At 44.7% G+C, this 72,089-nt stretch overlaps 2 protein-coding genes across 2 annotated transcripts; both read left to right on the top strand.

The window, feature by feature from the left end:
- Positions 1–34,069: 34,069 nt before the first annotated feature.
- On the top strand, positions 34,070–43,218 carry LOC123444276 (MRN complex-interacting protein). The gene is made up of 4 exons (XM_045120954.1): positions 34,070–34,245; positions 34,346–34,646; positions 42,606–42,797; positions 42,885–43,218. The coding sequence occupies exons 1-4, from the start codon at positions 34,195–34,197 to the stop codon at positions 43,034–43,036; spliced, it is 696 nt and encodes a 231-aa protein (XP_044976889.1). The 5' UTR covers positions 34,070–34,194; the 3' UTR covers positions 43,037–43,218.
- A 3,789-nt stretch (positions 43,219–47,007) lies between these two features.
- Positions 47,008–52,123, top strand: LOC123444275 (protein IQ-DOMAIN 31-like). The gene is made up of 7 exons (XM_045120953.1): positions 47,008–47,173; positions 47,779–47,906; positions 48,261–48,491; positions 49,018–49,221; positions 50,140–50,199; positions 50,349–51,357; positions 51,809–52,123. The coding sequence occupies exons 2-7, from the start codon at positions 47,817–47,819 to the stop codon at positions 51,838–51,840; spliced, it is 1,626 nt and encodes a 541-aa protein (XP_044976888.1). The 5' UTR covers positions 47,008–47,173; positions 47,779–47,816; the 3' UTR covers positions 51,841–52,123.
- The last annotated feature ends 19,966 nt before the right edge of the window (positions 52,124–72,089 follow it).

The following is a 72,089-nucleotide window of genomic DNA, read 5'->3' as shown; positions in this document are numbered from 1 at the left end:
GCATAGGGGACGATACTCATCTTTTCTCTATCTTCCGCAGTTACTGGACACTGAGTCTTGCTCAACTTTATACCTTGTAACACTGGCAAGAACCCCTTCTTGGATTGCTCCATTTTGAACTTCTTAAAAACATTATCATGGTATGTGCTTTGTGAAAGTCCTATTAGGCGCCTCGATCTATCTCTATAGATATTAATGCCTAATATGTAAGCAGCTTCTCCTAGGTATTTCATTGAAAAACATTTGTTCAAGTAATCCTTTACGCTCTCTAAAAACTCCACATTATTTCCAATCAGAAAAATGTCATCCACATACAATATTAGAAAGGCCACAGAGCTCCCACTCACTTCCTTGTAAATACAAGATTCTCCAACAACTTGTATAAACCCAAATGTCTTGATCACCTCATCAAGGCGCTTATTCCAACTCTGGGATGCTTGCACCAGTCCATAAATGGATCACTGGAGCTTGCATACTTTGTTAGCATTCTTTGGATCGACAAGAGCTTCGGGTTGCATCATATACAACTCTTTCTTAAGAAAATCGTTAAGGAACGTCGTTTTGACATCCATCTGCCAGATTTCATAATCGAAAAATGCAGCTATTACTAACATTATTCGGACGGACTTAAGCATCGCTACCGGTGAGAGTGTCTCATCGTAGTCAACTCCTTGAACTTGTGAAAAAACCTTTGCCACAAGTCGAGCTTTATAAACGGTCACATTACCGTTCGCATTCGTCTTCTTCTTAAAGATCCATTTGTTCTGAATAGCCTTACGACCTTCAGGTAATACTTCCAAAGTCCACACTTTGTTTTCATACATAGATCCTATCTCGGACTTCATGGCCTCTAAGCATTTGTTGGAATCCGGGCCCACCATTGCTTCTTCATAATTCGCAAGCCCATTTTTGTCTAACAACATGATAGATAAGACAGGATTCCCCTACCACTCAGGAGCAGTACGTGATCTTTTCGACCTGGGAGGTCCGATAGTAACTTGATCCGAAGCCTCATGATCATCATCATTGGCTTCCTCCTCAACCGGTGTTGCCTCGATAGAGATTTCCCTCTGCCCTGCGCCACCATCTAGAGGGAGCACGGGTTCCACAACCTCATCAAGTTCTATCCTCCTCCCACTCAATTCTTTCGAGAGAAACTCCTTCTCAAGAAAAGCTCCATTCTTGGAAACAAACACTTTGCCCTCGGATGTGAGATAGAAGGTGTACCCAACTGTCTCTTTTGGGTAACCTATGAAGACACACTTTTCCGCTTTGGGTTCCAGCTTTTTAGGCTAAAGCTTTTTGACATAAGCATCGCATCCCCAAACTTTAAGAAACGACAACTTTGGCCTCTTGCCAAGCCATAGTTCATATGGTGTCGTCTCAACGGATTTTGATGGTGCCCTATTTAAAGTGAATGCAGCTGTCTCTAATGCATAACCCCAAAATGATAATGACAAATCGGTAAGAGACATCATAGATCGCACCATATCTAACAAAGTACAATTACGACGTTCGGACACACCATTACGCTGTGGTGTTCCACGCGGTGTCAACTATGAAACGATTCCACATTGTCTTAAGTGAGCACCAAACTCGAAACTCAAATATTCGCCCCCTCGACCATATCGTAGGAACTTGATCTTCTTGTTACGATGATGTTCAACTTCACTCTGAAATTGCTTGAACTTTTCAAATGTTTCAAACTTGTGCTTCATCAAGTAGATATATCCATACCTACTCAAATCATCAGTGAAGGTGAGAAAATAATGATATCCGTCGCGCGCCTCCACACTCATTGGACCAGACCTGGCCAAACGGGCCGGCCCGGCACGGCCCGGCCCGCCGTAATCATGCCAGGCACGGCATGGCCCGCCTAGGCCCGATTAATATACGAGCCGTGTCGTGCCGGCCCGTGTGCCCGGGGTCCAGGCCCAAGCACGGTACATTGCCTACTCGGGCCGGCCCGCGGCACGTTTAGGCCCGCGACACGCTAACTCCCGTCACCGAAAAACCTCGAGCGCCTCGCCAGCTGGCCGCCTCGAGCGTTGCGCGCCTGCGGCCCCGCTCCCTCGAGCCCCATCCCGCCCGCATCTCCCGCAAATCTCCCGCGTCCCCCCTCCCGCGGTCCCAAATCTCCCGCGTCCCTGATAACCCACAAGTGTAGGGGATCGCAACAGTTTTCGAGGGTAGAGTATTCGACCCAAATTTATTGATTCTCTCACAAGGGGAAGCTAAAAAATATTCTCAAGTATTAGCAGCTGAGTTTATCAGATTCAACCACACCTGAAAGATTAGTGTCTGCAAGCAAAGTATCAGTAGCAAAGTAGTACGATAGCAACGGTGCTAGAAACGATCTGTTGACGGCAGACTATTCCTAACTGTTGTATCAATGGAGCTAGTAAATAGCACGTTGACGGGGGATTCTTCTTTGAGAAGAATGCTTCCCCGGCTATGGCTCCAGAAAAGTCTTGCAACAAGTAACAGCGAAATAGTAAGGAACAGCAATAGCAACAGCAGCAGAGTAACATCAGTAGCAACAGTAGTAGCAAAGTGGCCCAATCCCTTTGTAGCAAGGGACAAGCCTGAACAAAGTAACATAGCAAGGACCAGTAGTAAAAGACTCGTAGGCAGTGGATCGGTGATGAATGAGTATGACGGATGTGATTCATCATGTAATAGCTATAACAAGGAGAGATAAGTAACTAGCTCTCTGATACGTCTCCAGCGTATCTATAATTTTTTATGGTTCCATGCTATTATCTTGTCAATTTTGGATGTTTTATATGCATGAATATGCTATTTTATATCTTTTTGGGACTAACCTATTAACTCAGTGCCAAGTGCCAGTTTCTGTTTTTTCCGTGTTTTTGACCCTTTTTCAGACGGAGTCTAAATGGAATGAAACTTTACAATGATTTTTTTTGGAACAAAAGAGACCCCGAAGCTTTGGAAGAAGGCCAGAAGAGCCACGAGGGAGTCACAAGCCCTGACGTCGCGGCCACCCCCCCAGGCCGCACCGTGCAGGCTTGTGACCTCCTCGTTGGCCCAACTGACGCAATTCCACCGCCATAAATTCCTATAAATTCAGAAACCCCCAGAAAGAACCTAGATCGGGAGTTCCGCCGCTGCAAGCCTCTGTAGCCACCAAAAACCAATCTGGAGCCCGTTCCAGCACCCTGCCGGAGGGGGAATCAACCTCCGGTGGCCATCTTCATCATCCCGGCGATCTCCATGACGAGGAGGGAGTAGTTCTCCCTCGGGGCTGAGGGTATGTACTAGTAGCTATGTGTTTGATCTCTCTCTCTCTCTCGTGTTCTTGAGATGTCTTGATCTCGATGTACCGTGGGATTTGCTACTATAGTTGGATCTTATGATGTTCTTCCCCCTCTCTCTTCTTGTAATGAATTGAGTTTCCCCTTTGAAGTTAAATTATCAGATTAAGTCTTTGAGAACACTTTATGTATGTCTTGCACGTGTCTATCTGCTGTGATCCACTTGCGAGTTTGTGACAATTGGGAACCTATGCATATGGGTTGGCACACGTGGATTCATGTGAGTACTCGATGTATGTTTTGGTGATCAACTTGTGGGTTCGTGACATTGGGAACCTATGCACAGGGGTTGGCACACGTTTTGACTCTCTGGTAGAAACTTTGGGGCACTCTTTGAAGTTCTATGTGTTGGTTGAATAGATGATTCTGAGATTGTGTGATGCATATCGTATAATCATACCCACAGATACTTGAGGTGACAATGGAGTATCTAGGTGACATTAGGGTCTTGGTTGATAAGTATCTTAAGGTGTTATTCTAGTACGAACTCTATGAAAGATTGAACGGAAAGAATAGCTTCGTGCTATTTTACTACAGACTCTTGAATAGATCGATCAGAAATAATAACTTTGTGGTGGTTTCGTACCTGACAATAATCTCTTCGTTTGTTCTCCGCTATTAGTGACTTTGGAGTGACTCTTTGTTGCATATTGAGGGCTAGTTATATGATTCAATTATGTTATCATTGTTAAGAGAACTTCACTAGTGAAAGTGTGAACCCTAGGCCTTGTTTCCACGCATTGCAATACCGTTCGTGCTCACTTTTGTTACTAGTTACCTTGCTGTTTTTGTAATTTCAGATTACAAAAACCTATATCTACCATCCATATTGCACTTATATCACCATCTCTTCGCTGAACTAGTGCACCTATACAATTTACCATTGTATTGGGTGTGTTGGGGACACAAGAGACTCTTTGTTATTTGGTTGCAGGGTTTCTTGAGAAAGACCATCTTCATCCTACGCCTCCCACGGATTGATAAACCTTAGGTCACCCAATTGAGGGAAAATTGCTACTGTTCTACAAACCTCTGCACTTGGAGGCCCAACAACGTCTACAAGGAGAAGGTTGCGTAGTAGACATCAAGCTCTTTTCTAGCGCCGTTGCCGGGGAGGTTAGCGCTTGAAGGTATATCTTTAGATCTTTCAATCGAATCTTTTTGTTACTTGTTCTTTCGCTAGAAAACTACAAAAAAATGGAATTGAGGATGCCTCATATGCTCCATCTTTTCACTGTCTTTCGTGAGCATGATGGGAAGGAAAATTGTGCTCAAGTGCTAAAAGAAGAATTACATAGAATGCTTGGCATAGAATATGTGAATGATGAGCATGATTGCAATGTTCTTAGCATGAATTCTTTGAATACCCATGATGCTAATGATATGCAAAGCCACAAGCTTGGGGATGCTATATTTGATGAAGATGATCTTTTTAGTTCTTCCACTTTGAATGATCAAAATCATTTTGATGAAAGCATGCCCCCTATCTATGATGATTATTGTGAGGATACTTATGCTTTGAAGAAGAGGGATGATAAAACTTGTCATACTTTCGAAAACCCCTTTGCTAAACCTTGCTTTTTCATTGTGGACACAATTTGTAGTGCTCAAGTCTTTTACGATACTCCCACTACTATTCTTGAGAATAGATTTCCTTATGTGGAGAGTAGTAAAATGTCTATGCTTGTAGATCATGAAAAGAATGCTTTAGGTGTTGGTTATATTGTTGAATTCATTCATGATGCTACTAAAAATTACTATGAGAGAGGATCATATGCTTCTACTTATTGCAATAGTATCAAGCTTCCTCTCCATATGTTGAAATTTTTGAAGCTATGCTTGTTTTGCCTTCCTATGCTAGTTGATTCTTGCTCCAATAAATTGTTTGATCACAAAATTCCTATGCATAGGAAGTGGGTTAGACTTAAATGTGCTAGACATTTGCTCCATGATGCTCTCGTTGTGTTTCAATCCTTACCTTTTATGTGAGCATCATTGAAATCAATGCCTAGCTAAGGGCGTTAAACGATAGCGCTTGTTGGGAGGCAACCCAATGAATAAATTTTTCTTTGCTTTTTTATTCCTGTTTTGTTTTCTCCACACCATCATAATTCTGTTATGATTGTGTATTTTGTGTTTCTTTCTGTGTTTGTGCCAAGCAAAACCGTTATGATTAGTCTTAGTGATGATTGTTTGATCATGCTGGAAAAAGACAGAAACTTTCTGCTCACGAAAAGAATTTTCATTTTTATTCTGTAATATAATTTGAGTTGATTCTTTTTATGCTGATTTATATGCAATTTCTTCAGACTGTTGTATTTTTTTAGATTTTGTTGAAGTACCAGAAGTATGCGAAGTATACAGATTGCTACAGACTGGTCTGCTGTTAACAGATTCTGTTTTTGTTGAGTTGGTTGCTTATTTTGATGAAACTATGGATAGTATCGGAGGGTACTAGCCATGGAAAAGTGAAAATACAGCAACACAACACCAACATAAGTAGAATTTAAGTTTGCTACAGTACCTAAGGAAGTGGTGATTTGCTTTCTTATACTAATGATATCACGAGTTTCTGTTTAAGTTTTGTGTTGTGAAGTTTTCAAGTTCTGGGTGAAGTTCTTATGGACAAAGAGATAAATAGTGGCAAGATCTCAAGCTTGGGGATTCCCAAGGCACCCCAAGTTGATTCAAGGATGCCGAAAAAGCCTAAGCTTGGGGATGCCCCGGGAAGGCATCCCCTCTTTCGTCTTCAATCCATCGGTAATGTTACTTGGAGCTATATTTTTATTCACCACATGATATGTGTTTTGCTTGGAGCGTCTTGTATCGTAGGAGTCTTTTATTTTTGTTGTGTCACAATAATCCTTGCTGCACACCTTTTTTAGAGAGAGAGACATGCACTCATCGTGATTTTGCTAGAATGCTCATTGTGCTTCACTTATATCTTTTGAGCTAGATACTTTTGCTCTTGTGCTTCACTTATATCTTTAGAGCTAGTTGATTTTGCTCTATGTGATTCACTTGTATCTTTTAGAGCATGGCGGTGCGTGGCTTGGTAGTTGTCTTATGCTATGAAAGTAGTCCCAAAAGTGGTAGTTATCCAAAGGGTTACGAAAACTTCCATCTTCATGTGCATTGAGTAGAAAGAGAAGCTTGATTCCTCTCAATTAGTTTTGAGATGTGGCTGTGGTAATATTTAAGTTATGTTAGTATGGTGTTGTGAATCTAGAGATACTTGTGTTGAAGTTAGTGATTCCCGTAGCATGCACGTATGGTGAACCGCTATGTGATGAAGTTTGAGCATGATTAGTTTATTGATTGTCATCCTTTGTGTAGCGATCGGGATCGCGCCATGGTTTATACCTACCAACCCTTCCCCTAGGAGTATGCGTTGAATGCTTTGTTTCGATTACTAATAAAACTGTTACAACAAGTATATGAGTTTTTCTTGACTAATGTTGAGTCCACGGTTTAGATGCACTTTCACCTTCCACCATCACTATCTTCTTTAGTACCGTGCAACTTTCGCCGGTGCATAAACCTACCATATAGCCTCCCTCAAAACAGCCACCATACCTACCTACTATGGCATTTTCAAAGCCATTCCGAGATATATTGCCATGCAACTACCACCATGACATGTGCCACCACTTCTACATTGCCATTGCATGATCATAAGATAGCTAGCATGATGTTTCCATTGATGTATATGCCATGCTAGATCATTGTCACGGTACACTACCGAAGGCATTTCATATAGAGTCATCATTGCTCTAAGTTTTGAGTTGTAAGTGTGATGATCATCATTGATGGAGCATTGTCCCATGTGAGAAAAAAAGAGTCCAAAGATGCCCACCAAAATAAATAAATAAAAAGAGGCCAAAGAGCCCACCAAAAAAATGAGATAAAAAGAGAGAAGGGACAATGCTACTATCTCCTTTCCACACTTGTGCTTCATATTAAGCACCATGATCTTCATGATTGAGAGTCTCTCGTTTTGTCACCACCATATAGCTCGTGGGAAATTTTCATTATATAACTTGGCTTGTATATTCCTATGATGGGCTTCCTCAAAATTGCCCTAGGTCTTCGTGAGCAAGCAAGTTGGATGCACACCCACTAGTTTTCCTTAAGAGATTTCACATACTCATAGCTCTAGTGCATCTCTTGCATGGCAATCCCTACTCATTCACATTGATATCTATTGATAAGCATCTCCATAGCTCATTGATATGCCTAGTCAATGTGACCATCTTCTCCTTTTTTGTCTCACAACCTCCACCACTCCATTCCACCTATAGTGTTATAACCATGGCTCACGCTCATGTATTGTGTGAGAGTTGAAAAGGTTTGAGAAAGTAAAGGTGTGAAAACAATTACTTGGCCAATACCGAGGTTGTGCATGATTTAAATTCGTTGTGCAAGGATGATAGAGCATAGCCACACTATATGATTTTATAGGGATAACTTTATTTTGGCCTTGTTATTTTGAAAGTTCATGATTACCTTGCTAGTTTGCTTGAAGTATTATTGTCTCCACATCAATAGCAAACTATTGTTTTGAATCTAACGGATATGAACATTCATGTCACGTGAGAGAAGTTACAGAGGACAACTATGCTAGGTAGCATGCAACATCAAAAATTCATTCTTTATCACTTCCCTACTCGAGGACGAGCAGGAGTTAAGCTTGGGGATGCTTGATACGTCTCCAACGTATCTATAATTTTTTATGGTTCCATGCTATTATCTTGTCAACTTTGGATGTTTTCTATGCATGAATATGTTATTTTATATCTTTTTGGGAACTAACCTATTAACTCAGTGCCAAGTGTCAGTTTCTGTTTTTTCCATGTTTTTGACCCTTTTTCAGACGGAGTCCAAATGGAATGAAACTTTACGATGATTTTTTTGGACCAAAAGAGACCCCCGAAGCTTTGGAACAAGGCCAGAAGAGCCACGAGGGAGTCACAACCCCTGACGCCGCGGCCACCCCCCAGGCCGCATCGTGCAGGCTTGTGACCTCCTCGTTGGCCCAACTGACGCAATTCCACCACCATAAATTCCTATAAATTCAGAAACCCCCAGAAAGAAACCTAGATCGGGAGTTCCGCCGCCGCAAACCTTTGTAGCCACCAAAAACCAATCTGGAGCCCGTTCTGGCACCCTGCTAGAGGGGGAATCCATCTCCGGTGGCCATCTTCATCATCCCGGCGGTCTCCATGACGAGGAGGGAGTAGTTCTCCCTCGGGGCTGAGGGTATGTACCAGTAGCTATGTGTTTGATCTCTCTCTCTCGTGTTCTTGAGATGTCTTGATCTCGATGTACCATGGGCTTTGCTACTATAGTTGGATCTTATGATGTTCTTCCCCCTCTCTCTTCTTGTAATGAATTGAATTTCCCCTTTGAAGTTATCTTATCGGATTGAGTCTTTGAGAACACTTGATGTATGTCTTGCACGTGTCTATTTGCTGTGATCAACTTGCGGGTTTGTGACAATTGGGAACCTATGCATATGGGTTGGCACACGTGGATTCATGTGAGTACTTGATGTATGTTTTGGTGATCAACTTGCGGGTTCATAACATTGGGAACCTATGCACAGGGGTTGGCACACGTTTTGACTCTCTGGTAGAAACTTTGGGGCACTCTTTGAAGTTCTATGTGTTGGTTGAATAGATGATTCTGAGATTGTGTGATGCATATCGTATAATCATACCCACGGATACTTGAGGTGACAATGGAGTTTCTAGGTGACATATGGGTCTTGGTTGATAAGTATCTTAAGGTGTTATTCTAGTACGAACTCTATGAAAGATTGAACGGAAAGAATAGCTTCGTGCTATTTTACTACGGACTCTTGAATAGATCGATCAGAAAGAATAACTTTGTGGTGGTTTCGTACCCGACAATAATCTCTTCGTTTGTTCTCCGCTATTAGTGACTTTGGAGTGACTCTTTGTTGCATGTTGAGGGCTGATACATCCATTTTGCATCATGCTTTCATGTTGATATTTATTGCTTTTTGGGCTGTTATATTACTTGTGGTACCATATTTATGTCTTTTCTCTCTTATTTTGCAAGGAATATTTGAAGAGGGGAAATTCAGGCAGCTGGAATTCTAGACTGGAAAAAGGAGCAAATCCTGGTCCACTATTCTACACATCTCCAAATGCCGTGAAAATTTACGTGCATTTTTTGTGGAATATATTAAAAATACTGGGCAAAATAACTACCGGAGGGGGCCCACCAAGGCTCCACAAGCTTGCCCACCGCCACCACCCCCCTGGTGGCGCAGGGCAGGCTTGTGGGCTGCCTGAAGGCCCACTAGCCCCCCTCTTTTTCTATATGAAGCGTCCTGGTCTGGAAAAAACCATGGGGGAGCTTTTTTGTGGTTTCGCCGCCGCCACGAGGCGGAACTTGAGCAGATCCAATCTAGAGCTCGAGCAGGACGATCTTGCCGGGGAAACTTCCCACCAGAAGGGGGAAATTGTCGCCATCGTCATCACCAACACTTCTCTCGTCGGAGGGGAGGCATCTTCATCAACATCTTCATCAGCACCATCTCCTCTCCAATCCCTAGTTTATCTCTTGTAACCAATCTTCGTCTCGCGACCCCGATTGGTACTTGTAAGGTTGCTAGTAGTGTTGATTACCCTTTGTAGTTGATGCTAGTTGGATTACTTGGTGGAAGAGTTTATGTTCTGATCCTTGATGCTATTCATTACACCTCTGATCATGATTATGATTATGTCTTGTGAGTAGTTACTTTTGTTCCTGAGGACATGGGATAAGTCATGTTAATAATAGTCATGTGAATTTGATATTCGTTCTTTATTTTGATATGCTGTATGTTGTTTTTCCTCTAGTGGTGTTATGTGAACGTCGACTACATAACACTTCACCATATTTGGGCCTAGAGGAAGGCATTGGAAAGTAGTAAGTAGCATGAAAAGAACGATAGCATGAAAGATCATGAGACGATCTTATGGAAAGTGATAACTTCACATATGACACGTACGGTGATTGAAACTTGTTGAGAATAAATCAACATAGACCTCAGTCATTGTTGTAATTAATAAGAAGTAATAAGGAAAGAGAGGTTCACATATAAATATATCATCTTAGACACTTTTTACAATTGTGAGCACTCACCAAACTATTACATGCCTAGGAGTAGATGTTGGACAAGGAAGACAACATAATGAATTGAGTTTGCTTAGTTCCAAACAATGTTATATGATTAGAGATCCCTTAGCATGTGACGATTGCTTCCACCTCATATTAGCCAAAACTCCCGCACCAAGTAGAGATACTACTTGTGCATCCATAAACCTCCAACCCAGTTTTGCCATGAGAGTCCACCATACCTACCTATGGATTGAATAAGATCCTTCAAGTAAGTTGTCATCGGTGCAAGCAATAAAAATTGCTCTCTAATATGTATGATCTATTAGTGTGTGGAAAATAAGCTTTGTACTAACCTCTGATGAGGAAGACATAAAAGCGACATACTGCATAATAAAGTTCTTTATCACAGGAGGCAATATAAAGTGACGTTCCTCCGCACTAAGAGGACACGCATTCAAATCTCAAAAGCGCATGACAACCTCTGCTTCCCTCTGTGAAGGGCCTATCTTGTACCTTTACTTTTTACCCTTGTAAGAGTCATGGTGATCTTCACCAATTCCCTTTTTTCCTTTGTCTTGCCTACCGTCACATGCTTGGGAAAGATCTATATTCATATATCAACTTGGAGTTGAGTACTTATCCTTTATTGTTGTTGACTTTACCCTTGAGGTAAACCGTTGGGAGGCAAAACTATAAGCCCCTATCTTCCTCTGTGTCCAGCTGAAACTTTGACACCATGAGTACCACGTGAGTTGTAACAATTGTGGAAAACAAAAGAGATGATTGAGTATGTGGGTTTGCCTTACAAGCTCTTATTTGACTCTTTCTGATGTTGTGATAAATTGCAATTGCTTCAATGACTATGGACTATTGTTGGTTACTTATCGGTAAGGTTTTTGCTTCATGCTTTGCTTTGTGAAGGAATTGTTACTTTCCCATAAGAATCTTTATGATATATTGTTGTTCTATGTGTGATCATGATACCCTCATGTCCGTATTATGTTTTATCGACACCTTCATCCCTCAACATGTGGACATGTTTAGGGAACTTGGTTTTCGCTTGAGAACAAGCGAGGTCTAAGCTTGGGGGAGTTGATACGTCCATTTTGCATCATGCTTTCATGTTGATATTTATTGCTTTGGGGGCTTTTATATTACTTGTGGTACCATATTTATACCTTTTCTCTCTTATTTTGCAAGGATTATTTGAAGAGGGGGAATTCAGGCAGCTGGAATTCTGGACTGGAAAAGGAGCAAATCCTAGTCCACTATTCTGCACATCTCCAAATGCCCTGAAAATTTACGTGGATTTTTTCTGGAATATATTAAAAATGCTGGGCGAAAGAACTACTGGAGGGGAGCCACCAGGGCTCCACAAGCTTGCCCACCGCCACCACCCCACTGGTGGCGCAGGGCAGGCTTGTGGGCTGCCTGAAGTCCCACTAGCCCCCCTCTTTTGCTATATAAAGCGTCCAGGTCTGAAAAAAATCAAGGGGGAGTTTTTTCGTGGTTTTGCCGCCGCCACGAGGCGGAACTTGAGCAGATCCAATCTAGAGCTCCAGCAGGACGATCCTGCCGGGGAAACTTCCCTCCCGGAGGGGGAAATCATCGCCATCGTCATCACCAACACTCCTCTCATCGGAGGGGAGGCATCTTCATCAACATCTTCATCAGCACCATCTCCTCTCCAATCTCTAGTTCATCTCTTGTAACCAATCTTCGTCTCGCGACTCCGATTGGTATTTGTAAGGTTGCTAGTAGTGTTGATTACTCTTTGTAGTTGATGCTAGTTGGATTACTTGGTGGAAGAGTTTATGTTCAGATCCTTGATGCTATTCATTACACCTCTGATCATGATTATGATTATGTATTGTGAGTAGTTACTTTTGTTCCTGAGGACATGGGATAAGTCATGTTAATAATAGTCATGTGAATTTGATATTCGTTCGGTATTTTGTTATGTTGTATGTTGTTTTTCCTCTAGTGGTGTTATGTGAACGTCGACTACATAACACTTCACCATATTTGTGCCTAGAGGAAGGCATTGGGAAGTAGTAAGTAGATGATGGGTTGCTGGAGTGACAGAAGCTTAAACCCCAGTCTATGCGTTGCTTCGTGAGGGGCTGATTTGGATCCACTAGTTTAATGCTATGGTTTGACTTTGTCTTAATTCTTCTTTTGTAGTTGCGGATGCTTGCGAGAGAGGTTAATCATAAGTGGGATGCTTGTCCAAGTAAGGGCAGTACCCAAGCGCCGGTCCACCCACATATCAAACTATCAAAGTAACGAACGCGAATCATATGAACATGATGAAACTAGCATGACAGAAATTCCTGTGTGTCCTCGGGAGCGTTTTCCTCCTATAAGACTTTGTTTAGGCTTGTCCCTTGCTAGAAAAGGGATTGGGCCACTTGCTGCACCGTTGCTACTACTTGTTACTTGTTACTCTTTGCTTGCTATGTTTCACCTCGCTACACAATCACTTGTTACCGCTACTTTCAGTGCTTGCAGTTATTACCTTGCTGAAATCCGTTTATCAGAGCCTTCTGCTCCTCGTTGGGTTAGACACTCTTACTTATCAAAAGGACTACGATTGATCCCCTATACTTGTGGGTCATCAAGACTCTTTTCTGGCGCCGTTGCCGGGGAGTGAAGCACCTTTGGTAAGTGGAAATTGGTAAGGAAACATTTATATACTGTGCTGAAATTTATTGTCACTTGTCACTATGGAAACACTTCCTTTGAGGAGTTTGTTCGGGGTATCTTCACCACCAACGGAAGCACGAGGAGTTGCTCCTCAACCTGAGGTACCTACTGAAAATATCTTTTATGAAATTCCTTTGGGTATGCTTGAGAAACTGCTGGCTAATCCTTTCAGAGGAGATGGATCTTCACATCCGGACTTGCATCTAATCTTTGTAGATGAAGTTTGTGGTTTATTTAAGCTTGCAGGTTTGCCCGAGGCTGAGGTAAAGAAGAAATTCTTTCCTTTATCTTTGAATGATAAGGCGTTGACATGGTATAGGCTATGTGATGATGCTGGATCATGGGGCTACAATCGGTTGAAATTGGAATTTCATCAAAAGTTATATCCTATGCATTTAGTACATCGTGATCGGAACTTTATTTATAACTTTTGGCCTCGTGACAGGGAAAGCATAGCTCAAGCTTGGGGGAGGCTTAAATCAATGCTATATTCATTCCCCAATCATGAGCTCTCGAGAGAAATCATCACTCAAAACTTTTATGCTCGGCTTTCTCATGAAGATCGTACCATGCTTGACACTTCTTGTGCCGGTTCTTTTATGAAGAAGGATATTGATCACAAGTGGAATTTATTGGAGAGAATCAAACGCAACTCTGAAGATTGGGAGCTGGAGGAAGGTAAGGAGTCAGGTATGAATTTCCAGTTTGATTGCATTAAATCTTTTGTTGAGACAAACACTTTTAGAGATTTTAGCGCTAAGTATGGACTTGACTCTGAGATAGTAGCTTCTCTATGTGAATCCTTTGCTGCTCATGTTGATCTTCCCAAAGAGAAGTGGTTTAAATATCATCCTCCTATAGAAAGCAACATAGCAAAAACCAATCTAGTTGAGGATAAAATCATAGCTTTTAGTGATCCTGTTGTTCCTTATGCTAACACTGAGAAACCACCATACCCTGCTAGGATAAAGGATTATTCTAAAGCTCCAACTGTGATACGTAGGGGTTACATTAGACCACTTGCACCTAGGGATGGCACCCGCATGGTATGGGTACGGGTGAAGCATCCCCATCCCGTCTGAGATTACCCATCACCCTTACCCATACCCGTCAACGGGTACAATTTTTCCCCATACCCGTTACCCGACGGGTAGACGGGTAGACGGGTACCCGCGGGTAAAATTACCCATATTTGCAAAACATCAATTTAAACAACTTTTAGTTATAAACTTCATTGTATCATAAAGCTTACAAAGATAGATTATAACTACAACACATTCTTATAAAACAACATCTTATAGTCATAAACAATAACACATAGGCATACACTTTCAGTTCACAAATTATTGACATAGTGTAGATTGTAGAGATAATTTTGAGTTTACATAGATTTTATATGGGTGCATGGGTATATGGGTATGGGTTATATGATCCCATACCCGTACCCGCTCTACCCGTCCGGTTTTCGATTTTCCTATTTTGTATACCCATGGGTAAATTTATGTCCCATGCCCTTACCCTAATAGGGTTTTTACCCGCAGGGTACGTGGGTAATAGGTACCCATTGCCATCCCTACTTGCACCCCCTGAGGAGATTAGAGTTGAACCTAGTGTTGCTATTATCAAAGATCTCTTAGCCGAAGACATAGATGGGCATGTTATCAAATTCTGTGAGGACTCTGCTAGAATTGCTAAACCTCACGCGAAAGACAAACACGGACCTAGAGTTGGCCTGCCCGTTGTTTCTGTTAAGATAGGAGATCACTGTTACCATGGTTTATGTGATATGGGAGCTAGTGTTAGTGCAATACCCCGTTCTCTATATGATGAAATCAAAGATGAGATTGCACCTGCTGAGTTAGAACCCATTGATGTCACTATTACGCTAGCTAATAGAGACACTATCTGCCCTCTGGGAATTGTGAGAGACGTAGAAGTCATGTGTGGTAAGACGAAGTATCCTACTGATTTCCTCGTCCTTGGTACTGCACAAGATAGCTTTTGTCCCAACATATTTGGTAGACCCTTTCTCAACACTGTCAATGCTCACATTGATTGCATTAAGCAGACTGTCACATTAAGTTTCGAGGGTGTGTCTCATGAATTTAACTTCTCCAAGTTTGGAAGACAAACCCATGAAAGAGAGTCGTCTGGTAGAGATGAAATCATTGCTCTTGCCTCTATTGTTGTACCTCCTACGGATCCTTTAGAGAAATATCTGCTTGAGCATGAAAATGATATGCATATGGAGGAGAGAGATGAGATAGATAAAATTGTCTTAGAACAATATCCTATTCTCAAGAATAATCTGCCTGTTGAACTGCTTGGGGATCCTCCCCCACCAAAGGGTGATCCTGTGTTCGAGCTTAAACAGTTGCCTGATACTCTTAAGTATGCCTATCTTGATGAGAAGGAGATATATCATGTCATTATTAGCGCTCTCCTCTGAGAGCGCGAAGAGAAGAAGTTACTAAAAACTCCGAGGAAGCACCGCGCTGCTATTGGATATACTCTTGATGATCTTAAGGGTATTAGTCCTACTCTATGTCAGCACAAGATTAAAACCAATCCTGACTTTAAACCAGTTGTTGATCATCAAAGGAGATTAAATCCTAAGATGAAAGAGGTCGTTAGAAAAGAAATATTAAAGCTTCTGGAAGCAGGAATCATTTATCTTGTTGCTCATAGTGATTGGGTAAGTCCAGTACATTGCGTACCCAAGAAGGGAGGTATCACCGTCGTTCCTAATGATAAGGATGAACTAATCCCACAAAGGATTATTACCGGCTATAGAATGGTGATAGACTTCCGGAAACTGAACAAGGCAACCAGGAAAGATCATTATCCTTTGTCGTTCATCGACCAAATGCTAGAAAGGCTACCAAAACACACACACTTCTGCTTTCTAGACGGTTATTCAGGTTTCTCGCAGATACCTGTTGCACAATCTGATCAAGAGAAAACCACTTTCACCTGCCCTTTCGGTACCTTTGCCTATAGACGTATGCCTTTTGGCTTATGTAATGCACCTGCCACCTTCCAAAGATGTATGATGGCTATATTCTCTGACTTTTGTGAAAAGATTGTCGAGGTTTTCATGGATGACTTCTCCGTTTATGGGTCTTCCTTTGATGATTGCCTCAGCAACCTTGATCGAGTCTTAAAGAGATGCAAAGAAACCAACCTCGTCTTGAATTGGGAGAATTGCCACTTTATGGTTAATGAAGGTATCGTCTTGGGACACAAAATTTCTGAGAGAGGCATTGAAGTTGATAAGGCTAAGGTTGATGCAATTGGGAAAATGCCTTGCCCCACAGATATCATAGGTATACGAAGTTTCCTAGGTCATGCTGGTTTCTATAGAAGGTTCATTAAAGACTTCTCTAAGATTTCTAGGCCTCTTACCAACCTCTTGCAGAAGGATGTTCCTTTTGTTTTTGATGAGGATTGTGAGGAAGCCTTCGAAATACTTAAGAAGGCTTTGATAACCGCACCTATTGTTTAACCACCTGACTGGAACTTGCCCTTTGAAATCATGTGCGACGCTAGTGATTACGCTGTTGGTGCTGTTCTAGGACAAATAGTTGACAAGAAGTTGAATGTCATTCACTACGCTAGTAAAACTCTAGACAGTGCCCAAAGAAACTATGCCACTACGGAGAAGGAATTTTTAGCAATAGTGTTTGCATGTGAAAAGTTCAGATCTTACATAGTTGACTCCAAAGTCACTATTCACTCTGATCATGCTGCTATTAAGTACCTCATGGATAAGAAGGACGCTAAGCCTAGGCTGATCAGATGGGTTCTCGTGCTCTAAGAATTTGATTTGCACGTCGTTGACCGAAAGGGTGCTGATAACCCTGTAGCAGATAACTTGTCTAGGCTAGAGAATGTCCTTGATGACCCACTACCTATTGATGATAGCTTTCCTGATGAGCAATTAAATGTCATCCGCACTTCACTTAGTGCACCGTGGTATGCCGATTATGCAAACTATACCGTAGCCAAATACATACCACCCAGTTTCACCTATCAACAAAAGAAGAAATTCTTCTTTGATTTGAGACACTACTTTTGGGATGATCCTCACCTTTATAAGGAAGGAGTAGATGGTGTTATTAGACATTGTGTGCCTGAACATGAACAGGGACAGATCCTGCAGAAGTGTCATTCCGAAGCCTACGGAGGACACCATGCTAGAGATAGAACTGCCCATAAGGTATTGCAATCAGGTTTGTATTGGCCCACTCTCTTCAAGGATGCCCGTAAGTTTGTCTTGTCTTGTGACGAATGCCAAAGAATAGGGAACATCAGTAAGTGTCAGGAAATGCCTATGAACTATTCACTTGACATTGAACCATTTGATGTCTGGGGCTTTGATTATATGGGACCCTTCCCGAGTTCCAATGGATACACTCGCATCTTAGTTGCCGTGGATTACGTTACTAAGTGGGTAGAAGCTATCACCACTAAAAATGTTGATCACCACACCTCTATTAAGATGCTTAAAGAAGTCATATTCCCAAGATTTGGAGTCCCTAGATACTTGATGACTGATGGCGGTTCACACTTCATTCATGGTGTTTTCCGCAAGATGCTAGCTAAGTATGATGTCAACCATAGAGTTGCATCTCCTTATCATCCTCAGTCTAGTGGTCAAGTTGAGTTGAGTAATAGGGACATCAAGTTGATCTTACAAAAGACCGTTAATAGATCTCGAAAGAACTGGTCTAGCAAACTTGATGATGCACTATGGGCTTATAGGACTGCTTATAAGAATCCCATGGGCATGTCACCGTATAAAATGGTTTACGGCAAGGCCTACCATTTACCTCTTGAGCGAGAACACAAAGCTTATTGGGCAATCAAAGAGCTCAACTTTGATTTCAAACTTGCTGGTGAGAAGCGGTTGTTTGATATCAGCTCGTTAGATGAATGGAGAGCCCAGGCATACGAGAATGCCAGGTTGTTCAAGGAAAAGGTTAAGAGATGGCACGACAAATAAATACAGAAACGAGAGTTCAATGTAGGTGATTATGTCTTGCTATACAATTCTCGTTTGAGATTCTTTGCAGGCAAGCTTCTCTCTAAATGGGAAGGTCCCTATGTTGTCGAGGAAGTATATTGTTCCGGTGCCATCAAAATCAATAACACAGAAGGAAATTTTCCTAGAGTGGTAAATGGGCAAAGAATCAAGCATTACATCTCTGGTACTCCCATAAATGTTGAGACCAATATCATCAATGTCATAACTCCAGAGGAGTACATAAGGGATGTTTATCAGCCTGTTTTAGACCTTGAAAACGAAGATGTATTTGTTTCGGCAAGAAATTGGACTCCGATACTTTTCCAATAGGAAATTTCTTCCGTTTTGGAATTTTTGGAAAATTAGTAAAATAAAAAGCAGTCCGGAGAGCGAACGAGGCGGACACAAGCCCCCACTCCGCCACCACCCCCCTGGTGGCGGTGGGCAAGCTTGTGGGCACCTCGTGTGGCTCACGGACTCCGTTTTCTTGCGGAGGACTCCTTCTGGCCCAGAAAAAATCAATATATAGTCGCCCGAAGGTTTTGATCTCTGTATCGCGTAGTTTTCCTCTGTTTTGTTTCGAGCTTGTTTCTGCCGCAGATCTAGATCATCATGACTTCCCCAAACGTTCCTAAGGACAAGATCTTCGAGAAGGTCATCAATCCCTACCTCACGGAAGTGCTGAAACACCCTCAATCTATCAAGATGAGCGAGGGGATGTTGCACATCCGTGATGTTGAGGGGCCTAAGAAGACCGGGAGCGTGGAGATGAGGCTCGAAGCAATGGAGCAACAAGTCTTCAAGTGCCAAGGAATGGTGGAGCGTGGACTCAACGCCAACCACACGATGATCACGGAGTTCACTAGCAACCACAAGATGGATTCCATTGATATTGGGAAACACCTCTCCAGGCTCTACGATAGGGTTGACCAACTTCAGGGCCAGATCTATGACCTGCAGAATCAAAACTGTGAGTATGAGTACAGATTTAAATCAATAAGGTTGGCTGCAGATTTGAGGATTCCGACGACTCGTTCATCCTGCCATGATGGAGCACCTATGCCTTGGAAGACGGAGGATCAGACTACTCCGACAACAACAACACCACCATCACCACCAAAGGAAGACAACTAAGCATTGGTAGGTGCAATCCCCTTGGCTTCTGCCAAGCTTGGGGGAGTTGTCGTGGTATTGTATCACCTTTATATCTTTTGCTTTTACCTTTGTTTTAGTTCTTTCCTTTTCAGTTTTTATTTCTTCTTTTAGAGGAATAAGTCTTTAGTTTCTAGTTTGAGTCTTTTGCTTTTATCTCTCCCCGATGTATTGGAGCTTACGAGCTATATAATAAAGAGTGTCTTAGTCAAGGGCTTTGCTTTGTGCCATGATCAAAAAGCATGAAAAGAACGATAGCATGAAAGATCATGAGACGATCTTATGGAAAGTGATAACTTCACATATGACACGTATGATGATTGAAACTTGTTGAGAATAAATCAACATAGACCTCAGTCATTGTTGCAATTAATAAGAAGTAATAAGGAAAGAGGGGTTCACATATAAATATATCATCTTAGACACTTTTTACAATTGTGAGCACTCACCAAACTATTACATGCCTAGGAGTAGATGTTGGACAAGGAAGACAACATAATGAATTGTGTTTTCTTGGTTCCAAACAATGTTATATGATTAGAGATCCCTTAGCATGTGACGATTGCTTCCACCTCATATTAGCCAAAACTCCCGCACCAAGTAGAGATACTACTTGTGCATCCATAAACCTCCAACCCAGTTTTATCATGAGAGTCCACAATACCTACCTACGGATTGAATAAGATCCTTCAAGTAAGTTGTCATCGGTGCAAGCAATAAAATTTGCTCTCTAATATGTATGATCTATTAGTGTGTGGAAAATAAGCTTTGTACGAACCTGTGATGAGGAAGACATAAAAGCGACATACTGCATAATAAAGTTCTTTATCACAGGAGGCAATATAAAGTGATGTTCCTCCGCACTAAGTGGACACGCATTCAAACCTCAAAAGCGCATGACAACCTCTGCTTCCCTCTGTGAAGGGCCTATCTTGTACCTTTACTTTTTACCCTTGTAAGAGTCATGGTGATCTTCACCAATTCCCTTTTTTCCTTTGTCTTGGCTACCGTCACATGCTTGGGAAAGATCTATATTCATATATCAACTTGGAGTTGAGTACTTATCCTTTATTGTTGTTGACTTTACCCTTGAGGTAAACCGTTGGGAGGCAAAACTATAAGCCCCTATCTTCCTCTATGTCCAGCTGAAACTTTGACACCATGAGTACCACGTGAGTTGTAACAATTGTGGAAAACAAAAGAGATGATTGAGTATGTGGGTTTGCCTTACAAGCTCTTATTTGACTCTTTCTGACGTTGTGATAAATTGCAATTGCTTCAATGACTATGGACTATTGTTGGTTACTTATCGGTAAGGTTTTTGCTTCATGCTTTGCTTTGTGAAGGAATTGTTACTTTCCCATAAGAATCTTTATGATATATTTCTGTTCTATGTGTGATCATGATACCCTCATGTCCGTATTATGTTTTATCGACACCTTCATCCCTCAACATGTGGACATGTTTAGGGAACTTGGTTTTCGCTTGAGGACAAGCGAGGTCTAAGCTTGGGGGCGTTGATACGTCCATTTTGCATCGTGCTTTCATGTTGATATTTATTGCTTTTTGGGCTGTTATATTACTTGTGGTACGATATTTATGCCTTTTCTCTCTTATTTTGCAAGGATTATTTGAAGAGGGGGAATTCAGGCAGCTGGAATTCTGGACTCGAAAAGGAGCAAATCCTAGTCCACTATTCTGCACATCTCCAAATGCCCTAAAAATTTACGTGGATTTTTTCTGGAATATATTAAAAATGCTAGGCGAAAGAACTACCGGAGGGGGCCACCAGGGCTCCACAAGCTTGCCCACCGCCACCACCCCCCTGGTGGCGCAGGGCGGGCTTGTGGGCTGCCTGAAGGCCCACTAGCCCCCCTCTTTTGCTATATGAAGCATCCTCGTCTGAAACAAAATCAAGGGGGAGCTTTTTCGTGGTTTCGCCGCCGCCACCAGGCGGAACTTGAGAAGATCCAATCTAGAGCTCCAGCAGGACGATCGTGCCGGGGAAACTTCCCTCCCGGAGGGGGAAATCGTCGCCATCGTCATCACCAACACTCCTCTCGTCGGAGGGGAGGCATCTTCATCAACATCTTCATTAGCACCATCTCCTCTCCAATCCCTAGTTCATCTCTTGTAACCAATCTTCGTCTCGCGACTCCGATTGGTATTTGTAAGGTTGCTAGTAGTGTTGATTACTCTTTGTAGTTGATGCTAGTTGGATTACTTGGTGGAAGAGTTTATGTTCAGATCCTTGATGCTATTCATTACACCTCTGATCATTATTATGATTATGTCTTGTGAGTAGTTACTTTTGTTCCTGAGGACATGGGATAAGTCATGTTAATAATAGTCATGTGAATTTGATATTCGTTCGGTATTTTGATATGTTGTATGTTGTTTTTCCTCTAGTGGTGTTATGTGAACGTCGACTACATAACACTTCACCATATTTGGGCCTAGAGGAAGGCATTGGGAAGTAGTAAGTATATGATGGGTTGCTGGAGTGACAGAAGCTTAAACCCCAGTCTATGTGTTGCTTCGTGAGGGGCTGATTTGGATCCACTAGTTTAATGCTGTGGTTAGACTTTGTCTTAATTCTTCTTTTGTAGTTGCGGATGCTTGTGAGAAAGGTTAATCATAAGTGGGATGATTGTCCAAGTAAGGGCAGTACCCAAGCGCCGGTCCACCCACATATCAAACTATCAAAGTAATGAACGCGAATCATATGAACATGATGAAACTAGCATGACAGAAATTCCCATGTGTCCTCGGGAGCGTTTTTCCTCCTATAAGACTTTGTTCAGGCTTGTCCCTTGCTAGAAAAGGGATTGGGCCACTTGCTGCACCGTTGCTACTACTTGTTACTTGTTACTCTTTGCTTGCTACGTTTCACCTCGCTACACAATCACTTGTTACCGCTACTTTCAGTGCTTGCAGCTATTACCTTGCTGAAATCCGTTTATCAGAGCCTTCTGCTCCTCGTTGGGTTCGACACTCTTACTTATCGAAAGGACTACGATTGATCCCCTATATTTGTGGGTCATCAAGGGCTAGTTATATGATCCAATTATGTTATCATTGTTGAGAGAACTTCACTAGTGAAAGTATGAACCCTAGGCCTTGTTTCCACGCATTGCAATACCGTTCGTGCTCACTTTTGTTAATAGTTACCTTGATGTTTTTGAAATTTCAGATTACAAAAACCTATATCTACCATCCATATTGCACTTGTATCACCATCTCTTCGCCGAACTAGTCCACCTATACAATTTACCATTGTATTGGGTGTGTTGGGGACACAAGAGACTCTTTGTTATTTGGTTGCAGGGTTGCTTGAGAGAGACCATCTTCATCCTACGCCTCCCACGGATTGATAAACCTTAGGTCACCCACTTGAGGGAAAATTGCTACTGTCCTACAAACCTCTGCACTTGGAGGCCCAACAACGTCTACAAGGAGAAGGTTGCGTAGTAGACATCACTCCCATTCTCCAATCTAATGTAGGCATGTATTCCGTATGTAGTCATACGTGCTTAGGGAAAAGAACTTGCATGACATATATTGTCCATCCCTCCCGTGGCAGCGGGGTCCTAATGGAAACTACAGGATATTAAGGTTCTCCTTTTAATAAAGAACCGGACCAACACATTAACACGCGGTGAATACATGAACTCCTCATACTATGGTCATCTCCGGGAGTGGTTCCGGCTATTGTGACTCCGGGGTTGCCGGGTCATAACACATAGTAGGTGACTACAACTTGCAAGATAGAATCTCAAACACACATATATTGGCGACAACATAATAGGTTCAGATCTAAAATCATGGCACTCGGGCCCTAGTGACAAGCATTAAGCATAGCCAAGTAGTAGCAACATCAATCTAGAACATAGTGGATACTAGGGATCAATCCACGTCAAGAACTAACACGATTACATGAAGATCTCATCCAAATCATCACCGTCCAGCAAGCCTACGATGAGATTACTCACGAACGGTGAAGAGCATCATGGAATTGTCGATGGAGGAAGGTTGATGATGACGATGTTGACGATTTCCCCTCTCCGGAGCCCGAACGGACTCCGGATCTGCCCTACAGATGAAGAACGGGAGGTGGCGGCGCCTCCGTATCATAAAACGCGATGAAACATTCTCTCTGATTTTTTTTCCGGGCGAGACGGAAGATATAGAGCTGAGTTTGGGGGCAGTGGAGCCACATGGGCCCCACAAGCCCTCACGATGCGGCCAGGGGGGTGGCCGCGACCTGTGGGCTGTGGCCCACTGGTCCACCTCCTCCGGTGGATATTTGCGCATGTATTTTTCTTTTATTCCAGAAAAAATCTCCGTAAATTTTCAGGACATTCCGAGAACTTTTATTTCTGCACAAAAACAACACCATGGCAATTCTGCTGAAAACAGCGTCAGTCCGGGTTAGTTCCATTCAAATCATGCAAATTAGAGTCCAAAACAAGGGCAAAAGAGTTCAGAAAAGTAGATACGACGGAGACGTATCAGTCCCCCCCTCCCGCGGTCCCAATTCCCAAATCTCCCGCGTGCCCGGGGTCCCGCCTCCCGCGTCTCCTACCCGCCTAAATCGCGGTCCCAACTCCCAAATCGTTCGCTCTCGTGCCTCGGGCTCGGTGGTCGCTCGCTCGTGCCCTCCTAATCGTGTCGTGCCGGGCCGGCACGCGGGCTCGGGGTGGTGGACCGAGCATGGGCCATGGCGTGCTCGTGCCTGGCCTGGGCACGATTAGGCCATGCCGAGCCGGGCTTGTCTCGTGCCTGGCCTGCGGGCAGCCTTGCCGGCCCGTCAGGCACGGCCCGTTTGGCCAGGTTTGCATTGGACCGCACACATCAGTATGTATGATCTCCAACAAGTCACTTGCACGCTTCATTGTTCCGGAGAATGGAGTCTTAGTCATCTTTCCCATGAGGCATGGTTCGCACGTGTCAAGTGATTCGAAATCAAGTGACTCCAAAAGCCCATCAGCATGGAGTTTCTCCATGCGCTTTACACCAATATGACCTAAGCGGCAGTGCCACAAAAAGGTGACGCTATAATTGTTAACTCTATATCTTTTGGTCTCAATGTTATGTATATGTGTGTCATCACAATCAAGATTCAATATGAAGAGACCCCTCACATTGGGTGCATGACCATAAAATATATTACTCATAAAAATAGAACAACCATTATTATGTGACTTAAATGAGTAACGTCTCGCAATGAACAAGATCCAGATATAATGTTCATGCTTAACGCAGGCACTAAATAACAATTATTCAAGTTCATAACTAATCCCGATGGTAACTGAAGTGAGACTGTGTCGACGATGATTGCATAAACCTTGGAACCATTTCCCACGCACATCGTCACTTCATCCTTCGCCAGCCTTCGTTTATTCCACAGTTCCTGCTTCGAGTTGCAAATATGAGCAACAGAACCGGTATCAAATACCGAGGCACTACTACGAGAGTTAGTTAGGTACACATAAATAACATGTATATCACATATACCTGGTTTGGCGTTGGACGCTTTCTTATCAGCCAAATACTTGGGGCAGTTGCGCTTCCAGTGACCCATCCCCTTGCAATAATAGCACTCTTTTTCCGGCTTAGGTCCAGCCTTGGGCTTCTTCGTCGGATTGGCAACAATTTTGCCGCTCTTCTTGGAGTTACCCTTCTTTCCTTTGTCGCCTCTCTTGAAACCAGTGGTCTTATTGACCATCAACACTTGATGTTCTTTCCGGAGTTCTGACTCTGCGACTTTTAGCATCGCGAATAACTCGCCGGGTGACTTGTTCATCCCTTGCATGCTATAGTTCAACACAAAGCTGTTGTAGCTAGGTGGCAGTGATTGAAGAATTCTGTCAGTGATAGACTCTTGCGGAAGTTCAACTCCCAACTCAGCTAGACGGTTTGAGTACACAGACATTTTGAGCACATGTTCACTGACAGATGAATTCTCCTCCATTTTGCAAGCATAGAATTTATCGGAGGTCTCATACCTCTTGATCCGGGCATTCTTCTGAAACATAAACTTCAACTCCTGGAACATCTCATATGCTCCGTGACGTTCAAAGCGTCGTTGAAGTCCCGGTTCTAAGCCATACAAGACTGCACATTGAACTACCGAGTAGTCCTCCTTACGTGCTTGCCAAACATTCAAAACATCTTGATCAGACGTAGCGGGTGGTTCATCTCCTAGCGCTGCATCAAGGACATAATTCTTTTTCCCATCTTGTAGGATGAGCCTTAGATTACGAGCCCAGTCTACAAAGTTGCTACCATCATCTTTCAGCTTAGCTTTCTCTAGGAACGTATTGAAATTGAGGGTTGCTACTGCGTGAGCCATTGATCTACAACATAAAATATTTGCAAAGTGGACTTAGACTATGTTCAAGACAATTAGAGTTCAGCTAATCAAATTACTAATAAACTCCCACTCAAATAGACATCCCTCTAGTTACTTGAGTGTGGCATGATCCAAATTCACTAACTCAAGTCCGGTCATCACATGAGTTGAGTGTAGTTTCAGTGGTAAGCATCTCTATGCTAATCATATCAACTATACGATTCATGCTCGACCTTTCGGTTTCTTGTGTCCCGAGGCCATGTCTGCACATTCTAGGCTCGTTAAGTTTAACCCGAGTGTTCCGCGTGTGCAACTATTTTGCACCCGTTGTATGTGAACGTTGAGTCTATCACACCCGATCATCACGTGGTGTCTCGAAACGACGAACTGCGCAAAGGTGCACAGTCGGGGAGAACACAATTTTATCTTGAAATTTAGTGAGGGATCACCTTATAATGCTACCGTCGTTCTAAGAAAGATAAGGTGCATAAAAGGTGTCGGGACCCCGATCCTAAGCCATAGGAATCCAGCCTGTAACACATCGCATCCCTTTGTGGTCTCACGCACGGTTAACTCCACGGCTGCAGCCTTACCTTAGCTGGGACCGTTTGCGTCTTTTGACTCACGTATGCGATAGTGTCGCTAGCAATCCAATGTCAAAGAACCCGGATCGACATGTCTAGTCATAAACCAAAGTGGCAGTACCGCACAAGGACAGGCATACATGACCCAACAAAGCAGGTGTCGGTCATCAGCGAATGTAGACGAGTTGTAGCAAGCTACAAGGACTCCATTACATCGCGTGACATTTCCCCAAAGGGGACAGACACAGCAGCTAAGAAGGACACATGCCGGTCAACCAATGTGTCCGGAGCAGTAGCGAACTACCAAGGCTCGTTGGATCACAAAGGGGCATTTCCTTGTAAGGAGTGCTACTAAAGTTCACGACTAGGTAATCGAACCCCATACATATCAAGTACGACACACGTACGCATGGCATACCGATATGTATAGATACATCGATGGCATCACAACATAACCATAACATACAAGCTTTATTTAAGAGGCTCGGAAGAGCCACACACAAAATATTACACATTAAGGGTCTCACGACCCATAATAGCAGTCATTCAGTTACAAGCCAGCGGAAGAGTTATAAACTGTCTGAGTACAGAAAGGGCAACTAGAAGGCACATGGCCTGACTATACTACAGACCAACGTAGGGCCAGATCGTAGCTGGGACACCAGCTACTCGTCGTCGTCGATGTCTACGAAGAACCCTCCATTAGGGTCATTAGCAACCTCTGCAACATGTATTAAGCAAACATGAGTATGAAGTGTACTCAGCAAGACTTTAGGATAACTAACTACTCATGCAAGGTATCAAAAGGTATTGTGGGGTTTCATGCGGAAAGCCAGCATTTGACTCATGGCTAGACAACTCGCATTTCTAAATAATTTTGACAACTTGATTTCTCGCACACGAGTCCACTAACACCACAACAATACACTATCGTGGAATCATTCCGTCTCCATACGGAAATGCCGTCCACGACACTCACGCTTATCTTGGCAATTTTATGAGTAGCCATTGAAGTTATCTATGAACAACATATGTCTCCAAGTAGTCCATATCCGCGGACGCGGCTATTCGAATAGATCATAACCCTGCAGGGGTGTACTTCGTCACACACGCTCTCGCCACTTATCGCCATGTGCACGTCATGCACCTCGACAACCTTCAAGTGGAGGCCCATCGAGGGAGTCGGCCACGACCGTTAACCACACTAGTACCTAGTCCAGGTTTATCGCCTATCTGAGAGTAACCCATACGGAAGTCCGGTCGAGGTTTCCGCCACGGACTCAAACGATGTGCGCAGGGTTCCCAAGCCCACCATCCGGGTGCCACTTGGTACACCGTGCCACTGCCTACCGCATCACGGCCCACCTCTCAGGTCAACACCATGCACGGCCTCCAGCATTACTATAAACACCAGAAACTACTTGCACCTCCTGGACCGAGTACTAAGCGATTAATAAGTCGAGAGGGTCAATTAAGTATCCCAACGTGTGGTAGTATCTAGTCTTGGATTACATACACGGAACTCAGTTCCTAAGGACGGTTCCAATGAAACAACCCGCCATGTACTCCTACACAGCCTTTCACCGGTACCTTTACCAAATCAGGTTTAACACACAATCTTTGCTTACCGAACACATTCTCACAATTCTGTTCATCTCCCAGATGACAGACCATACACAACTCTAAGCATAGCATGCATAGCAGGATAAGGCACATCACAGCTCAAACAACTACCAGGTATGCTAGGTTGCAAGGTTCGGCTATTTACTGTGACAAGGTTAGGTCATGCAAAGGAAGTGGGTTCAACTAATCGTGGCAAAAGTAGTTGAAGCATTTGATCCTAATGCAATAAATAGGTGCAGGAGCAAGAACATGGGATTTATCGGGATGATCAAAAGGGTTGCTTGCCTTGTTGCTCAGAGGAGGGACAATATCCGTCAGACGGATATTCGGTGGAATCCGAGGGTGCGGAGCCTACCGAAAAGAATGGCAACAATCAATAACAATCATATGCAAACAAGATGATGCATGAGCATGGCATGAGAATGCAAGGTGATATTATTATAATCAACATGTGTTAGTTTTGAAGTTGATTTGAATCACATTCAAAATCAATTCAAACGAGGTATTCTCGAATACCGATCTAATTGATTCGACCTGATGCTCAGATCAACTTGATCTTAACATGCATGAGATGTCATTTTAGGGTACTGATTTGTAATTAGGACAGTGTGTGATCATGGCATTCATAATGAAATTTGAATATTTTCCAAATTCCATTTATAAAGTAATTATAAGAGTTGAATTATTCCTTATTCTACATGTTAGGGTTCTGTAACTTTTTCAAACATGGTTGAAAATAGCATATTCAGAATCCTTGAATTTTTCTGATGCTTTTTCATATCTAAATTATTTTCATTGGAGTTACAGATTAATTTCTATGATTTTTACAAGTTTTAGTAATTTCTTGGATTTATTTAAAAACAGAAATACTAATATTGCATCACTACTGACGTCAGCAGGTCAACTGTGCCTGGGTCAGGTCAAACCTGACCAGTGGGGTCCACTGGTCAGTGACCCAGGGGCTAACCCCGCGCTGACCAGCCCCTAATTGGGGTTTGACCAGGCGTGGGGCCCTGTGGCAGTGGCTGAGGGGAGGGCAATTACGCCCTAATGGTCGGCCACGTCGACGCCCACCGGAGGGTGGTCGCCGGCGACCAAGCCTGCGGCGGAGGGCTCGCCGGAGACGACCTAAACGGCGCTGCACGACACCAAATCGAGCGCGGTTTGCAGCTACGGGACGCTGGCGAAGCAGCCGATCTGGCAGGGGCATCAGGGGAGGCTAGGGTCGCCGGGAGAGGCGCCGGCGACGAGCCGAAGCGGCAGCCGAAGCTCGGCCTCCCGCGGTTGATGGCTCTAGGGCACGGGGAGGACAGCTGATGGGCTCATCACACTCCTGGCGGCTCCATGAGCTCGATCCCTAGCTCGAGTGCGTGGAACAGACACCACAGCGACGGCGACGACATGACCGGCGGCGAGGAGCTCTCGGCCTTGGTGGGGAACGGGGCTACGGTGCACGGAAGAGCGTGGGGTGAGAGGGGAAATGATGACGAGCTCACGGCGGTTCCGATGGTTTTGTTGTAGGGCTCGGGGGTGCGCCGGAGGGAGCGAATCGACGGAAGAGGTCCGGCGGCCGGAGGTTGAAGACGATGGTGCCGTGGCCGTTGCAGGGCTCGGGGTGGCTTTGGCTTATGCAGGGAGGATCAGACCGACGAGGCGGAGCTAATGGCGTGCTCAGCGAGAGGATCCTATGGCTAGGGGCACGGGCAGCTCGAGCTTTGCTCGGCTCCAATGGCGGCAGAAGGGGAAGGAGAGATCCGGGAGGAGGGAGAGAGCTGACGCTGGGAATGGATAGAGGAGGCCTCGGGGAGCTTATCCCCGGCCTTGCCAGCGCGAGGCGGCGGCCAGGCAGGCGCACAGGTGCGTGGCCGCGCCGGAGAAGGCGGCGGCCACCTCCTGCTCCTACCGGCGCGAGGGAGGAGACGACTCAGGGAGATGGGTCGGGCCAGGCTAGGCGACAGGTAAGAGTTTCCCATTTTTTTTCTGTTTTTGTTTCTGTTTTAGCTACTTCAATATTTTGTTATTTATTTCAGCTCCAAAACAAATTGTAAAAACTATGTTAAGCACCCTAGAATATTTGTTGGAATATTTCCAACCATTCCTAAAGTTTTCAACATTTTTGAAAGTTTAAAGTTTCTGATTTCAAATTTAAAATTTGAAACCAGTGGCTTTTTGCATTAATTTAAAATGCTTAAAGTGTCAAGAAAATAGTTTTCTCCAATGCTCATTTACTTTCATGATTTATCAGAAAGTTTGAACATTTCTTGAGGCCATTTTGGGTTCATTGATTTTAACTAGTTTGAGATTTCCTTTATTTAAAGTAGTGGCTAGGGTTTTGAGTTTTTCCTTTGCCACTTTCTTGTTCTTGTTGAAAATTCTTAGATGCAAATGCAAAGAAGACATGAGCACAAGACTAACTTGCTTAAGGTGTCAGGGATGTGACAAAAGGATTAACATCACATGCAATTCATAAGTGACATCATATGGCCATGATCTTGTGCTTCTTGATCTCCATCACGAAAGCACCGACATGATCTTCATCGTTACCAGCGCCACACCATGATCTCCATCATCATGTCGCCATCGAGGTTGTCCTGCTATCTATGCTGTTACTACTAAAGCTACAACCTAGCAATATAGTAAACGCATCTGCAAACACAAACGTTAGTTTAAAGACAACCCTATGGCTCATGCCGGTTGCCGTATCATTGACGTGCAAGTCGATATTTAACTATTACAACATGATCATCTCATACATCCAATATATCACATCATGTCTTTGGCCATATCACATCACATGCATACCCTGCAAAAATAAGTTAGACGTCCTCTAATTTGTTGTTGCATATTTTACGTGGTTGCTATGCGTATCTAGTATGATCGCATCTTACTTACGCAAAACCACAACGGAGATGTGCGAATTGCTATTTAACCTCTCTCCAAGGACCGCCTCGGTCAAATCCTATTCAACTAAAGTTGAAGAAACATGCACCCGCCAGTCATCTTTATGCAACAAGTTGCATGTTAGTCGATGAAACCGGTCTCTCGTAAGCGTACGAGTAATGTTGGCCCGGGCCGCTTCTATCCAACAATACCGCCGAATCGATAAAAGACTAAGGACGGCAGCAAATCGAACATCAATGCCCACAAAAACTTTTGTGTTCTACTCGAGATTACATCTACGCATGAACCTAGCTCATGATGCCATTGTTGGGGAACGTTGCATGGGAAATAAATTTTTTCCTACGCACACGAAGACCTATCATGGTGATGTTCATCAACGAGAGGGAGATCGGATACACATACCCTTGTAGATCGCTAAGCGGGAAGCGTTAATAAACGCGGTTGATGTAGTGGAACAGCTTCGTGATTCAAATCACCGTCGTCCCACGATCCGTTCCGATCTAGCGCCGAACGGACGGCACCTCCGAGTTCAGCACACGTACAACTCGATGACGATCTCCGCCTTCTTGATCCAGCAAGAGAGACGGGGAAGTAGATGAGTTCAGCAGCAGCGTGACGGCGCGCCGGTGATGGTGATGATCTATTCCTGCAGGGCTCCGCCCGAGCTCCACAGAAAACCGATCTAGAGGAAGAACTACGAAGTAGAGGTTTAGGGTTGCACGTGGCAAAGTTGTGTCTCAGAACCCCTAAAACCTCTAGTATATATAGGAGGAAGGGAGGGCTAGCCTTGGGGATCAAGGGAGCCCCTAGGGCGCCGGCCGAGAGGAGGAGGAGACTCCAACTCCAATTCGGTTTGGGGAAGGAGGAGTCCCCTCCTTCCTTCCCACCTCCCTCTTTTTTTTTCCTTTGTTTTTTATCTTCTAGCCGACATAGCCCACTTGAGGTGGCCTCACCAGCCCACTAAGGGCTGGTGCGCCACCCTTGGGCTATTAGATTCACTTCCGGGTGGGTGGGCTCCTCCCGGTAAAAACCCGGAGCCCATTCGTCACTCCTGGTACACTGTCGGTAATGCCCAAAATATTTCTGGAGGCCAAATGAAACAATCCTATATATCAATCTTCGTTTCTGGACCATTCCAGAAACCCTCGTGACGTCCTTAATTTCATCCAGGATGCCGAACAACCTTCGGTCACCTACACCTATAACTCAACTACACCGAAACGTCACCGAACTTTAAGTGTGTAGGACCTGTGGGTTCGAGAACTATGCAGACATGACCTAGGAAACTCCCCGGTCAATATCCAACAGCGGGACCTGGATGTCCATATTGAATCCTACATATTCTACGAAGATCTTGTCGGTTGAACCTGTGTGCCAAGGATTCATATAATCCCATATACCATACCCTTTGTCCTTCGGTATGTTTCTTGCCCGAGATTTGATCATCGTTATCCCTATACCTATTTCAATCTCGTTACCGGCAAGTCTCTTTACTCGTTCCGTAATACAAGATCCCGTGACTAACACATTAACCACATTGCTTGCAAGGCTTATATGTGGTGTTGTATTACCGAGTGGGTCCCGAGATACCTCTCCGTCACACGGAGTGACAAATCCCAGCCTTGATCCATGCTAACTCAACAGACACCTTTGGAGATACCTGTAGAGCACCTTTATAGTCACCCAGTAACGTTGCGACGTTTGATACACACAAGGTATTCCTCCGGTGTCAGTGAGTTACATGACCTCATGGTCATAGGAATGAATACTTGACACGCAGAAAACAATGACAACAAAATGACACGATCACATGCTACGTTTATAGTTTGAGTTTTGTCCAACACATCATTCTCCTAATGATGTGATTCAGTTATCAAGTGACAACACTTGCATATGGTCAGAAAACCTTAACCATCCTTGATCAACTGGCTAGTCAAGTAGAGGCTTACTAGGGACATTGTTTTGTCTATATCCACACATGCATTTATGTTTTCATTCAATACAATTATAGCATGGATAATAAACGATTATCTTGAAACATGAAATATAATAATTATTATTTTGTCATTGCCTCTAGGGCATATTTCCAACACATATGTCTAATTCCTCTGAACAGATTATCTAATGAAAAATATGTGGTTGCTTAAAAAAAATGGTGACCCTACGCGTCGGACGATCGCTGCCTTGATAGTCTTTTGATACGACGTTATCCAACGACACATATCTTTCTTCACCATTGCAACAAAGCCATCGTTACATAATTCTTCTTCGCACATACCATATGTTGTAGAAACATTTACAACATAGATTATGTTACAGAATTATTGTTTTTCCTCTTAACTCTTTTTGCAACATGGGTATTATTGCGGAACAACTTCTGTAACACAGGTGATGATGTGGATTTTTTTTCGTCTTAACTTTTTTGTAATATAGGTGTTGTTGCAAAAGAACTTATGCAATACATATGATGTCGCAGAAAATTGTTAATGTGGCAGAGGCAAGTGTCGCGCACGAATTGAGTCAGGAGAATCGATGGATGCCATCTAGTCGAAGGACTCGAGAATTTCGTAACTTTGTTGCAATCAGGTGTTATGCAACACCTATTGTGTTACACTAATATGTACAATGTGTATGGTTAGTTGAAACTTGGAACTGACGGCTACATGAGGGGCGGAACGTTGCGCGTGATGATCGGTTGATTCTAATCATTTTTCCTAATAAAACGAGTGATCTGGTGCTACCCAACCCCTAGTAAATAAATACAGAAGGGAAACGTTTCCCTTCGGCGCGCCGGCGGAACCGACGTGCTGGTCGCTCACTCTCTCGTGCGGGTCATGCTACATTTTTCGCGCGCGCTTCGTTGGTTAGTGCATGCAACTTTTGTTCCGTATAAATTTGTTGCAACTAGTGTTTAAATTTGCTACTAGCGTTTTTCATTTGTTACATCTGTTCACTAAAAAGGTTGCATCCGTTCACTAATTAAGTTGCATACACGTTCACGTAGATATTTGCTACAACCGGCGTTTGACTTTTGATACCACGCATCATCAGCTTCGTTTTTTTGCTACGATCACGTAGATTTTTTATTTTTTTTTGCTACAGCTTTTTTGTTGTTGCAACCGTTGACGAAATTGTTGTATCGTGGATAAAAATTATTGTATCAAAGAAAAATTGTTGCATGAAGATGTAACAGCGTGGCTTGCACCTGCCAGACGGCCGACGGCGCAGAGCATTGCCCAATACAGAAACCCGAAACGCCACCCGCCGGGTCAGAACATTTAGAGCGGGGAGAAACGCAAAATTCCCCCCAAATCCGCCTCCATTTTGTTCAAATCATTCCCGGCTCTCTCTCCCCAGCCCGCTCGAGATCCTGGGTTCGCCATGGCGACGCTCTTCCTCGCCCTGCAGTGCGTGGAGTGCTCCACCATGCAGGTGGGCGCCTCGACCAGACGCATCCCGTCGATTCCGCTCCTGTTTGTTCGACTCGACGGCTGACCCGATTTTGTTTCCGTGCTTCCGCTCGACGACCCAGGTGAAGCAGCAGAAGAAGAGCAGCAACAAGTGGGTGTGCGTGGTGTGCAACCGGCGCCAGTCCGTGCTCCGCGTGCATGCCCGCGGCTACCGCGCCGCCGACCTGCGCCGCTTCGTCCAGGACGCCAACCTCGCACGCGGCCGCGGCGCGCCGGTGCGCGAGCCGGACTGGGACCAGCCGGCGCCCGGAGATCAGCAAGACGAGCCCCCGAGGGAGAAGAAGTGGATGGACTGGTCCGAGTACCTGGACGACACCGGGGAGCGTCATGCCGGCCGCGGCTTTGCTGATTCTCTAGATGATGGTATGCTTCTATCATGTTTGATGTAATGCCTAACTGTATGTAGCTGCATTTTGTCTGATTTTCTGCTGCCTGTGGATGCGCCTGCCCGTTTGGGGCGAAATTTGAATTGATTAGGCTGAGTTAGTGTTTAAATGGTGATCTGCTTTATTACTAGTATACTTCTAAGCTTAGATACTCCGAATTTGCTAATATACATTTTATCTTTTAAGTTCTAACTTAACAAGGCCTTCCTGTACTGGAATCTGTTAGGATATTAGATCCAATAGGCCTGTTAAGCTGTTTAGATCAAACCAACATTCGCCCCCTTGATCGTTAGGCTTAACTGCATTTGTCTACTCTCCATAGGAATGATGTGCCAAAGTGAGGTGAACCTCAACACTTATAGCACACCCACCTATTCGAAATGGATAACATTTTGCTTATTGAGGAAAATCAATCCTAATTACAGAATTAGGGTTCTTCCAAATTGGGGATTTCTACTGTTTGTGTACTGTGTACCCCTCTGCCTTCTAATTTGCTAAGCAATACCAGAATCAGTACCTAAACATGATTGATTCTAATTAACCGGGACATAATCATGAGCATTAACTTGAACTTGGGTTAATTAAAATTGATTAACATTAAAAGTAATGATCCGAAGCATATTAGAATGTAGCATTATTATTTAAAGAGGGCAATTGACATAAAGATCAAACAGTAGCATGCATATAGGGCTAATCAGGGGGTAAATCACAATTCTCTAAGCATGATATTGATATGCTGATCAATCTAGCTAGGGTTCTAGTGCAATCAGACTTGGCGACCGACAACGTGGGAAGTTACCCCCTGCAAGTGGTTCGATCGTGTCGTATTGAAATGGAGCGGAAGCTGAAAGTATCATAAAAAATTCGTAAGTAAACTTGCATGATTATAAATTTACATTGGTAAATGAACAAAACATCCCAAGGATATCATTTCAACTCCATGTCAAATCACTGTTGGGTAGAAAAAACATGGATTTAAAATGTTATAAGGGATGACTCATAATGTTAAAACAACATTGATCTGAATTAAAATTAGAGTCATATTTACTTAATTTAAACATCAAATTTAATCATTAAGGGTTCGTCATTATATGATGTTTAAGGTGATATGCAATCATGCATACATGTCATAAATTCCAAACAAAAGATCTCGTTGGTTCAAAATTATTCATAATAATAGCATCTATTAATTTATCATTATTTCATGCAATTTCTGGGTAAAACAGTGCAACACCACATTATGTATTAACTTACAATGCACTGGAAATACACAGAAAATCATGAAAAATATTTTTGGCCCAAAATACCCACGGTTATGCGAAATACGGCCAAGTCCAGTAGCATAAACAACATAGAAAATAAACATATACTACCGGACTGAGACAACTTGGGCCGCAGCCCACGGTCGAAAATGGCCGGTTAACCGCCCGAGGGCCCAGTAGGAGCTATGCACCGGTCTCAGTCGTTGGATCGACCGGATGGCTCCGATCGCCCTGTAGTTGAGCAAAACGAGCAGCCGGGTCTAATCCTAGTTCACTTTCTCCAGCACCCTTGCATTTCACGCATCGACAGAGAGTGGCGTGCTCGACGGCTCGAGACACTCCGGCCAAGAGGCGCTGCGACCGCGCTCGAGGCGCGCCGGCCATGGCGGCGCGACAGTTGCGCTTGACAGTGGAGCGTGCAATAGGGCGAATCCCACGCGCTCGTTCGTCGAACGTGGCCCTGGTGCCCGCACGCATGGCGTTTCCATGAGGAAGGAGCGACGCCATCCACCGCGGTCATCAGGGGCGACGACGACCTGCGCGGCGGCTGTCACATAGGAGCTCGTCCTTTCGAGCGGCGGCAGCGGTTCAAATCATTCCGCGCATCGTCTAAGGACGGTGGCGTTGCGGCTTCTACGCCCATGCGCAACGGTGAGCGCTCCACGGGCCCCGAAGGGAAGAGGCGACTATGTGGGCCATCAAGGTGAGGAAACTCCCCATTTTTCTCCAATTTGTGTACATCGGTGCTTGATTGGGGAGTGGTTTATTTTAATGGTCCTCTTATTCTAGAATCATAAGGCTTCCAGGTAGTCCCATGTCGGCAACATGCTCACGAAAAATATTGGGTGGTAAGCCTTTAGTTAGCGGATCCGAAGCATATGTGTTGTTGTTATATGTTTAACATAAATTGTTTGATCCTGAATCCTATCTTTCACAACACGATGCTTGAGGTTAATGTGTTTGGCAGCATCACTTGACTTGTTGTTACTGGTGTAGAAAGCTGCGGGTTCATTATTGCAGTACAATAAAATTGGTTTAGATATGTTGTCAACCACTTTAAGCCTCGAAATAGAATTCTTTATCCATACAGCTTGCCCGGTGGCCTCAAAACATGCTACAAATTTCGCTTGCATCGTAGACGCAACAATTAATGTTTGTTTGGAGCTTTTCCACGATATGGCTCCTCCCACGAGTGTGAATATATAACCCAGTGTTCAAGAAAGCCGTCTCAAGAAGATGACGATGCTTTCGCTCAGCCATGCCATTCTGAGCGTGAGCACCAGGACAAGAGAATTGAGAGAGAGTCCCTTGCTCAGCAAGAACACCACGCAACATCTTAGAAATATACTCGCCAGCGGAGTCAGCACGAAACACACGAATGGGCGAAGAGAACTGAGTGTGAATCATGGCAGCAAAACGCTTATAAATAGACAACACCTCACTACGAGAAGTCATGAAATAAAGCCATGTGTAACGAGAGAAATCATCTATGAAAATAATATAGTATTTATGACCCCCTTTCGAAGCGAAGGGAGCCGGACCCCATACATCAGAATGGGCTAAATCAAAAGGACGCTTAGACACTGACTCACTATGTGAATATGGTAACTGAATCTGCTTGCCAAGACGACAACCCTGACATTCTAAAGAGACATCTCCTGAGACAGACCCCAGAAGACCTCGACGAACTAAAGACGACAAACGAGAACCACACAAATGACCAAGTCGATGATGCCGCTGCCGGGAGGAACCAGTAGCGGATGCGACCGAAGCGGAGGAACTGGCGATAGTGATGGCAGCGGAAGGAACATGAAGCCAGTCTAACTCCCAAAGACCCTGAGAATCACGTCGGCGAGGGCCAGCCCCAACCAGAGTGTGCGTGCAACGGTCCTGGACAGAACAAGAGTCAACATCAAGGATGACGCGACAACCAGAATCAGTAAGTTGACCAGCAGAAAACAGATTCATGGTAAGTCGAGGAACATGAGCAACATCAGGAACAGAATAAGGGTGGTAAGATTGCCTCTACTAGCAACAGAAAGGGGAGTACCATCAGCAGTGAGGATATGAACAGGAAAATCAAGCGATCTAAGAGAGGACAAAGTGGAAGAATGAGAAGACACATGTAAAGAAGCTCCAGAGTCCAGAACCCATGGGGATGTACCTGACTGTGTAGAAGGTGGTTGCTTAGTGCGGGAAGCATCAGTCACAGAACCAACAGTACCCGTCGAGGAAGAACCTGAAGCGGCGAGCAGACGCTTAAGTCTCAGAATATCCTGCTCAGTCAAATCGGTGGCTGAAGCTGTCGAGGTAGTAGACGAAGTCCCTGAAGATGATGATCACGCGATCCTGGAGCGAGCAGAGCCGGGGTGCAGAGGGGAGCAGCGCCCTGTCGATCTGGCGGGGCCGGCGGAGATCGAGACTTGAGGCCGGCGGATTCAGGGCGAGACCGAGAGTAGAGCCACGAAGCAAAAATTGACATAACTCTGATAACATGTTAGGAATATGCAACTTAGTATTCCAATGAGGCCATAGGTCGATATATATACATGTACAGGTGTGGAACATATGGAGGAAACCCCTTATATAATGGGATAAATACAAAGGGGTACATGACTATATTATATATACTCTAACACAAGAAAGCGTTTTTAAGCGACGCTTAAGCGCTGAGCAATGGCAAACCGCTTTGCTTTTGCCCTAAGCGGTAGATTAAGCATTTTTTATAATTTGGCCAGAATTTGGCTGCTTTTGAACTACTTTTGCTTGTCTGCTTGCCATAAACAGCATCTACCGCTTAGGGCAAAAGTGAAGCGGTTTACCATCGCTCAGCGCTTAAGCGCCGCTTAAAAACGCTTTCTTGAACACTGATTTATTCAAAGCAAATTGTTTGTTGCCAAAATGGCACTCATACATATCATCATCTAAACTAGAAATTGAAATCAAATTCCTACTTAAGGTAGGCACATAAATGACATTATTCAATCTAAGAGCGTGGCCGGTGTGTAGCTCTAACGTGAGAGATCCCACAACTTCAACATTGGCTTCAACTCCATTTGCTACCTTAAGCCTTCTTGTTCCTTGACTTATAGTTTGGATTGTATCGAATCCCTACAAAGAGTTAGCAACGTGAGTGGTTGCACCTGAATCAATCCACCATAACTTTATAGAAAAATCGACACAAAGAGATTCATCTACAAAAGTTATTTCATCAGTACCTCTTTTGTTCATCCATTTTAGAAAGCCTGGCAATCCCTTTGGTAGCATCCCTCGTGCGCGCAGAAGTTACATGCATTTTCTCCAACAGTGGAGTTGCTAGGAGCAGAAGAAGAGTTGTCGGCTTCTTTACCCTTGAAAGGCTTAGGAGCTTCTTTCTTGAATTGCCTTTTCCGAGAGTTAGGGAAACCTTGCCCCTCATGCTTTCTCTTGTTAGAGCCAACATGAAAAACTTGGCCTTTGTTCTGCCTCATGATCCTCTCTTCCTCCTGGACAATTCTTGCGGTCATCTCAGCGAGAACCCATTTTTCCTTAAGAGAATTATAGTTGATCTTGAATTGCTCAAAATCACTTGGAAGGGACTCGAGAATCATTATTATAAGAAGGTTTTCACTTAAATAACACTCCAAAGTTTTAATCTTGGTCAAAGCGTTCACCAGCCTCAGTACTGCCTAACATTCCCATCAATTGTGTATTTCTGAAGAAGCTTAGTAAAAAACTCATGAGAGTACACTTTGTCGGAGCCTTTGAATTGCTCCTCCATTTCAGCAAGGAATTCTGTAGAAGTGTCTTTCTTAGGGAGTGCCCTGACAATGCCTGGTGATATTGTCGCATTCATGATAAGAAGCGTAATATGGTTGGACTTGTACCATTTCTCCACCTTAACGTCATATGCCTTTTTGAGGTCTACATACCCTATAGCACCAGTAGCAGGTGCTTCAGGTTTTCTTTCCTCAAGGTGAAATCAAGCTCATTATAACCCAAACATAATTCGACTTGGGGAAAGAAAAACCTGAAGCACCTGCTACTGGTGCTATAGGGTAAGTAGACCACAAAAAGGCATATGACGTTAAGTTGGAGAATGGGACAAGTCCAACCATATTGCGCTTCTTATCATGAATGCGACAATATCTTTCCCTAAGAAAGACACTGCTATGGAATTCCTTGCTGAAATGGAGAAGTAATTCAAAGGTTCCGACAAAGTGTATGCTTATGAGCTTTTTACTAAGCCTCTTTAGAAGTACGCAGTTGACGGGAATCTTAGGTAACACATACTGAGGCTGGTGAATGCTTTCACCAAGCTTAAAACTCTAGAGTGTTCTGTAAGTGAAAACCTTCATGTAATAATGATTCTTGAGTCCCTTCCAAGTGATTTTGAGCAGTTCGAGATTAACTTTAATTCTCTTAAGGAAAAATGGGTACTCGTTGAGATGACCGCAAGAATTGTCCAGGAGAAGAGAGGATCATGAGGCAGAATAAAGACCAAGTTTTTTATGTTGGCTCTTACATGAGAAAGCATGAGGGACAAGGTTTCCCTAACCTTGGAAAAAGAAATTTAAGAAAGAAGCCCCTAAGCCTCTCAAGGGTAAAGAAGCTGGCAACTCTTCTTCTGCTCCTAGCAGCTCCACTGCAGGAGAAAATGCATGTAGCTTCTGCGCGTAGGAGGGACACTACCAAAGGGATTCAAGGCTTTCTAAAATGGATGAACAAAAGAGGTACCGATGAAATAACTTTTGTAGATGAATCTCTTTATGTTGATTTGTCTATAGTCATGGTGGATTAATTCAGGTGCAACCATTCACGTTGCTAACTCTATGCAGGGATTCGATACAATCCAAACTATAAGTCGAGGAATAAGAAGGATTAAGGTAGCAAACGGATTTGAAGCCGATTGTCGAGGTACGACAATTTATGGGATTGGTAAAGGCCCCCTTTGCGGTTCGATTGTGGGAATCGTCTTGCGTAAAGAGCGGAACCAGCAATCAACACGCAAGGGTTTAGACAGGTTCGGGCCACCGCGAGGTGTAATATCCTATGTCCTGTGTTTGTGGATTATGTGGGTGGAAGTCCAAGTTACAAGGAGCGCTACTTGCCGGCAAGGTGCTCGAGAAGTGCGGCTATGCGTGCAAATGGACAGGGTTTCGACCTTTGTAAATGTTGCCATGGGCCTCCTTTTATAGACTAAGGGGTTACCGCAGTGGCAAAAATGGTAATTACATGGGATGGATGTTGGTGACGACACGTACGAAGACGGGTGTTGATAAAGTTGACTCTGGAGCGGTGGTTCACCACGTAGCCGACAAGTTCTACCTAACCGCCTGCGCGCCCACCACTCGTCGGCAGAGTTGTGCGCACGCACCATATGTTGGGGACGGGTGTGAGTGCGGGAGTGATAGGGAGCTTGCCGGCTTCGCCTTGCCGGGTCTTGTCTTGCTGGTCCTGTCTTGCCGGGAATGTGGGCCGCTGGGGGAAATCTCCTCTCCGGCGAGCTCTTGGTCTTGCTTGTCGATGTAATGCTTGTTGGGCGTGTTGCCTGCGGCAAGATCGTCTCCTTGCTGGGGCGACTTTGCAACAGTCCTATGCCGTCAAGACCCCATGCCCAGAAGGTTTGTGAGGCCCTGGTTCTCACTACACCGTCAGGAGCCCCCGGGACCGCCTACATTAGAGAACTCGAACTGTCTCGATGCTGGAGGTGAGACCAAACTTGGCATGGGCCTTGACAATTACATCCTTCTTATTTACATTCTATTAGCAGAAAAGATCTCGATGCTAAAAGATAATTCACCCCTGGCAGAGAATAGCGATACAACATATGCTAACAGTTTCGTGCAGATGTTGTTGAAGTAGGCGGCGAAAAGTGGAACATACTCTCTATTTATCCTCAGAATTTACTAGCATTTCCAATGTGCATCCAATTATTTTTTGTTCAATGGTAATGGCCTAATTATTTCATGTAATCTGAAATTGCCATGCAATTAGATGTTATTGGAGCAATTCGTACAACATCACCTATGCCAGGACTGGAATAACCATTCCACAAGTTCCTCATACAATTGACCTGCATTTAAATGCTTGTTTGTTTGTTATTATTTATCCTGGAACTGGAACCAGATGGTTAAATTACAGCATTTTGTGTTCAGGATAAGGCTTTACATTGTATGCTTCTAAGTCTTAATTTCGTTGTATTCATGTATATTCATTAGCAAATTGCATTTTCCATTACCTAGTTTAATACCTTTTGTGCAAAATATTTGGTTTGGTTCTCTTTGCACATAAGACAGTGTAAGTCGACCATGTGTTTCCCTTTGCACCATTTTTTCCGATCCGACCTGATGATACGTGTGCCCCGGCATGGTCTTGCCTTGCTTCTGACGCAACACAAGTGGGTGATGTGGGCGGTGGGCGGTGTTTGACTGGCCTTGATTGGTGGCATGAGTTTGATTGTGCTCTGGTTCAAACCAAAATGCTGCATATTGCAACACATTACATGGTGTTTCCTGCAAATGTTGTCGAATTAGGTGGTGAATAGTGCAATATACTCTCTATTTATCCTCAGAATTTATTAGCATCCCATTTCTGGGCATGCAATGGCCACACTTCCAATTCATGTCCAACTATTTTCTTTTGAATGGTAACGGCCTAATTGTTCTCATACTGCAATTTACAAATATGTGTAGGGATTGAAGTGTCAACTGAGTTACCTCAGGAAAGACCTAAAGCTCCTTCCTTGAAGAGACCACCCAAAGGCCAATTGGTTGTAGCTGGAAAAAGGCCCAAGCCACCAACCAACCCCTCTTTATCCAAGATGCAGGAAATGGAACAAACACCAACTCGCTCAACTCTCTGCTCTGCAACTTCTACTGCTGAAGGCAATACATGAAAAATCTTGATCACAATTTCTTACACATGTCATAACCATAATAAAAGAGTTAAATAATTGTTATTATTTTGTGCAGCACAAAGATCAAAGTTCAGCAAGTATTTGGACAGTAGCTTCTTTGAAGATAGAAATCAAGTGGGCTCTGGGCTCCATTGGACTGACCTTGATGAAAGTGCTCCCACTACGGAGGTAGTGGTTGATGATGAGGTACACCCTGATTTTATGTGATTCTGGTCTGGTCTGGGATTGCTACTCTATATCAATATATTTAAAATAGCATGTTGTAAGGTAAGATTAAATGTGCTGTTGGCAGAATATTATTCTGTTTGATAGCACTATGGACTTTGGAGTACATTGAGTTGGACGAGAAAAGAACTGAAAGTAAATTAGGGCACATGCTAACTTTTCTAGGGAATTGTGTTAACAGTGTATCTGCTCAACCTCTTACTATGCACCCACCTTCATCCTTGGGAGTTTCAGATAAATGTATGTTACTAAGATATTCTTATCTTCAGATAAGTGTTGGATCCACTACAGAAATACAATCTGTACAGCTATGCCCAATCGCTTCACTAAAAGGGAAACGGGAATGCCTTTAATCATGGGCCCTCCTTTTGCATATTATCATTTATAATCTCTTGAAACGCATACTCTAACTTAATTTGGTGATACCAAGCTTCTCCCAGCCATGCACAAAAGCCAGGCAAATGATTGCTTCTCTTCCCTGTTAGAGCGACAGAGCCATCATTAGTTAGCCACATGTCATAGCACTGTTGAAGAACAAGCAAGGGATTAATTCGTTCACATTTATTTTCAGTACCTTCATATATAGGTTATTATACAGTCAATGTCAATAACCTAATCTATTTAGTTTTAGGCTAGCAAGTGAAAGCCAATCACTAAGATTATTCCCTTGAAATTTCCGAACTTAACATTTTATGAATCACAAACTGTGATCAAGTTCAGGTCGTTCCATTGTCATATTGTAGAGAAGGATGCCGTTCAGTTTCATTGTCTTTTTGTTCTCTCTCATACGAAGCATCACGCTGTCAGTTTCGTTGATAAATGTTATTACTGCTGATCCATCCCAAATTTACACGAGTACAACACTGCTGGACGTAGCTCACCGTTCACTCCGAACATTGGTAAGCCCGGAGTTGTGCATGTGAGGTGTCCTGCTTTGTAGTGCACCTTAAAGCGAGCGAAGGCCGACAGCTCCGCGCGTCGTGGCACATATTCCTCAAGTGGTACCCGAACAGCTAGGCGTGACGCCCAGTTCCGCGCTGCTTGCCGTGGGCAGCAGGACGCCATCCTCTCGGCTGCATTTGCTCGTTCACGTTTCTTCATGTGTTTGTTTTACTTGTATTTACAGCCTCCCCACCAATAGTTACTTCGACGTTTTTATTCGTTGTAGACGTGCGGGAGTACCATGCCATTCAACAATTGCTAGTTGTTAATGCATGCCATCAACATCTCCGATTCAAGCTACGTGATGTGGATTCAAATCCATCTACAAACATAATACATTTTGGTGACCCAAGCTTGCCTTTCTTTCCCTCTCCCCCACCTCAACCAAAAACCTGCTATGACGCCATTTTAGCACCATCTCAACAGGTAGACTGTTATAGATGCCCTGCCGATGAAATAAATCTCAAAATGGTCCATCAACTTATTATAGTGTGCTATCCGGGCATTTAGTTTGGTAGATGAGTACTGCACTCCACATTTAGTCGGCGTCACATTCTTGTGGCAGCTAATTTCACGGCGAGATTTCCTGCGTGAGTTCAGCCGAAAGCTTTTGCTGAGCACAATTGAGTTTATCATCATGTTCTCGCCCTTTATTCGCTCCCCTTCGCTTCCCCCCATCTTTTCCTTTCCCTCTTTTTGTCAAAGGCGTCCGCCCCTTTTCTTTTATTCAAGAAAAAGTAGTTTTGATTATTTTCATCTCTGGTTATGTCAAGTACTTCCCCCGTCCTTAAATATAAGTCTTTTTATTTTTTTTACTATGGACTACATCCGAAATAAAATAAGTGAATTTACATTTAAAAATATGTTTATATACATTCGTATATAGTTTTTAATAAAATCTCTAAAAATAATTATATTTAGAAATGAAGGAAGTACTTTAGAAATTCATTTCAATGGAGAAGAAATAACAATAGCTGATGAAAAATGACCTCCGGACAATAAAATCATTCTGCATTAGCATTACCGTACAGTCGTGTGACAGCTACTTGCCGCGGTGACACGGCGCGCTGTGATCTAAAAAGTCTTCATATTTCTTTACAGAGGAACTACGCGATAAAACATATCCCCTTGAGGCCTTGTTTGGTTAAGGGGGATTGGAGAGGTTTTGAAAGGAAAATTCCCGGGGGGCTCAGAAGCCCCACAGATCCTCGGGCGCTCATTTGGTAGGAGGGGTTTGCTCAGCCCAATCCCCTTCGTTCCCCTTCAATCCTTTCTATCCATGTGTTTCAAAACCCTCTTCGGGAGACTAGTGAAAGCAAAACCCCGGGGATTCGAAAGGATTGGGTGGAACAAAGGAATTCACCCAATCCCCTGAAATCCCTCCCTCTCAAAACCTCCCCAACCCCCCTTAACCAAACGAGGCCTGAGGAAAATGTCACAATAGTAGTATTGTTTTTATTTCATGAAAAATCAGTAGGACTATCCAATCACGTGTTGCATCAATTGCAGCGGAACCATCGTCGTAGAAAAAGTAGCGCACCATGAATTGTGGGGTTGGAGTGTCTCTTACACGGCCGATCCCATACTACTAACCCTCACAGAGTCTCTGCCGAAAGAACCCTCACAGAGTCACAGTAGATCATTATTGTGCAATTACATGCGGCGCGATGTTAGCCGCTGCAGAGTGCAGACAGGTCATATCCAACCCCATCTCGGCATGATCCGCTGCTCACCCTGTACCGGCGGCCAGCGCGGGCGGTGGCCCAACCCAGTTCCAGCGGCAGCGGTGAGCCGGCGGTTGGTGGTTGTTGGCTGGTCCTGGTCGATCCATCGGCAATGGTTGGGTTGGTTAATACTCCTACTAGAAATCTTTTTCCACGTCCGGCCTGTCTGCCCGTTCGTGCGTCCTCCAGTCCAGTCGCCCGTACCTGGGAACGGACGGAACGCTGCAAAGAAGAAGAGGACGGAGGGAGGCGCTTTTGCTGCCGCTAGCCGGCCTGCTTATAAGCTTTGGCCTTTGGAAGCGAGTGACGGTGACTGGACATGGCGCATTGCATGGCACCACACCGTTCGTCCTGATTGACGCGGGCCATTTTTATCGTTAACACGTCCGGATCGGAGCGCCCGAAGTGCACGCTCCACCGACCGCGCGCACTGTCGTGGCGGATAGCAATTGCTGTAGTAGTAGAGCGGGCCTGACGCACATCCATCTGCTTCCGGCCGTGCGTCCGTAGTGTCAATGGCTGATCGTGGTGCCAAACCGGAGATGTGTCCGTTGCAGCGGAGCATTGCGTGCGCCTGCCCTCTGCATCATGCATCCTTTTAAAAAAAAAAATAGCACGCTTACACGGGACACTAAATGAAAGCAGAGCTGGGGAGACGGAGTGGGTGCCTGGGTTTTGGTCTATTGTTTGGCTGACCGTCATATTGAAATGCCTATTGAAATTGTATATGCAAAATGCAGATTTTTGATAATCACGGCGCGGTATTATCCGGCAGTAGGGCCAGCAAATGAAGATGCCAAACGTGAACACGCGCGCGGAAAGTGGACCACCCGCCTCCACACTTTTTAACACCGGCTCCCTCCCGGTCGCACACCTGCACTGACAGGTGGTCCCGTACGCGCCCGGTCCCACACGCACGCACGCGCCCGCCGAGGGACAGCCAGCTCATCACGCCACGAAAACTGGAAAAGCCGAGGCCGTGCCAGTTTGCAGCAGCCTTGGGCAGCTTTTCTATCCAACCAGCAGCTCCAAGCTCTGACATGTCGTCCCCGGGGGTATTGCTGGCCCCACCGCCCGGCACCCAACTGCGTGGGCTTGGCAGGCAGAGTACAAGTTTACAACCAAAGTGACCAAGGCAAAGGACGTGACGGGATGGCCCCACATGTCAGCCTGCGGATATATACGTCCCGGCAGGTGAGGCGACGGTGCATTCCGTTGCGGCGCGGGCCCCGCGCACCGTCTCACTTTGTCAGTCAGTCGCTCCTTTCCTCTTCTTCTCTCCGGCTACCTTTTTGCGCCTTCAGTGTCTCTCTCTCTCTCGCCCGAACCTCCTCCGCTCCACGCTACAGAACAAATAGTAGGAGGGGAGCGATCTTCTTCCGCCGCCCCGCTCGGTCCTGCAATGGAGGCGTGACCCGTGAGCGGTGGTTGGCGCCGTAGGGGGATAGGGAAGGTGAGTCCTCCTCCGGAGCGCCGACGCCCTGCCCCTTTCCAGGCGCATGCGCGCGTCGCTCGCGCCATTCCCGTGCCGCATTCTCCTTTTTGTTTCTGTAGCAAGTGAGTAGAATCCTCGTGCTGCTGCATTATGCCCGTGCCTTTCACCGTCTGCCGGCGAGAGAGGCCGCCGGCGTCTTGCGCTGGCTGCCTGCCTGCCTGTGCTGGTCGCGGGGTTCCTGTAGGGATGCTGCTTTCCGTGGGGTTGCCGGGCTTGTGTTTGTTGCTTCTTCAGATCCGTGGCTGAGACTCCCAGAGCTCCCGCTTGGGTTGGCTGGCTGCCGGTGGTTTCTTCTGCTGGCTTGGGCCTCGCTTCCTCTCGCTCGCCTTTGCGCTTTTCCTTTCCTGCCGTGGCATTCCAGTCACCGTCGTCTGTCTCTGTCGTCTCGCTTCGGTGTGTGTTGTGTTCTGCTGCTTGGCAGTCACTCCGTCCCTGCTCTTGACAAAGATTGCCGCCCTTCATTTACTAGTTCGGCGTGTCCCTTATGACTTCTTTGCAAAACTAAAAAAAAAAAGAGCCGTGTGTGGTGTGGATCTGTGTACTGACGAGTTGCTCTGCTGCAGGTCCAAAATTTCGGGCGTTTGAGCAGTTCTAGGCTAGCATGGGCAAGTCCCCGGCGAAGTGGATTAAGTCGGTGATCCTCGGAAAGAAATCAACCAAGTCCAGTTCCGTCAAGGCAAAGGATTTGCCGGTCAGAACTTTCATAATGCACACATCTTGTTAGTTAACATAACAGCTACTTTTTCCTATAGTTGATTTATGCAATTCGAAGTGGAAAAGTAAATCATGTATGCATTGAAGTTAGCTTTTACACATGTTACTAGTTATGTAGTATCTTTCTGCTCCAATTTTGGGTTAATCCATGCATTCTTCTTTAAGTTTTCCACAATACTGGTCTTGAAAAATAAATTTTCCCCAACATGTGTTAGGACGTCAACATGTATCAGACTCAATTTTGGGTTGCTTTCAAGTGCATATTATGTTTTTCTTCTACTTTTTTGAGCTGACTGGTTGAGTTAATCATATTCTCTTTCCTGAAATATAGAAGGCTGGAAACGGGAAGGAGCCTGAATTCTCTGATAATTCTCCCCTGATCTCCGAGCCGGTACTTGTTAGCTCCCACAACAATGGAATTGCGTCAGAAATTTCCAACTTGCCCAATGGGAGCGCAATGGAAAACATGGTTAGAATTGGGTCTGACGTGCAAATTAGTCCCGAGAAACTGAGAGAAGAACAAGCAGCAGTGAAGGCGCAAGCGGCTTTTCGAGGTTACCTGGTAAGTGCTAACACCTTTTTTCTCAACTGATTCATACAGTATCTGTACAGTTAATGCCATCTTGGTGATGCGTCTGCTGACTGCAAAACTCTGCAAGTGTTGCTCCTAGCTTCTAATTCTTTTTATATAGTGCAGTAGTGGCTCATGAAAAGTAAAGAGAAAAGGAAACAAGAATAGTTAGCCTCACGAAAAGAAATTCAAACGCGCTAAAAAGTTTGATGGGCTTATTGGCTGATCACTATCAAACAATTAGTAGCTTCTGCTACTTTAGCACCTCCACAATTTTCTTCGGGACACTATAGAAAGCACTCTCTACAATAATGTGTCCTAACTCCTTACATTTATTGTTGTTATAAAAAGTGTATTTTAAATCCCGGGCATCTGAAAAAGAATACATGGTTTGGTTTATCTATTTGTGTTGGTGTACCGGGGACCATCCAGTCTGAGCTGTAACAACCAGATTCGTTAACATTTAGTTGCAGTAGCACAGTGCTAATGTTGGAACGGTAATGAACTTGTGGTGCAGGCACGCAGGGCCTTCCGCGCATTGAAAGGCATCATCAGACTTCAGGCACTGATTCGAGGGCATCTTGTAAGGAGGCAGGCTGTTTCAACCCTTCGTGCAACATGGTTGATTGTGAAGTTCCAAGCTCTAGTTCGTGGGAGAAATGTTAGATCTTCCAGTGCTGCCATGCAGTTAGCTGTGAAGTTTGGCCAACATAAGTATGGGGTGAGACCTGATTCCTTTTTGCTCAGTTAACATCTGTTGTAGACAGTAAATGCTTGCAACCATGAAAGTGTGGTCTGCCATGCACTATATCTTTAAATCACTTATTGCACAAAATAATGCATGCCTCAAAATCAAAGTAACAAACTGGCCCAGTCCCCAGCATATAAAGTAGCATACAAACTTCGTGCTTAGTAGACATTCTGTACTTGGATTACTACAAATAGCAAGAAAATTGTGTCAATTGTGTGCCTTTCTGCATTATTTCGTCATTGTTATGAGCAAGTACAATGTATTATTGTATCGCCGTGGATAGTAATGACAACTTGCCCTTTACCCTTAGATTTTCTTCTTAGGTTAATGAACTTATTTTCTTAGGTCGTTGTAGAATTTCCCCCCTGGGTGCTTTGGACCCCAGCAGGCTTTGTTCACTTGGTCCTAGTGCAACTCAACAGACACCTTTCCCTATCATTACTTCATGATCGACAGATATTTTCTTAGGGTATTCCTTACATGATAAACAAATAGCAATGTAGCTATCCTTAATGGTTTCAGCAGAGCTTTTACTGCCACTGTTGAATGCTCACTACTAAATAACATACCACGTTTCTGAGATTTAACGCGATTTGGTAATACGCAGAAGTACCAACAGTTAGAAATCGCTCACTACTCACTAGACATGTGTTCTCTTTCTTCAGAAATTTAAATGAAAAAGTTGGCCATTCTGTTGAAAGTAAGTCATGAAATTATTCTGCAGAACTACAGTACGAATTGTATTAAGTTGATCATGCCATTATATTTTTTTTCATGCTTCCTGTTTCTTTTCCTCGGAAGGTTGTATTTCCCTTATGCTATTTTTACTATTTGGTAGCTAGTAGCTTTGGCACAAGAATCTAAACATCTATTTGTTGCATATATTAGGGTGACAGGTCGTCTGATGCATGGAAGGAGAAGCTATCTTCACATCCATATGTTCAAAAGGTATGCAATAGTTTTGAGAAAAATAATTACTGGTCAGGAAAAAGGTCTTGACCCTGCTCATTCTTATCTAAGAAATGCATGTCATCACAGCAAGCTTAGTTTCTATTTATATTCCAGAGTTGTTCTAACTCATTTTTGCATATTTATAGTTTCTGTCTTCACCAGTTTTGGTACAAGCTCTTCACGTTCAGTATGATGAGACGAACCCCAATTCAGCCCACAACTGGCTGGAGAGATGGACAATAGGCTGCATCTGGAAGCCTGTTTCCAAACCAAAACTAGTTGCTGATGGGAAACCGCAAGTAAGGAAGGCCAGTTATGCCATGGAAACTCACTCAGCAAAGTTAAAGCGCAATGTTCGGAAGTCTTCTGCTGCCACTGTTGAGACTCAGACAAACACCGTAGAAACTGAAAAATGGAAAAGAAACCCACGGAAATTCAATGGCTCACCTGCTGATTCAGTACCAGATAGCCAGTTATCTGAACTTGAGAAGGTTAAAAGGAACCTTAAGAAGGCAGCTAACTCCATGGCTGAAGCCTCTAAGATATCTACAAAGGCTGATGCCCCCAAGGCATCCAATTCCATAGCTCACGAGCCGAAGATATTTGGTTCCATGGCTGAACCCTCAGAAATATCCAGCATACTGAACGGTATCTCTGACCATCAAGACAGCAAATGCGAGAAAGCACTAGAGAGTACACGCGAGGCTCTGTTTGCACCTGAAACTCAGGATTCTCACAGTGGCAATCTTTTGGAAAATTCAAATTTGGATAAGCTGGCATCTGATACAAAATATGATCTAGAAACGCCATTCTTAACTGGGGACAAAGTTAATGAACCCACTACTGTCTCTCAAGCAGATGAAGTGAACCTTGATAACGGATATGATATTACAGAAAGGAAAGAAGAGACTAGGTCCAAGGAAGAACCTCTGCCTAATGGAAGCCTTAGAACCAAGAGAAGGTCTTCGTTCTCTAATTCAGAATACCCGGAGAGTGGAACCAAGAATACTCCAGTTCCATCAAGGAAGCCAAGCTATATGGCTCCAACAGAATCGTTAAAGGCAAAATTGCGAGGACCACCCAGATTAGATTCTGATCTGCCAGTGGACAAGAATGGCTTCACTCGCCGTCAGTCTCTTCCTTCTGCTGCAAACAGTACGTTTTATTCCCATTTGAATTCCCTTGAAAGGCTAATAGTATGCACACACACAAAAATCAGTTCAAAATGGTAATAGCCTAATAGGGATGCTCTAAAAACTGATAGATACTTTCTCTTTTCTAGATAGTGTAAACGAAAATTCCGCACCCTTTGCGCCCGAAAATCCACATACCCAAATTATTGTAGTCATTACAGTATTTTGGTCCATATGGTGATAACAGAAGCTAAAAGCTACATAGTCGAGAGCAGAATCAAACATTACATAGACAGTTATATAACCGCCACGCAAACTAGGACATAAATCCCTTGGTAGCCGATACCAGTGATGCGCTAAAAAGGGATATATGTCATCATAAAGGGGTGGCAATCTGGTTGCTGATGTTGGAATGGTTATTTGTATGCATCTGATTATTTTTGGATTACTTTGGATTTCCCTACTATTTGCAGATAGAGGAATCAAAACTGAATGGAGACGGTGAAGAGGCTATCAAACTTCCATCAGAAGGGTGCATTGTTGTGGATGAAGTCTGCTGCTGTATACCTGTCTCTGTACTTGTTGTTCTGTCTACGTTGTAAGCATATGTTGTTACGCCCGTTTCGAGCTGCTTGTGATGATATCTTTGGTGCTATTTTTTTTCACGAGTTATCTGTAGTTCCTCTGAGTGTATTAAAATGTATAGCTGCAGTTATTTGGCTCATTTCTGTTTTGATGACGACACAGTTTAACTGATTGCATTATAAGTGCCAAATTACAAGTCTAAATAGCCTCTCTTTTTTCTTGCTTTTCCTCCACATATATTTTCCACTTTTCGCTAATTCTCAGTTTCATTTTTGTTGATTTTTCTTGACTCAAATCGGTTTGATGCCTCGTATATACATAGCACATATGTTATACTTTAATCTCGTCATGTGTAGTCATATAATTCACCTGATATGGCTTATGTTCTAGAGAAGTTTTGATCCAATAATGCATGTGGTTTCAAACTAAAGAAAACCTGAAAGTATGGAGGTCACAGAGACACCCAGCGGCCTCCCTCTAAAACCCTAGGCTGCAGCCACCACTCCCGCCGGTGAGGCCACGAGTTCCCTTCTCCTGAAAAGACCTCGATGACGCCTAGAGGGGGGGGGGGGGGGGGTGAATAGGCTATTTAAAAACTTCTTCAGATTTGGCTTGAACCTGATGCGGAAATAAACTAAGAGGGTACTTGTCAAGCACAAATCCTAAATGCACTAGGCACTGCAACGTGTATCAACAACACGATCTATTAAGATGGACACAATGCAGTTACTAACAAGCACAAGTAAGTTACACAAACTTACTTGAGCTATATCACACGACAAGTAGGTGAACAGCACAAGATACTAGATCACACTATATCACACGATATATCAAGGGCTGCAAGTATGTACGTGTGAATATAGAGGGTATGCTTGAATGATTAATCTTGTACAAGAAATGGCCAACACAATATAATGAGCACAAGCAATATGCAATGTATGTATGCTCAAATAACACAAGTAAACCACAAGTAAGGAGTTAGGGTTAAGGATAACCAAGGTCACTGAGACGAAGATGTATCCCGATGTTCACTTCCTTGGAGGGAAGCTAGTCACCGTTAGAGAGGTGGATGTTACCACGAAGGCACACCAACGCCACGAAGGCTCACCCTATTCTCCCTTTGAGATAACACCACAAATGCGTTTCTCAACCACTAGTGGTAAGCCTTTGAGGTGGCTTCCAAACCCTCACAAACTTTTCCGGGGGAAATCACACGGATTGATTCCTCTCCGAAGAACTCCTACCGCCTAGGAGTCTCCAACCTCCAAGAGTAACAAGATCACGGGGAATGCTCAAAACTTGCTCAAATCACAAATAGCTTGGGTTGAGAGAAGGAGAGGGAGAAGATCTATCTTTTGATTGGAACAACTCTCAAAGGGGCTCACAAATGCTCTTGGGATCTAAGATTTGGAGTGAGCAAATGTGTGTGAGGTGGAAATGTGTTCTTATGAGGATAAGGCTGTGTTAGGCAACCCTCTCACGAAGTGGGAGGGGGGGGGTATTTATAGTGTGGAGAGAAAAAGAGCCGTTGGGGACACTTTAAGTCACACAGGGTCCGGACGTCCGACAGTTGTCGGAAGTCCGGGCGACCGTGAGGGGCCGGACGTCCGACAGAGGTCGGACGTCCGAGACCTGTAGGCATGACTGGAACTCTTCTGAATTCGTCAGCAGCCGGACGTCCGACAGGGGTCGGTCGTCCGAGGCCTGTAGATGTGCCTGATCATATTTGAATTCATCAGCATACGGACGTCCGGAGTGGCCCGGAAGTCCGTGTTATACAACACAATTTCTACTGGTGGTAGGTTCCGGATTTCCGACGGCTGTCGGACGTCCGGCGCTCGGACGTCCGGAGGGAGCCGGATTTCCGAGATATAGAACTCAACTTCTACTGGTGCAGGCTTCCGGGTTTCCGGGACTTGGCCGGACATCCGGGCCTCGGACGTCCGGAGGGAGCCGGAAGTCCGAGTTATAGAGCACATGTTCTTCTGGTGCAGGGCTCCGGATTTCCGAAGCCTGTCGGTCGTCCGAGCCTTGACCGGCCCTCGGACGTCCGGAGGGAGCCGGAAGTCCGAGTTATATGGCTCAAGTTTCTGTGGTGCATAGTTCCGGAATTCCGAAGCTGGTCGGCTATCCGGGCCTCGGTCGTCCGGAGAGAACCGGAAGTATGAGTTATATGGCTCTGATTTCTCTGGTATAGGATTCCGGATTTCCGAAGCTGTCGGTCGTCCGGCCCTCGGACGTCCGGAGGAGGCCGGATGTCCGAGGCACTGGTTCTGTTTTCAGATAACAGCAGAGCAGTGGAGATGTGGTCTGAACAGAAAGTGAAGATGTAGTTTGAGCAAGTTCATCGCAAAACCTGTGATCCCCTCTTAATAGTGCGGGATCCCTAAGGACTCAAGAATCATAAAAGAGTACTGATGATCCATACTTGAGTGTATACTTTTATTCGCTGATCATTACTCCGCACCACTAACGTCAAAGGAACTGATACCTTTGAGTTAGCCCTTTCACCTGAGCTTGATGTTGTTGTTCCTTCTTGGCTCAAGTTGAAAGCAAGACATGATGAAGTCTTCAAGTAGCTTTCCCATACACAATACGGAAAGCCTAGCTTATGTATTCATCTTCATTTGTCCACAATGTGAACATCCACAAGAATCAAGCATGAAGTTCTCAAGAATGCTTATCTTGATCTTGTCCTGTCCACCATGTGAACATCCACAAGAATCAAGCATGTAGTGCTCAGGGATGCTTATCTTGATCTTGTCCTTCTTAGCACATGAGGTTGTCCTTGTCAGCACATGATCATTGACAATAGTTTCAATGATATATTCGTGCTGATCCGCTTGAACTTGCACACCACAATCTTGATGACGATCACCACTTGACGTCATCCTTCATGGGTTGTATGAGATCTTCCTTTTGACGCAAGCCCAATGGAAGCACACCTAACCCCCACATAGGAGTCTCACAAAGACCATGGTTTAGTACACAAACACGTAATGGACAATGCTTACCATACCATGGGATCACTTGATCCCTCTCGGTACATCTTGTACGCTTTGTGTGTTGATCATCTTGATTTACTCTTTGTCTGAGATCTTGATCAACCTAGTGTTTCTATGACCATTCTTTGGATAATACCTTGAATAACATCTTGGTCATCATATAAACTCCTTGAACCCAACAGATGGACTTCAAGAAGTGTCTATGGACAAGTCCTATAAATGTAACTTAAAGCAACCATTAGTCCATAGGAGTTGTCATCAATTACCAAAACCACATATGGAGATATATGCTCTAACATCTCCGCTTGTCACTCTGGCGACTGGGAGGGGGTGGGGGTGGGGGTGGCAAACTCGGATCTGCACTATGGTGTTGTAGTTGAGTCTCTTAGAGCATCTCCAACCGTTCGGTCCGCCAGGGGCGTGAAATAGCGCCGTCTGGGGGTGCGTCGGCGGACAAACCTGCAGGGGGGGGGCTCAGATTCCCAACCGTCCCCCAAGGTCGCACCCAGCCGCCGATTTCGGTCCATTTTCGACACAAATTGGCCCACTTTCGACGTAAGTTGGGCCATTTTTGGTCCATATTCGGCATGCTTCGACATTTTTTTATCACATAGTTCATCACAGAAATCAATACAAGTCAAAATAGCTCAACAAATCGATACAAATCAAAATAGTTCAACAAATAAAAACTCATAATTCATCATACATTGAGGTAGGCGTTGCCCTTGAGCCTTCATAGGTGCTCCACCAAATCGTTATGCAGTTGTTGATGCACCTGTGGGTCTCGGATCTCCCAACGCATGTTGAGGAAGGCAATTGAGGTTGCTGGTAGTTGGTGATCAACTTTGGCAAGAGGACCCTGCCTGTAATATGGTTCAGTGTCAAACACTGACTCTTCATGCTCGCTCTCAATGATCATGTTGTGCAAGACGACACAGCGAGTCATGACTTCCCACATTTGATCTTTCGACCAGGTGTGAGCGGGGTACCAGACAACAACAAAATGAGATTGAAGCACATCAAATGCCCGCTCGACATCCTTCCTACAAGCTTCTTGATGCTTGGCAAAGTAGGAGTTCTTGCCTCCTGGTGCAGGATTTGAGATAGTCTTCGGATAGATGCCATCTGCTAGGTGGTATCCCTTGTTGTAGTGGTGTCCATTGACCTCGTAGTTAACAGGAGGAGCATGACCTTCAAGAAGCTTGGCAAAGACATTCGAGCACTGTAGTACGTTGATGTCATTGCGAGTTCTTGACATACCAAAGATGGAGTGCCAAATCCAGAGGTCATGTGTGGCCACTGCCTCAAGTACCACACTACAACCTCCTTTGGCGCCTTTGTGCATCCCTTGCCAAGCAAATGGACAGTTTTTCCATTTCCAATGCATGTAGTCGATACTTCCAAGCATCCCAGGAAATCCTCTTGCTGCATTCTGTGCTAGGATCCAAATAGTGTCTTCAGCATTGGGTGATCGCAAGTATTGAGGTCCAAACACTGCCACCGCTGCCCTGCAGAACTTGTACAAACACTCAATGGTGGTGGACTCGGCCATGCGTCCATAGTCTACCAGAATATCACCGGGAGCTCCGTATGCAAGCATCCGCATAGCTATTGTAACACCCAAGTTTTTCAACTTTTATTTTCTTTGATTTCCTTGAGATTTGAATTTTTGACTTGAGGAGAACTTGGAAGTTTTCTTGCTAATCCCCATGAGAGAAAACTTTTGAGCTTTTTCTCCACCAAGCAAATTCAGAAATACCCTCTTGGCCCTTTCTCACGAATGAAATGGTTGAAGAATATTTCTTTTACTCTTGGATTGGATTCCTTTTATTTTTGATTTGGATTTCTCCATAAGCTTATTTATTAATTATTCAAAGAGAATTAATCACCAATCTGTTTTTAAATATTTTAACTCTTCTCCTAATCCCTAAGCTTATTTTTTAAAGTTTTCCAAAGATTTAGAAGGGTTGGAACACCCCAATTATTTTTATTTCTAAAATGGGAATTTCTGTAATCAGTTTGGGCTCCAAGAATTTTTCAAATGAACCTCCTTTTTCCTTTGGAATCTTGATCCGAAACCTTGTGTGTTTGTAGTCCTTAGTATCCTCAACCTATTCCAGCAAAAACTTTGGGTCCTCAAGTTTGAAAAATTCAAATTTGGTTTGACTGAAGTTTGACCCGAGAAACTCATTTTTGATTCAAACCTGCCTTAAACTCCACAAAAAATTTTGAACTTTTTTACAGCATATTTTCTTCCAATGAGAGTACTCCCCTCCAAAATTCAGCATCAAATTCTTTTTCTAGCTAGGGTTTTCTTTCTGTCGAGCACCTCATCTGCACCTCACTGAAGTTGTCTGAATTTAATTTAGACCAAACTTCACACATAGGCAACCTTCCCTTCGTCAATCTCGCCAGTAGAAGCGATTTAGCTGTTGCTCCTGTGCCTCGACCCTATCCTCAGTGTTGTCGGAGGCTTGGCCTCTTCCTCTCGTCGGTAACTCACCTACAGAGCCGGCCAAAGCCCTGGCAGCGGCTCTACAGCAGCCACAGCAGCTCCCTGCTTTGATCCCGCGCCGCCCGACACCGCCCCTTGCTCCTGCTGCCGCCGCGTGCCCCTCCTCGACCATGTGCTTCGCGAAGACCGTCGCGACGCACCGTGCAACTCAGAGCATGGGTTTTGCAGCCGCAGTGCACAGCAATGGCCGCGTCGTCGCCGCGTTGCCACGATCGATGACCAACCTCCCTCTGGTCAAAAATGGAGCCCAAGTAGTGATTAGGTGCGATCCTAGCCACCTAACCTCCTACCCAAGCTCCTGCATCGCCGTAATCGCTCACCGAAGTTAATGCCGTAGCTTGTCTCGCGGCGCCTATAAATAGAGCTTCCCTCCAGTGCTTCTGACCTCGCCCAACTGTTCCCCATTCCCCATCTCCACCTCTAGGAACTAGCCGATCCAGGAAGGGGTCCTCGAGGGGCCTTCTTCCCCAGCTCTGGCCGCCCCGATCCGCTTCGGATCCGGCCACTCCCGTGTAGTGTAAGTAGAGGTAGAACCCCCGAGGCCTTCGTTTGCATCCAGGAGCTCCTCCCCTGCTTACCTCGTGCTCAATTTCATCGCAGAGGCTCTCTATCGTCGATCTCCTCATGTCACCCGAGTTGCTGCCGTCAGAGATCTGCTGCCGTCGACGTGAGGCCTCTCCCGTTGTCCAATCCCTCTCCATCAGTCAGCGAGTCATCGGTGAGTGCACCCACACCCCCATCTGGCTCTCCTCTTCCTCCTAGCGTCGCCGGTGATCGCCGGAAGCCTCTGGCGCTGGTGGAGCATTCGAACCTGACAGAGGGACCCCCTCTGTTAGTGTGTCTCTCTCTCCCTTTGAAGCGTTTCATTGGAAACGTATTCGGCCAGTTGCCGTTTTCCTTTCGGGGAAACGCCTTTCCATTCGAGCGTTTTGACTAAATCTCAGTCTAGTCCCAATTTCTATTAAAACTAATTACAGAATAATCCCTGATAATGTTTTGGCTATAACTTTTGATCTAGAACTTATTTTTCAGTGATTCTTTTTGCAAATTGTTCCTGGTAATGCCTAGTATATTTTAAGATTTTTCTAAAAATATTTGAAGACCAGTAGCTAGGTAGTACCACTTATACCCATGTTTGATCTATACTTTAGATTCCGACACCGAAATACCAGACGTCAACTGCACCGAGCTTGATCCCGACTACGTGGAACCAGGCAAGCATGTTTATTACTTTTGGTGTGTTGTTTGCTAACTTAGCTCATATTTATTATTCATCACCTTGCATATTTCATACCTGCTATACATATTCAACCATAATAAAAATATGATGATGGCAAGTGGTAGTTATGAAAGGCTGTGGAATAGCCTAGTCACGCAGAACGTGATAGGTTATGACATTGTCATGGCTTGAGCACAATGGTGCTGATATAAATTTGGTAAACTCGAGTATCGACCTAGATCGAGTCTTGTCTGTGCCATACTTCTTATCGCGCTACCATAGTTCCCTGAATAATGGGTTCGGTATAGTCAGTTGTAGACCTATTATTAGTCACACACCAAGTAGAGTGGCCGGTATGAAGGTATCATGGCCCTGGAATAAATCCAGTCATCCGATCAGGGGGTATGGGTGTTTCTGGTCTGGGACCGGAAGGGAGGGCACTCCTCGTAAGTGCGCGATATAAATATTGTTGATCCTATGCTAGTGAAGGTCGGAGCCTACCCGTGTTATGGTTTTACCTTGGCAGCGTAGTCCGGGTGAATCCGGGCTTCGTGGGGGTAAAATGGGTGTGTGATGATTCTGATTGTCCACTTCTGAAATGCCGTACGCGGAATTAGTCAGATTGACTATTGAAAACTGTGGGCTATGGGTAAAGTGTACACCCTCTGCAGAGTCAAAACTATTCGAGTAGCCGTGTCCCCGGTCAAGGACGTTGTTTGACGAGTCAATTGTCGGTCCTAGAGTCGGTCTTCGGAGTATAAGTGATATTAATAATATTGGATGTGGAGAACCATATGATGATGCGGGACATTATCATATCGTGTATTATTACTCTGGACTAACCCTTATGATTCTCTTTGTTGGATATCCTTGGGACGGTTCTACCTCCTGGATATTCAATTTATTATTCTTATAAGCCCTTTATGTGGTGTCGCTGAGACGCCTGACTGTGTCATTGTATTTTATTATTATAAGCCCTTTATGTGGTGTCGCTCAGACGCTCGACTGTGACATTGTTTTTATTATTCTTATAAGCCCTTTATGTGGTGTCGTTGAGACGCTCGACTGTGGCACTATTTTTATTATTCTTATAAGCCCTTTATGTGGTGTCACTGAGCCGCCCGACTGCGACACGCTATTTTATTTTTATCCATGCCCTTACTGTGGTATCGCACAGACGCCCGTTCGAGGCTTATTATTTATTTCATTTATGTTATGCCCTATGTGTGGTGTCGCTCAGACGCCCGCCGGTGGTTTATTTTATTTCTTTTTGTTACGGATATCTCGGGAGGACTACCGCCTGATTTATCCTGTAACCTATTTACTTTCTGCACTTATATTGTGATTATAACTTGACCCTAACCATGCATAATAAAATCTACTGCATGCATTTCATCATTTGTGCAAACTGTTTGCGAGTACTTCTCGGAGTACTCACTCGCTTGTTGTTGTGGCCAGATATGGATGAAGGAGACCTCATGGATGAGGAGTTCGATAGCGACTCCGATGTCTAGAGGAGTCCCAGTCAGTCTTGCGATCCTGGAGTCCATCGCTGTTTTACTCCATCGCTTCCGCCACCTCAAACAAATTGTTGAGCTTCACACCGAGGCTTAACGTGTAGTAGTACTCATCATGTCACACTACTCTAACGTGACGTGCCCCCTTTGTTTTCCCGAGCAGTAGAGTCACCCTAAGACCACTGTAACATTTCCATATATCCTAAGACTTGGATGTGTTGTAATAATTTGTGGAGCGACCCTCGCTCTACTTGTATTATATTGAGTACTACTAGTTTTCTGCATCAAGTTGAGTCTGTCAGTGGGAAAGATTTTCTTCACTATGGACGCGAATGGCTGATTTATAATTAAATCTTTTATTTGGAAACCGGTCGTGACAAACTTGGTACCAGAGCCAGGCTGACTATAGGAAACCCCTATGTACGATCGCTGACCGGATTAGTCATTTTATTGCCTCCTTGTGTTAGCAATTTTCTGTTAGTCAACATATATTTATGTTTTGACTATATGATTTTTTTGTTTTGTAGATGGCTGACAACGGTTGCCCGTCGCAGGTGTTCTCCAACGAGCCATCGGGATTTTCATGACTGCTTTCAGTCATCGTGAAGATCGCGATTGGACAGACGGTCCGCATCGAGTACACGTTTTACAGCCACAAGATCAGCGACTCCATGACTATGCATCAGGCATCGATGCATTTTATTGGTGGTCGACCAGAGTATCGTCGCCTTCGTTTCGTGGGGAGAGCCATGCCTACGGAGAGGCAGGCTATTCAGATGGCAGCCAGGGAGGCGATTGCTCATCCCCGGGACACTCTTCCAGCAATGAAGACTCGTCCTTATTATTATCTGCCATGCCACGTGCCGTACACCAGCCACTATGCCTTTGCATGCCCTAGGGGAGAGGAAGATGATGCTCTTGGGATGCTCGTGCAGTATGTCCAAGCCCTGGAGTCAACTTTTGATGGCTTAGTGGATGACTTGGTGGCTGCTCGCATGGAGCACCATACTCGTCCTCACCACAAGACTGATCTCCTTCGTCCAACACCGCCTAGGTCATGCCCGTCTTCTTCTGCCTCATGCACTCCACCAGCACAGCTCCGCCACCAGCTGCCTACCATTGAGGAGTTTAATCAAGTTATTGCATGCCCCCATTAGAGCTGCTATGTCTGTCTGTCATGTGCACGCCTCGCTATCTCGCGCAGTCCGCTTAGAGCCAATAGAGGAGGAAGTGAACTCCCCAGCTCCTCATCTAGGACTTTCTATGGGTCAGCCGATCCAGGTTCCTTCCGACTCCGCCTAGAGATGGTGAAGCAGATCGCTAGTACGCCTGTGTGATATGTATGATATGGATGATGTTGTGCTCCTAGACCGAAGGGAAGTAGTGTGTTGCGTCATGTAGGACAAGAGAAGTGCATTAGCTTAAATAACAAGTCAGGCATACTAGAGTACGACCTGAGTGGTATGTATAATTATGATCGATGTAAGATGTACCGCGGTCCTTCTCCAAACATGATGATTATGTTATGAAAAATCTTGCAGTGTTTCCTTGGAAAATGTTTCAGAATTCCTTTCGTTCGAGTTTCATTTTCTTATTGGTTTTTTCAACATTAACCCAACTTTGAGAAAATGAGCCGACCCTGGACATGCTCCATGCCAAGGGACAATGGAGAAAATAAATCCACTGAGACAGGGAACAACTTCACTCAAGGCTAGTCTAGCCAACATGAAAGCAGCCCAACACTGTCAGAAGTCTGTCGTTTATACGAGCAGAGCCAACAGCAGCATCATGAAATGACGAATCAACTAATGAACATGGGAAATCAGCGTGGTCCTCATCCACAACACTCCCGACTGGCTGAGCTACAAAAGACACGTTCGCCAACATTTTCACATACAGACAAACCAATGGAAGCAGACGATTGGATACATGACATTGAGAGAAAGATGACAATTGCACAATGTTCAAATCATGAGAAAGTATTGTACGCTCCCCACTATTTAACTGGAGCCGCAACCTCGTGGTGGGAAAACATCCTCTGCGTGCATCCAGATGAGAACAATATCACATGGGCTGAATTCAAGGAAAGTTTCCGTGGAGCGCACGTGCCCAACAATTTTATGAAAATAAAGAAGAAGGAATTCGAAGACCTGAAGCAACGGAGTTCCAGCGTGACGGAGTACCTGGATCAGTATAATCAACTGTCCCGATACGCAAGTGAAGACTACAAGACTGAGAAAAGAAGGATGGAGAAGTTCCTGGATGGACTTGCTCCAGCATTAAAGTGCCAACTGGTTGTCCACACGTTTCCAGATTTTAAGACACTGGTAGACAAGGCCATTATGCTGGAAGCTGAACGTCGCAGCCTGGATGACATCCGCAAACGCCGCTGTAATAACTCTACCCAAGTGCGCAACACCAGGCACAAGACAGAGGACTCAAAGACTCAAGCTCCGCGTACCTCAGCACCAACCACTAGATTCAACAACAACTCTTACATGAGGAACAAAGATTTTACTCCCCGTGCCAGTATCACTTGTTTTGCATGTGGAGAAACATGACACTACGCTCGGCAATGCCCAAAGGCCGGAAATGGTGCAGCCAAGACCAACACTTCCAACTTGGACTCAGCACCAAAGCGCAACAATTTTAACCCCAATAACAATCACAGGAAGGGTCACGTTAATCTTGTCACCAAGGAAGACGCCATGAACGCACCTGATATTGTACTCGGTAAGTTTCCTGTCAACAAAATTTCTGCCCTGGTTTTGTTTGATTCTGGAGCTTCCCACTCGTTCATTTCGAAAAGATTTGTTTCTAAACACAACTTTTCAACCCCCCTTGGAAAACTCAATGACTATCAACTCCCTGGGAGTACATCAGACTACTCAAGAATATTGCAAGAATGTTACAAGTGAAGTCAAAGATTTGGTGTTTTGGGCAAATCTTATTGTTATCAAAAGCAACACAGTGGATATTATCTTGGGAATGGACTGGTTAAACACCAACAAGGGATTCATTGACTTCTTTAATCGGACGGTCACCCTCACTCATCACCAAGGTATAAAAGGTAACTGTCGCGGCCCTACGAAGGGAAAAATCAAGCAAAGCAAGGTTAAACCAAACAGAAGCCAGTGAATTGAAATATGTTCCAGTAGTATGTGAATTTCCAGATGTATTTCATGATGAGCTACCAGGTATGCCGCCAGACCGAGAGATAGAATTTGTCATCGAGCTTGCACCCGGTACAACCCCAATATATAAGAAGCCGTACCGCATGGCACCAACTAAGTTAGTCGAGCTCAAGAAACAAATTAAGGAACTATTGGACAAAAGATACATCGGACCCAGCTCTTCACCTTGGGGGTCACTAGTACTTTTTGCTAAGAAGAGAGATGGAACACTAAGGCTATGCATTGATTATCGAGCACTCAACTTGGCCACTATAAAAAACAAGTACCCACTACCCAGAATAAATGATTTGTTCGATCAATTAGCTCAGGCTAAGGTATTTCAAAAATCGACTTGAGGTCAGGATATCATCAACTCAAGATCCGCCAAGAAGACATTCCAAAGACAACCTTTACCTCAAGATACGGACTGTACGAGTTTACAGTAATGCCTTTCGGGCTAACCAACGCACCAGCTTACTTCGTGCATCTGATGAACAAAGTATTCATGAAATATATGGATAAGTTTGTCGTAGTCTTCATCGACGACATACTTGTCTACTCCAAAAATCCCGAAGAGCATGCGGAACACCTAAGAATTGTATTGGGAGAACTCCGCAAGCATCAACTATACGCGAAATTCAGCAAGTGCGAATTTTGGCTTAAACAGGTCGGATTTTTGGGTCATGTGATGACTCAAGAAGGCATAGCCGTGGATCCAGAAAAGGTCAAGGCCGTAAGCGAATGGCCGCAGCCAGCTAATGTGATAGACGTCCGGAGTTTCCTCGGATTAGCATGATATTACCGGAGGTTCATTGAAAACTTTTCTACTATTGCGCGACCTATGACCCAGTTACTCAAGAAAGAAAAGGAATTTGAATGGACCGAAGATTGTGAGAAGAGTTTCCAGGAATTGAAGAAAAGGTTGACTACAACCCCAGTACTAATTGTGCCTGACTTAAACAAGGATTTTGAAATATACTGTGATGCTTACAGAAATGGCCTCGGATGCGTACTCATGCAAGAAAGGAAGGTGGTGGCTTATGCCTCACGACAACTTCGACGTCACGAAGAGAACTACCCTACTCATGATTTGGGGTTGGCCGCTGTGATTCATGCTCTCAAGGAATGGAGACACTTTCTTCTTGGTAATCGTTGTGAAATATACACGGACCATAAGAGCCTCAAGTATATTTTCGCACAGCCGGATCTCAACCTATGACAACGATGATGGTTGGAAATAAATAAGGATTATGACGTGGGCATCCATTACCACCCAGGTAAGGCTAACGTAGTAGCGGACGCCCTCAGCCGGAACCCCGCTTCAGGCGAGAAGCCCGTACCAAAGATGAGACCTAAGCTTGCAAAAGAGTTCGCTCTGCTAAACCTGCTCCTCGTTCCAGAAGGTACAGTGGCACAACTTGAACTACAACCCACCTTGGACGGGAATATCAAGGAAGCTCAGAGAGGTCACCCCAGCATTGAGGGCATAAAGAAAAAGATGGACCTCGGGAAGGCCTCCGAGTTTATTATTGATGAGCAAGGAACTCTATGGTACAGAGACCGACTATGCGTACCCAACCAAGAGAACCTCAAAACTCAAATCATGGAGGAAGCCCACAACATGCCCTATTCTATTCACCCCGGAGGCACAAAGATGTTCAAAGACCTCGAGGCAAAATATTGGTGGCACGGAATGAAGAGAGATATTGCCTCCTTCGTTGCTCGTTGTGACTCATGCCAACGAATCAACACAGAACATCAGAAACTAGCAGGGCTACTACAACCTATGAAGGTGCCCGTGGGATGAGGTAGGAATAGATTTTATTGTCGGACTACCCCGGTCCCGACACGGACATGACGCTATATGGGTAATTATGGGTAGACTCACAAAAGTGGCTCACTTCATACCAGTCAAGACCACATACTCCACCCAGAAGCTAGCAAGACTATACCTCGCCCGCATTGTGTGTCTTCACGGAGTACCCAAGACTACTGTATCCGATAGAGGTACCCAGTTTACCTCGAGATTTTGGGATTATCTGCAACAAGCCTTGGGGACACAACTAGTATTCAGCACCACCTATCACCCTCAGACGGGAGGACAAACCGAACGTATAAACCTGATCCTTGAAGAAATGCTTAGAGCTTGTGTACTCACATATGGGAACAGTTGGGAAGACAGTTTGCCCTACGCCGAGTTTTCTTACAACAACAGTTATCAAGCAAGTCTGGAGATGTCGCCTTTCGAAGCTTTATATGGAAGACGATGTCGTACCCCTCTAAATTGGTAAGAGACCAGAGATAGCCGCATCTTCGGACCACAGTTTCTCCAGGAGGCCGAGGACAAGGTGAAAGTCATAAGGGAGAAACCAAGACAACACAAAGCCGACAAAAAAGCTACTACGATCAAAAACACTGGGATGTCAGTTTCGACCCCAATGATTATGTATATCTTAAGGCATCACCCATGAGAGGAATGCAAAGATTCAAAGTCAAAGGCAAACTTACACCTCGCTTCATCGGACCATTCCGCATTATTGCTCGTAAAGGACAAGTTGCCTATCAGTTGGACCTACTAGCAGAATTGTCAGACGTACATGATGTGTTCCACATCTCTCAGCTAAGGAAGTGTGTGAGGAACCCCGAGCAACAAGTAGCTCATGACAGCATAGAAGTGCAACCAAACCTATCCTATGAGGAACACCTTGTAAGGATATTAGAGGAATCAGAAAGAAGGACTCGACAGAAGGTCACCAAGCTATTCAGAGTACAGTGGAGCAACCACTCAGAGGATGAGGCCACATGGGAAAGAGAGGATTACCTATAGAAAGAGCAACCACAACTTCTTGAGGAATGGCATAAATCTCGGGGACGAGATTTTTCTTAAGGGGGTAGGTGTTGTAACACCCAAGTTTTTTTAACTTTTATTTTCTTTGATTTCCTTGAGATTTGACTTTTTGGCTTGAGGAGAACTTGTAAGTTTTCTTGCTAATCCCCATGAGAGAAAACTTTTGAGCTTTTTCTCCACCAAGAAAATTCAGAAATACCCTCTTGGCCTTTTCTCATGAATGAAATGGTTGAAGAATATTTCTTTTACTCTTGGATTGGATTCCTTTTATTTTTGATTTGGATTTCTCCATAAGCTTATTTATTAATTCTTCAAAGAGAATTAATCACCATTCTGTTTTTAAATATTTTAACTCTTCTCCTAATCCCTAAGCTTATTTTTTAAAGTTCTCCAAAGATTTAGAAGGGTTGGAACACCCCAATTATTTTTATTTCTAAAATGGGAATTTCTGTAATCACTTTGGGCTCCAAGAATTTTTCAAAGGAACCTCCTTTTTTCCTTTGGAATCTTGACCCCAAACCTTGGCTGTTTGTAGTCCTTAGTATCCTCAACCTATTCCAGCAAAAACTTTGGGTCCTCAAGTTTGAAAAATTCAAATTTGGTTTGACTGAAGTTTGACCCCAGAAACTCATTTTTGATTTAAACCTGCCTTAAACTCCACCAAAAATTCCGATTTTTTTTGCAGCATATTTTCTTCCAATGAGAGTGCTCCCCTCCAAAATTCAGCATCAAATATTTTTCTAGCTAGGGTTTTCTTTCTGTCGAGCACATCATCTGCACCTGACTGAAGCTGTGTGAATTTAATTCAGACCAAACTTCAGACAGAGCGCAACCTTCCCCCCTTCGTCAATCTCGCTAGTAGCAACGATTTAGCCGTTGATCTTGTGCCTCGACCCTATTCTCAGTGTCGCCGGAGATTTGGCCTCTTCCTCTCGTCAGTAGCTCACCGACAGAGCCGGCCAAACCCCTGGCAGCGGCTCTGCAGCAGCCGCAACAACTCCCTGCTTCGATCCCACGCCGCCCGGCACCGCCCCTTGCTCCTGCTGCCGCCGCGTGCCCCTCGTCGACCATGTGCTCCGCGAAGACCGTCGCCACGCACCGTGCAACTCAGAGCACGGGTTATGCAGCCGCAGTGCGCAGCAATGGCCGCGTCGTTGCCACGTTGCCACGATCGATGACCAACCTCCCTCTGGTCAAAAATGGAGCCCCAGTAGTGATTAGGTCCGATCCTAGCCACCTAACCTCCTGGCCACAAAAATCGCTCGCCGGAGTTAATGCCGTAGCTCGTCTCGCGGCGCCTATAAATAGAGCTTCCCTCAAGTGCTTCTGACCTCGCCCAACTCTTCCCCATTCCCCATCTCCACCTCAAGGAACCAGCCGATCCAGGAAGGGGTCCTCGAGGGGCCTTCTTCCCCAGCTCCGGCCGCCCCGATCCGCTTCGGGATCTGGCCACTCCCGTGTAGTGTAAGTAGAGGTAGGACCCCCTGCTTACCCCGGGCTCAATTTCATCGCAGAGGCTCTCTGTCGTCGATCTCCTCACGTCACCGGAGTTGCTGCCGCCGGAGATCTGCTGCCGTCGACGTGAGGCCTCCCCCGCTGTCCAATACCTCTCCATCAGTTAGGCGAGTCATCGATGAGTGCACCCGCACCCCCATCTGGCTCTCCCCTTCCTCCTAGCGTCGCGGGTGATCGCCGAAAGCTTCTGGCGCCGGTGGAGCATTCGAACCTAACAGAGGGACCCCCTCTGTCAGTGTCTCTCTCTCCATCTGAAGCGTTTCATTGGAAACGTATTCGACTAGTTGCCGTTTTCCTTTCGGGGAAACGCCTTTCCCTTTGGGATTTGACTAAATCTCAGTCTAGCCCCTGTTCCTATTAAAACTAATTATAGAATAATCCCTCATAATGTTTTGGCTATAACTTTTGATCCCAAACTTATTTTTCAGTGATTCTTTTCGCAAATTGTCCCTCGTAATGCCTAGTATATTTTAAGATTTTTCTAAAAATATTTTAAGACCAGCAGCTAGGCAGTACCACTTATACCCTTGTTTGATCTATACCGTAGATTCCAACACCGAAATACCAGACGCCAACTGCACCGAGCTTGATCCCGACTAAGTGGAACGAGGCAAGCATGTTTGTTACTTTTGGTGTGATGTTTGCTAACTTAGCTCATATTTATTATTCAGCACCTTGCATATTTCATACCTTCTATACATATTCAACCATAATAAAATATGATGATGGCAAGTGTTAGTTATGAAAGGTTGTGGAATAGCCCAGTTATGTGGAACGTGATAGGTTATGACCTTGTCATATCTTGAGCACAATGGTGCTGATATAAATTTGGTAAACTCCAGTATCGACCTAGATCGAGTCTTGTCTGTGTCATACTTCTTATCGTGCTACCACAGTTCCCTGGATAATGGGTTCGGTATAGTCAGTTGTAGACCTATTATCAGTCACACACCAAGTAGAGGGGCCGGTATGAAGGTATCCATGGCCCTGGAATAAATCCAGTCATCCGTTCAGGGTGCAAGGGTGTTTCCGGTCTGGGACCGGAAGGGAGGGCACTCCCCGTAAGCGCGCGATATAAATATTGTTGATCCCATGCTAGTCGAGGTCGGAGCCTCCCCGTCTTATGGTTTTACCTTGGCAGCGTAGTCTGGGTGAATCCGGGCTTCGCGGGGGTAAAGTGGGTGTGTGATGATTCTGAGTGTCCACTTCTAAAATGTCGTACACGGAATTAGTAATATTGACTATTGAAAACCGTGGGCTATGGGTAAAGAGTACACCCTCTGCAGAGTCAAAACTATTCGAGTAGCCGTGTCCCCGGTCAAGGACGTTGTTTGACGAGTCAAGTGTCGGTCGTAGAGTCGGTCTTTGGAGTATAAGTGATATTAATAATATTGGATGTGGATAACCATAGGATGATGCGCGACATTATCATATCGTGTATTATTACTCTGGACTAACCCTTATGATTCTCTTTGTTGGATATCCTTGGGACGGTTCTACCTCCTGGATATTCAATTTATTATTCTTATAAGCCCTTTATGTGGTGTCGCTGAGACGCCCGACTGTGACATTGTATTTTATTATTATAAGCCCTTTATGTGGTGTCGCTGAGACGCCCGAATGTGGCATTATTTTTATTATTCTTATAAGCCCTTTATGTGGTGTCGCTTAGAGCCCGACTGTGGCACTGTTTTTATTATTCTTATAAGCCCTTTATGTCACTGAGACACGTGACTGCGACACGGTTATTTTATTTTTATCCATGCCCTTACTGTGGTGTCGCAGAGACGCCCGTTCGAGGCTTATTATTTATTTCATTTATGTTATGCCCTGTGTGTGGTGTCGCTCAGACACCCGATGATGGTTTATTTTATTTCTTTTCATTACGGATATCTCGGGAGGACTACCGCCTAATTTATCCTCTAACTTTTTTTACTTTCTGCACTTATATTGTGATTATAACTTGACCCTAACCATGCATAATAAAATCTACTGCATGCATTTTATTATTTGTGCAAACTGTTTGCGAGTACTTCTGGGAGTACTAACTCGCTTGTTGTTGTGGCCAGATATGGATGAAGGAGACCTCATGGATGAGGAGTTCGATAGCGAGTCCGATGTCTAGAGGAGTCCCAGTCAGTCTTGCGATCCTGGAGTCCGTCGCTGTTTATTCCACCGCTTCCGCCACCTCGAATAAATTGTTGAGCTTCACTCTGAGGATTAACGTGTAGTAGTACTTGTCATGTCACATTACTCTAATGTGACGTGACCCCTTTATTTTCGCGAGCAGTAGAGTCACCCTAAGACCACTGTAACATTTCCATCTATCCCAAGACTTGGATGTGTTGTAATAATTTGTAGAGCGACCCTCGCTCTACTTGTATTATATTGAGTACTACTAGTTTTCTGCATCAAGTTGAGTCTGTCAGTGGGAAAGATTTTCTTCACTATGGACGCAAATGGCCGATTCCAATTAAATCTTTTATTTGGAAACCGGTCGTGACAGCTGTCGTGCGCTTCCGGAGTGAGGTGAACCCAAGTGTGCCGGTGCAATCCTTTTTGCACTTGAAGTAGCTATCGAACTCCCTGATGGAATTCATAATACTGAGGAAGAGCTTCCGGCTCATCCGACAAAGGCATCAAAATACTTTGTCGCCATGCAGAGGAGCATCGGCGAAGTAGTCGGTGTAGAGCAAGCAATAACCTTCCAGTCGATGCCTCTACTTTGCCTTCAGCTGGACCGGTGCCGAGCCACCTCGCCTCGGCTTTGCATTGCTTGCTAACAGGCTGACCAGAGCGGTGAGGACCATGAGGTGCTCTTCATGCTGGGTGTCGGCATCGGCTTCCTCCTCCATTAACGCCGCGAATGCCTCCTCGTTGTCGGACTCCACCGCCTAGGCAAATCGCCGAACACCTGGTGGGCGTGGCGGGACGCGCAACCGCGTGCGTGCCCGGTGCGCCGGGAAAACTTGCCAAGAAGTAGGGGAAGGCGAAGGCGCGGTGAACCCTCCCTTCGTCGATGTGGAGATGGACTTTGTAGCGGTGGTAGGTAGGTGGACGGCGCCGGGATTGACACGACAGCGGAAGGTGTAGTGCGTGAGGGGCGAATCTTGAGGAGGAAAAACCTTTTCCCACCTGACAGGGGGGCTGACGCGCCTTTTTTCCTTCGGCCGGCGCCCCCGGGCGCCCCTGGTGCACTCGGCTCGTCCTAGGACCGCCGGGGCCAATTTCGGCCCTAACCGGCAAAAAACAGGCTCCGAGGACGCGACTGGGCCATTTTTCTCCGCTGGAGACAAAAAAAGGGCCTAAGGACCAGTTGGGGGCGCGGCTGGAGATGTTCTTAGGTTTAGAGTATTTTTTTGAGAGATAACATCGTCTTTATTGATCACATCACAATGTTACATAGAGTCTCCCGAATACAATCTGGAGCAGAATGAGAAACAACAAAACTAGAAGAGTTCTTACAAGACTTAACTAATAAATGAGCCACTACATTAAGTTGCCGACAAACATGCTTGAACAGTGCCGAAACAAAGCCACGAGAATCAAGTTTGATTTCTTTAACAACTGAACCAATGCATGAGCGATTATGTCGAGAGTAGTTGATTCTCTGCACCAACGATTGACAGTCACAAGCAAAGATAAACCTTGTAGAAGCGTTCATCTCTGTAGAGCAAGGGCCTCTGCCAATTCCGTTTCCAAGGCGCCTTGAATGGGTTCGCTACAAGCCGCAATGCAGTTACCATCATGATCCAAAGCGACCACCCCGACACGTGACATATTAGTCTCTGAAACAATCGCAACATCTGAATTGATGGCAATCGAACCTGATGGCGGCAGAGTCCAGGTGGAACTGGACGAAGAAAACTCATGCCTGTGGACAGGAACGGGGATGTAGAGGTGCTGCATATCAACTTAGAGTAAGCTATGATTTTGTTCATAGTTTGACGAGGATGTGGAGCTTCGGGAGACAGAATTAGGGCACTAGTAGAAAATGAGGCTTTCGGCCGGACCAGAAAAGGCCATTAGCCCCGAGTCGAAATAAACCCAAGACCAATGCCAGGCATTGGTCCCGGTTCGAGTTGTCAGGGCCTCATGGGGCAATAGTTCCGGTTCGGTTCGATGCAGTAGTCCCGGTTCGTGCCAAAAACTGGGACTAAAGATCCAACGACTGACACGTGGCGTGCCGCGGAGCATTAGTCCCGGTTGGAGCTAGAACCGGGACTAGATGGTAGGCTATTAGACCCGGTTTTAGACAAAAACCGGGACTAAAGTTTTGCCTATATATACCCTTGCCCCTGCCCACCCTCTCCTATGTTTTTTGGCTGTGTGAGGTGTGCATGCCTTGCTCTTGCCACCCTTCTATGCATGCACATG

This window comes from Hordeum vulgare, chromosome 3H, assembly GCF_904849725.1.
Source record: "Hordeum vulgare subsp. vulgare chromosome 3H, MorexV3_pseudomolecules_assembly, whole genome shotgun sequence".
Classification (NCBI taxonomy): domain Eukaryota; kingdom Viridiplantae; phylum Streptophyta; class Magnoliopsida; order Poales; family Poaceae; genus Hordeum; species Hordeum vulgare.
This window is presented reverse-complemented; position numbering and strand designations above follow the sequence as displayed.

Excerpts from the sequence above, each read along its gene's own strand:
- LOC123444275 (XM_045120953.1), top strand. The coding sequence starts at position 47,817 with ATGGGCAAGTCCCCGGCGAAGTGGATTAAGTCGGTGATCCTCGGAAAG. Across the intron at positions 48,492-49,017 it reads CGGCTTTTCGAGGTTACCTG|GCACGCAGGGCCTTCCGCGC; the intron begins GTAAGTGCTAAC and ends CTTGTGGTGCAG. Across the intron at positions 51,358-51,808 it reads TCTTCCTTCTGCTGCAAACA|ATAGAGGAATCAAAACTGAA; the intron begins GTACGTTTTATT and ends TACTATTTGCAG.
- LOC123444276 (XM_045120954.1), top strand. The coding sequence starts at position 34,195 with ATGGCGACGCTCTTCCTCGCCCTGCAGTGCGTGGAGTGCTCCACCATG. Across the intron at positions 34,246-34,345 it reads TGGAGTGCTCCACCATGCAG|GTGAAGCAGCAGAAGAAGAG; the intron begins GTGGGCGCCTCG and ends TCGACGACCCAG. Across the intron at positions 34,647-42,605 it reads TGCTGATTCTCTAGATGATG|GGATTGAAGTGTCAACTGAG; the intron begins GTATGCTTCTAT and ends AAATATGTGTAG.